The sequence below is a fragment of the Panthera uncia genome, chromosome B1 (assembly GCF_023721935.1).
Source record: "Panthera uncia isolate 11264 chromosome B1, Puncia_PCG_1.0, whole genome shotgun sequence".
In the NCBI taxonomy this organism is placed as follows: domain Eukaryota; kingdom Metazoa; phylum Chordata; class Mammalia; order Carnivora; family Felidae; genus Panthera; species Panthera uncia.
This window is the reverse complement of record NC_064811.1, coordinates 106,706,693-106,778,781: the sequence shown is the minus strand read 5'-3', so window position 1 is coordinate 106,778,781 and position 72,089 is coordinate 106,706,693. Positions and strand designations below refer to the sequence as shown.

The following is a 72,089-nucleotide window of genomic DNA, read 5'->3' as shown; positions in this document are numbered from 1 at the left end:
CATATTGGACAGCATAAATAGAACTCAATGATCACAAAAAGTTCTCTTGGACAGCACTGTTCTAGAATTTTGTTCTAAGCATGTATCACTGACAGATTTGTAAGTAGAAAACATCACTTTGAGTGTAATGCTTCAAACTGCAGTAACTTTGTTTTTATTGTAGTTTTAAATGGAAAATTTTACTTGGCCTATAGGTTACCTTCATTTAATGTGCATTTGTATATAACCATATAAATCTAAAATACTGTCTGAAAGTTATCCATTGGGAAATAGACTGGAAATGCAGAACATCAATAAAATACAAAGGGGTAATTACTCATAATTTATGCACATCATATAAAGGAAATGCACCATTTGTTCTAAAGTAGGAGCAATAGTCCCTCCTATTAGGAACAATGTGAGATCATTTAGTGATTATAAAGATAGGCTGGAAACCGTTTAGATAGATAGATGGATAGATATAGATAGGCAGAGAAACCAAGTTACTACATTATTAATTACATTTGTTTATAAAAACTGTTTCAATCAGGGGTGCCTGGGTGGCTCAGTCAGTTAAGCGTCCGACTTCAGCTCAGGTTTGATCTCATGGTTTGTGAGTTCGAGCCCCATATTGGGCTCTGTGCTGACAGCTCAGAGCCTGAAGCCTGCTTCGGATTCTGTGTCTCCCTCTCTCTGTTCCTCCCCAACTCGCTCTCTCTCTCTCTCTCTCTCTCTCTCTCAAAAATAAAGATTAAAAAAAATTTTTTTAAACTGTTTCAATCAAAATTAATATTATGTACAGATATTACAGCATTTCATAATAGTAAAGCAGCTCTAAATACTCATTGAATTCAGTTTATGTATGTGATATTTGTAGATTTTTTTTTTAATCTACTTCTGATTTGAACATGGCATGGCATTTAAGAAAGTGCAGTAATTTGCCCTTCTGTTCTCCTCCCTCTCGAAAGTAATTAGAGGGGCGCCTGGGTGGCTCAGTCGGTTAAGCGTCTGACTTCGGCTCAGGTCATGATCTCACAGTTCATGAGTTCGAGCCCCGCGTCGGGCTCTGTGCTGACAGCTCAGAGCCTGGAGCCTGCTTCACATTCTGTGTCTCCCTCTCTCTCTGCCCCTTCCCTGCTCATGCTCTGTCTCTCTCTGTCTCAAAAATAAATAAACATTAAAAAAAAAAAAAAAGTAATTAGAGCTTTACCAAATAAACTTATGAACTTACGAATGAATGTAGTAAGTTATTAATCATTCAAGAAACCATTGTTTTGGGTGTCCCGGGCAGTAACTTAAGAGTGGATGTTTTAGTGTCAGGCAAATAGCCTGGTGCCATTAAGTAGCCATGTGATTTGGGACAATTTCAACTTTTCTAAGCCTCAGTTTCTTCATGTTTGATGTAGTGTAATAACACCTCCCTTACAGAGTTATTGAAAGATCAAAAAGATTAACACATATAAACACTTAGTATAATCATTAAGTGGTAAGTATTTAGTTATATAAGAAAGTAAATTTCTATATCACAGTCCTTAAATCTTCAAGTTTACCTTTTTTAAAGAATATGGTAAAGAAAATGCCTACTTAAAATTAACTACCTTAAGTTCTATAGTAAAAAGAGTAAAGTTACAGAACCTTAACTGGATAATCCAGTTTGGCAACTAGTTTAGTCTCCCTCCTGACAGAATTAAACCCAAACAGTGCAACATTGATTTTTCTTCTGTGATTTAAACTCTCTAATGACAGACATTTCACCATTCTCTTTATGAGATTTTTTTTTTGATGTCAGTAACCACTTTACAGTTTTTTTCCTTAAGCTTTTCTCCTTCCATCCCATTTTCATTTGGAGATGAAAAGTAATCACTGAGCATTCTCCCCATCCACAGAAAGGAATTTATACCCTGGAATTAATTTTTGTTCTGTTTTAAATGAGTTCAAGTTATAAACTTCCTTTCTTTAGACATATTCGGCTTTTTAAATCTTTATCTTTGCTTTCTCTGGATTCTAATTTTCCCATTTTCCCCTAAAAAATGGAAACTGCTATTAGACTACCCTGCTAAGGGCCTGATATTTAATGAAAGAAAGGAGTTGAAGAATTACTATTTCCTCTACTGTGTACATCATACTTACCAGTGCAGCCCAACGTCATGCACAAGCCCTGCATTGTACTGAACCCTCCATGTTCTAAATGTGCTATTCTGATGAACTTTTTCTGTACATTCTTCATCCATCTTTGGACTGTGGTTATATGTTCTAAATGTATCAGTCTAAACTAATGAAAACCCTACTGTGTTCTTTTGACCATAAAATCAGCGTGGTGAAGCCTTTCTAAGCAAGAACACAAAACCTAAAAACTATGAAAAGAAATTAATAAATGTGAACCATGTAAAATTTCAAATATCTGCATTTTAAAAAGCCATAGTCAATGAAAAATTGAGAAAAATATCTGCAATACATGTGACAAAAGCAGTATCTTTTATATAAAGAGTGACTAAGTCAACAAAAAGTTCAACGTACAACAAAGAAAACCTATTTGCAGAAAAGGGAAGACAGATGGCTTCTAAACATCTAAAAAGATACTCATCCTCATTCATAAGACAAATACAGGATTAAACCATAATTGCATACCATTTTTCACCATTTCATGATCATGTCAGATCATGAAGTTTGTTAATACATTAAGCTGGCACTTCCATACATCACTGATATAAATGTGTATTGGTGCAGTCTCTTTGGAGCCCAGTTTGGCAGTATCTCTCAAAAATTGTAATGTATATATAACCTTTGACCCAGTCGTTCTATGAGTTTATTCTGCCCGTGGTGTACTTGCACCTTGGCAAGTCTGCAAGGAAACATGTAAAAATAGTAATTGCAACATTGCCTATAATTTTAATAGATTCAAAGCCATCTAAATGCCCATCAATAGAAAGCCAGTTAAATTATGGAGTATCCATACCAGGAAAAGTTTGCCACTGTTAAGAAGAATAAAGTAGATCTCACATGGAGCTATTTGTAAGGTAGGTCATTTTTAAAGAAAAAAAAAAAAGATAAAACATATATAGCCCTTTATCATTTTTTTTTTAAATAAAAAGGCGTGAGGAAATACATCCATCTATTCTCATTTAGAATGTATTTCTAGAAATAGAAAACGGAAGTAGTGGTTGTATCTGGTAAGAGGGCTATAGAATGAAGGACAGCAGTAAGAAGACTTTTTTAGGATGTATATACTCTTTTGTACTGTTAGATATCTTTCCAGGTGTGTATAATGTCAACTCCAGTTGATATTTAAAGACTATTTTCCTATTAGACCTTTCTTACTATGATTTATCATCCTCTCATTACCAACCTTGTATTGTGCTGGCTCACAGTTTGTATTTTACCCACTTTTCTAATTAGCTTTTATGTAGATATTTTTCATTCATCTGTGAAATATGTTTTGGAATTCTAAGTACTGTATATCATTCTGAGCTATGGAATGCTGTATTTGACATGCATATCTCTAGTGTAATACAGGTATTTTAAAGACTCAAGAGTAAAATAGAAAGGAACACACAAAATAACCTCTTCCAGGACCCCTTCCAGTCAGATTATTTGCAATAATTGTAAGTTGTGATGCATTATACTTTGTATTAGTGTAAGATTTTCCATAGAAAAAGTAACTACTTACTGATTGTCTATTTTAATTGCAGCTCAGTGTGATTACAGTGCAGAGAAGAAAAGCAGCCTCCATGATGAATCTGGAAAATATTTAAAAATATTCATAGTTCACTCTCAGAACTTTAGAATTGGGAAAACTGTTCGACTAGAAGTGTATTGAAATGGTAAAAACCCATAGAGAATGGTTAAGGCTTGTGTCGTTTTGCAGAAGCATTTTCCATTCTGTTTTGAGGGGTATGGAAAACAGAACAATGACAGCTTCCTGTAAGTAAAGAAAATATAACCGTATATTGAGCTTCAGTGGAGAATAAAGCCAGCTGGGAAGAATTCATTGCCTTCATCAACGTGTCTATTTTTTAATTCTCCCTTCCTTCCTTTGGAAAAGCATAATAATTTTTAAGCTATACTAATCATGAGAAAGACAATGCTAGAATTTTAATATTTCAGGTTCCATGATTTGAGAATTTTACATCTAATTGTTACTAACTCACTTTTTAAGTTCCCAAGTATCCATTTTATTATAAACTCATAAATGTAATAAATTATGCACTTTCTAAAATGATGCAGTCATGTATTTTAATGTATAATTGTAGTGATTCATTTTTAATTTACACGATTTCCAGTTTTTATCAAATATTTATATTTAAGAATTTGGGAGGTTTTGTTTTTGTTTTGCTATTACTCAAAGCAGTACTAACAATAAATTCTGAGAATGCATGGGCATTGAATATTGCAGTCTAGTTGATTTTCATAGGTCTAGTTGATTTTCATAGGTCCATGTAGTTAGCTATTCTCTGCTTCTGGTTTGAACTTGGTACACCCTGCTCTCTGGTGATTACAGCACATGAGTTTGCATCTGGTTAACAAGTTAGGAAACTGCTGCAGTAGTCCAGATAAAGGATAATGAATTGAGTTTGAAGTGACATGAAAACATTCATGTGTAAATATTCACCCAGGCAGTCAGAAGCTTAGGACTGGCTCTAACAAACAGATAGAAATGGGGTCTTTGGCATGGTGCTGAGAATTGAAGCCATGGGGTATAGGAGCTTGCCTTGGGACTTTATGGGATGTGGCTACCTCTTTCCGTCCATTTCTTTTGCTCTAGCTCTGATGGTGGCCTTCTTTTACTTCTGTCAACACATCATCCTTCCTCCCCACAGGATTTCTGTGTGTACTTTGCCATCTGCACATTCTTCAGATCACTACTCAAATATCCCTGCCTCAGAGAGCCTTCCAGCCTCCAGACTAGATTAGGTCCCCTTTTACTTCTCGTAATAGTGTGCTGTATTTTTGATTCATAGCACTTGGGAAAATTTGTAATTAACTTTTTGAAATTTTTTAATATCCACTCCAACAGTCCGCAAACTCCTTGAGAGCAGGATTCATGTCTGCTCCCCTTCATTGTATTCTTAGTACTCAGCATAGTAGTTTCTGGCACACGGAGGGTATTCAATAACTGTTCAAATTCTGAAAAATAATTTTTAAGGACAGGACCTTAGAAGATATCTTCATTTGTTGAATGAGCTCAGGGAGAGGAGTCATTGAAGGAGACTAAATAGGAACAATGAGAGGGCTATAACCAAGAGAATCCAGTATGATTCTCTAAAGAAGACTGAAGGAGGGCCAGGACTAAAGGAGGGGACAAGTGGTTGCTAGTGTCAAATTCGGTGGCGATATGAAATAGTACAAGTATGATAGTTAAATGATAATTAGGCACTTAGCTTATTTTCATTTTCTAGGAATTTTTCATTTGATTCTCTAATGGGAATTCCTTCCTATGTCACTCACAGAGTAATTTCCATGTTAAGAGTTATGTTCATATTCATGTATATAGAATATAAAATTTATTCTTAAAAACTTTTAATTAGAGAAGATGTTAGAATTATACAAGAAAGATGAGACTGTAGGAGGAAGCACTTCAGAAATGAACATTATAGACAAATGGAATCTGATTATCATCCTTTCTCAAAAAGAAAATCGAACTTCCCAGACTCATTTCCTCAAGGTAAATCTTTCAGTGTAAGCACTTTCTCCAAACTTTGGCCATGGGCACCTACTCTTTACCTTTTAAAATCGATAACCCTCTCTCCAGTTGATCTCCTTGAATACTTAGATATTCTCCAAGTAAAGCTGAGGCTACTAGTCAGACAATAGGCCTTTCTTACCTCTGCTGAATTCGAACAGACTTAAGCTAGGTTTACCAACAGAACTGAACATGCGTGGTTATTTTTCTTTCAGAAAAGTTTGTTAGCTAATGATTTCAATGTAAAAATGTAGTGGAATTTTTGACATTTCTCATATTGGTCAGTCAGTCTTGTCTTCATTTACAGAGACATTATCATTTTTCTGTGAACTGTATTTTAGGCGATAGGGGAAATGAATAGGAAAGAGTGAAAAGAAATGATGTAAATCTGAAATTAAGGACAACACAGCTAGTTCATTTTATTTATTCATATTTCTTTATTTGTGTCTCCCTGAGGAAGAAAGAGATATGATTACCTCTTCTTCCTTTTGTATACAAATATGCAAATTGGGGCAGCCAACAATCTTCTAATTTCTCCTCTGGTATGAGCACTGTAACTACCCCAAATATGGGAGAACATTAGCAACAATTCAGCCATTCGTTTATTCAGAAAATATGAATATTTCATAGCTACACAGTCTGCCAAGCCAACTCGCAGACAAATCAAGGAAGAATGAAAAAATACTTTAAACATTTTAGTATAAATTCTGTTCTTTAACCATAATGTATTTCATCGGTTTTTCCAGAATAGCAAATCTGTAATGGGCTTTTTTACAAACATTTTAATCAAAAATAATGATTAGGTTTTCTTAGTTTATTTAAAAATGTATATATACATATAGATATGTGCACAGTGAGGGGAGAGACACTGAAATACCCCACTGTGATGTATGAAATCTGTCCCTCACCAGCCCTTAAAACATGTACAAATATGTGCCTTTGGAGCAGTGTTAACATTCTTAGTATTTATATAGAAACTAAACAAATATGTATATACTTAAAAAAAAACATAGGATGGGAAGGCATCTTTAAGGTATTTTTTTTTTTTTTACAACACTGGCACCCACCCAGCTACCGAGAAAACAATCTACACTGAGTAAGTGGTTTTGTAGCCCAAGGGTTCACCACAAAACATGCACATGTGCCCCACATTCCGGTAGACACCCCCATGTACTAGCTCTAACACCACTCTCATTTCTTCCATTCAAGTATATTGGAATGTAAGCATGTGAGAATAACATTATGGAGCTAACTTTGTATTTTCTCTAGTTTCTTTCTAAATATACATTCTTAAAGTTCACTGCTTTATTTTTAGAGAACAGATTAGTGCTGTTACCCTGCACCTCTGTCTAAATGCACTGGGGCTGGAGGGGGTGGGGGTACTCTCCCTTGAGATGGGCCAGTCTACTTTCCAACAGTCTGACCATTAGTCTGACCTTCCTTACCTTACCTTAATGTGTCTTCCTGCCTTAGTTCTACCTTGTGCAACAGAGTAAGTCTAAACCATCTTACAAGTGGCAGGTCTTCAGCCTTTTGAAAGTAATCTTCATGTTCTGCCTGCACGTAAGTAAACATCCCCATTTCCTCAGAGGAGTTGGTTTTGAGTCCTTTTGCCAGCCACCCACTGGTCTCTGAAAGTGCTCTGATTATCACATATGCTTCTTCATTCATTCAGTAAATATTTATTGAGCACCTACTTTTTACACCAGGCATGCTTGGGATTTATCAGTCTTATGCCCAGAACCAAAAATTATATTCAAGGTGTAAAAAAACTACTCCCTTGTTCTGAATCATGACTGAGAGAGAGGTGGGAGAAGCGTAAGTGATACCTACCTAAGTGTGGGGGAAAAACATGTATTAGAACCTCCAGGGGACGGATGTGGTTCAAACCACATACCCTTCCCCTTTTCCCAACCCCCACAATAGTCTGACATGGTCTTTTATGGAAACATGCTTTGAGAGTTATTATAGTTAGTGATTCTTGGATATGTACATGTAATTTCTCATTAGTATTTAGAATGAGAAAAAAATTATTCTACAATGTGTACTTCCATTAATGCCACTTAAAATCATGTTAGCTTTTTTGGAATTTGAATTTCAGTGTTGGAAATGTTGAGCATATTGTTAACTAAAATCTTCGCGTCTTTTCCAAAGGTTTCGTTGCTGAGCTAAATCTTTGCTCCAGAAGCCAGACTGGTCGTTCATCCCTTTTAAATTTTATTATGTCATGACAGTGTGCTGAGGTCGTTTTAGCTCCAATTCTGTCATCCAGTTTGTTACTTGTAAGCATAGGGACCATGTCTGCTTTATTTTTAGTGCTATGTTTCTTGCACCCATGACAACTTTTTTACGATGATGCCATCTATAGGTTTGGTAAACATACCACCCATATTTTCATGAAAATCATGAAAAAAAAAAAAAAAAGAACTAGACAGATGTGAGTGCAGTTGGTCTCTTAGAACACACCAGCTCCCAGCTCCCATAATGTATAATTAATCAGGATCATGGGGCCTGGTTATTCAGCCCATTTTTAATCTGGCCTGTTTGCTGCTTCTTCACCATCACAAAAACATCAAGAAATACCCACTCTTCTGTCCAGAGAAAGTTTGTTTATGCTACAACTGTCATACTTCCCAGACCTCATCTAGTAATCTATCCAAGAAGAAAGTTTATTCCGATAGATTTCTTTCTAGTAAATCCATGTAGCTGCCTAGTAATCACTATTTTTTTAATGTTCATTTAAAACCCTTGAAGCCTTTAATATGGCATCATGGAACTTTTCGTTCAATATTTTCATCCTATTTTCAAAGAATAAAATCAGAGCAAAATATGTATACAAAGTCTGTTTGCACTTACATTTGTAAATATTAAAAATGTGATACTAGCACCTCCTTTCATATAAACGGTAGGGGGATAAAAGAGAATGAGAAAAGTTTTGTTTCTACAAATAACCGAAAGAATACATTGGGGAATCTTTCCCTGGATCTACAATAATCATGCTGCTCTGTATGAATAATGTCTATTTATTGAGCACCTATCATATGTAAGACATTGTGCTGGCATTTTGCATTTATTACCTTATATAATTCAACAGACTTGCTAGTTAGGTATTACTCCCTTTCCAAAGGTATCATAAAAGTTAAGTAACTTGCTTCAACTAGTCCTAAGTACTCAGAGTGAGTAAATGCCTTTCAAACATCACGTTTTAAAATATCATGCTTGTTTTGACACAGGAAGTCATACAGTATGACATCAACCACTTTACAATTGCTAAACAATTTAACATATTTAAGCCTTTTTGGTAGATATACTTTTTTTGGTGAAATGGTTATCACCCATTAAAGAAAAATGAAAACCTTCAAAAGAGGTAGCTAGCCCACTAATTATATAACTTCCCTTGCTTAGATCTCTATCTGTTTTCCACCAAAGTTACTGGACTTTTTTTAGCCAGTTTCAAGTTTTGAAAAAATTACAAAATCCCACCAGATATGAAGGTGCTTTTCCTAAGAAATTTTCTATGTAATGCACGTAATCTGACAATCTCTTGAAGGTTTCCAGATGTAATGAGTGGTAACAATTTCACCCCCAAAAAAGTGTCATGTCTACCAAGTTGCTACCAAAAAATCTTAAATGTTAAATTGTTTAGCAGTTATAAAGTGATTGATACAGACTTGCATGCCTTCCTGTGTCAAAACAAGAGCATGGGATTTTAAGTTTATTTGAGAGAGATACAGTGTGTGTGGGAGGGGCAAAGAGCAGGGAGAGAATCCCAAGTAGTGGGCATACAGCCAGATGAGGGGCTCGAACTCACAAAACTGTGAGATCATGACCTGAGCTGAAATCAAGATGTGGTTGCTTAACCGACTAAGCCACCCAGGCGCCCTAAGCATGGTATTTTAAAGCGTGATGTTTGAAAGGTATTTACTCACTTTGAGTAAGTACTTGGGAATAGTTGAAGCAAAGATACGATCACAGAGATTTAATACGAAAAAGAGAAGCTCAAACAATTCAAACAGTAAAGTTGGAACAGAGCCATAATTAGGAAGAAAAGAAGGAAAGTGCCCTTTGAGGCTGCTACGTGGCGGGGAAGGGAAACACCAGAGAAAAAATTTGCTTCATAAATTGTATCATACTGGTAATAATCCTGAAATTAGAACCATCAGCCAGATTAGTGGATAAAATAACCACAATTAGCCCATAATTATAAATACACTATTTCAAACAGCCATATGTAAGCCAAGGAAGAGTGAGAATATCAGGATACACTAGTGATCCATTAGGAATGACTTTGCTATTTAATTTGGCATTGCTTGATTTATTCATTTCTGCATTTGATCTTTGCCAAAAGACTGAGAAGCAAGGACTTATTTCTAAAAAATAACCAGATTTTACTGTACTTTATATCACAAAATTACCGATTGCAAAGTTTTGCATAGAATCAGTTTGAAAAGTCTTAAGACATTAGTCTTAATTCCAGGTTCATCATCAAGAAACTATGTAACTTTAAATAATTCTCTTTAAGTTTCCAAGCAGTGTGTTAGGACACAGAATTAAGTTTCTGATGGCAATGTTATTTTCTTTGATCCTATATGCATAGATTTTACCTGTAAATATGTTTGTGTTACATAAATGTACACGTATGAAACAAAACTAATTCCATTCGATTCAGGAACTGACTGACCGCAAGCCTACTGTTGCTCGTCCTCCATTAGGTTATGTGCAGGTATTCATCCAGCACATGAACATAATGTTTTAGGCCAAGATTATTAGTTTTACTTTATAGAAACTCATTGAACCAAAGTTCACATATATAATCCTCAGTGAACTCAAGAACACACGAACTACTTGATGTGAACTATTTTTATATTCTGAGAGACAGTAGAGCCCAAGGAGCTGAGTTGTAGTCTGGCTGGGATTAACTCCCAGCTCTACCACCAACTGACCTTGAGCAAATTGTGCCCCTGTTTCCTCATCTGCCAATTAGATAATAGTGCCTACCTCACATGTTGTGAGCAAAGTAATATGCATAAAATACAGACCAGTCAGTGTCAGCCATTTGATAAGTGCTTTGTAATTACCTGCAGAAGTCTGAAGGGTCCACTGAAGGCTATGTGGAATGACAGCATCAGTTTTTATTGCAGGTTACCACTGTGTAAATGGCATTATCAAGGCTGTAGCTAGTTGGGGGAAGGGATTAATTTCAGCAAGACTGGAGTCAAGGAAACCAGCTAAGAGGCTGCTGCAATAATCCGGGCAAGAAATGATGAGACTTAAACTATATGGCAGGTGGTGGTGGGATTGAGAGAAGTGAAAAATAACTGCTGCGTATGCATCTGGTGACCCGGATCACCATTTGGCTGTGGGAGTTGATGGAAGGACTCACAAAGGACTCCCAGGTTTCAGGCTTGGATGACATTCTCTAAGGCAGGATAGGGAAAAGGAGGCATTCCAAAATCTCAAGTGCCTGCATGAATCCAAGAGGAAATGCCCAGGAAGCAGTCCATTGGAACTCAGGAAGAGCTGGATTGCAGAGACCTCGAACTCGGCAGCAAAGAGAATAGTTGAAGTCAAGGAAGTAGATGACAGGTTTGCTTTTTTCCTCTTTTTCAATGACCAGGCAATTGAAGCTCTTCTACCCCAGACTAGAACACATCACCTAATGCAGTTCTGAGCATTAAAAGGAAATCACACTGAAGACTTCAACCCTGAAGTTAACTGCAAAGTTTGCTGCAGATGGCTGATGTTTCAAAGGTAGAATCTGTTTTCTAAGTGATCTGGGTAAAAACGTAAGCACAAGTCCCTGGTGCCACATTTCCCATCATGTATCACAGAATTGCCAGTGATAGGCCCTTCCTTTGGCTCCTGGGGACTTAATTTCCCTGGGGAACTATTGTGGTTATTCAACTTTAAGACCTTGCAGGAAGAACCACAGTTATTTCTCTCTGGGGTCTTAGAGCAAGCAACATGGAAGTAAATAGTCACTAAGGAGGAACAAGAAGAAATAAACAAGCTTTTAGCCAAATGTATGAACAATTCACATTTTTAAAAATGGCCAAAATTTTACAGTAATTATAAATTAGGGACAGTGACACGACCCTGTCATGGCTCATAATCTAGAAGAGAATGCAGACTATAAACCCATACCAGCTTTGCTGTTCCCAGTATGAAGGAAAGTATATCTATATGCTGATTTCTGCATGTAGTGGTTAAATAAAGACTATTTCAGGCGGGGAGAACACCAAACCAGAAATGAGAACTAGGGTCTAGGCCCAGTTCTGCCCATACCTAATGCTGTATGTAATCTTGGACCTACCTTCTATGTAGGATGCAGAGGGTAGCTCTTCTTGGTCCTAGTGTTCCAGAATTCTGCAATCAAAAGAAAGCATTTAACGAAACTACTCTTTGAAAAATCATTCTTGAAGGACCTTAAAGTCTTCCTGTCATTCAGAAATAACTTTTTTTTTTTTTTTTTACCTCAGAAGGCTCACCAAGTAACATGTTGGAGAAATCAAAGCCTTGTTCTTACTATAGTCTACCATTTAGTAAATGCCTACTGCATGCTTTATGAGATGCTTTTTATGCACTTGCCTTAAATATCACAATAACCCCAGGAGAGGTAGTGGGATGTTATCCTTTTTTACAGAAGGGAAGATTGAGGCTTATGCAGGGTAGGTGACTTGGCAGAGGTCACGTGTCTAGCTCCAGTTCAGCCTGTAAGCCCAGGTCTCTCTGATCCTATAGTCTAAGTTGCTTCACCAACAGTTTATTTTCAGATCAAAAACTGTATTCTGAAAAGAACTCCAGGTGAGAAAGGCCAAAAATCAAACTATTATCATTTTTCATTGTCTCACCATCAGAGTTGAGCCAAACAGCAGCCCTGTGGACCTGTGCTCTTCCATAATCTTGTTGCCCGCTATGGTTCTTACTCCTAAACTGTGAGACAGGAAACGTACACCACCCATTCAGGACTGCTGTTTCATACACACCTTTAAATATTTAGCAAAATCAGATTTCAAAAGACACTTAAGAATGTATTGCAAAATGTACAGCATTTATTCACATACAGACAAAAAGGCACAAATTCTACTAAATAGTTCAACAAAAAAATACAGCTGTCCTCAACTAGTTTTATAAATACTTTCAAAAAGGGGGTAGAAATAAATACAGGATTGGGCCATGTAATATAAAATAGTCATCTCTACATATACTTTGTTTAATTTCTGATTTTTAACTCTTCATGCACCTTTTTTTTTCCAATTTTAGCTGAATGGACACCAAGCTAGGCACATAGTGAAAAATCCTCTGTACAAGGTTACAAATGTAATGACAAGTTCGTCCATTTCAAAATAATTAAGATTTGTACACAACACATAGAACCCTTCATTTCGATTTTGTGTTTATAACCTAACAAATGACATTCCAGGCAACTTTACAAAAGTTTAACTAGCCTACATTTTGACATAATACATTGATCATAATCAAAGATATTTCTTGGTCAGGATGTACAAGGAAAGATAAAGCTGAAAAGAAAAGAGCAAATGGTTCCACACTAATAGAGTGCAAGTGGGTGGGTGGGTGTGTGGGCTGCTGCTATGGCCGCCTCATACAGAGTTCCCAGCAGGACATGAACTAACTTACAAAGCTATCATTACACTGTCAGAGAAACCGTGCTCTATACCATTTGCATTTCAAAGCAGGAATAAAAAGTGTGGGCTTTTTATTTTTTGTGTTTTGTTTTTGTGTGGGTTTTTCTTTATTTTTTTGTTTTGTTTTGGTTTTTTTTTTGGTTCAGCATAACTTGGAACTTTGAAAGCTTTTCAACCTAAATGTGGGGAAAAAACAGGTAAGGCATTATTTTTGCACAAAACTAGCATTCCTAAATAGTGCAAATGAATCTGGTACCTCTTAAAATGGTGAGAGGTCATATACTTACTAAAATTTAGATTTTCTTTCTATGGCTTGACAAATTACCCCTCTATATATTCTACTCTCACCCAGAGCTGTTGCTGTGGTCAAAAGGTTAACTGAAAAGTGTCCACCTTCTTCCATATCCAGCAAAAAGGTTTCTGCTCATAAGCAAAAAAATCTGATTTTTAAATTACTAGTGAATGTACAGCTTGGATCCATTAGGAAACTCCTAATATCTGTAGCAACAGCTTATCTGGAGAGCAGTCTTTCAAAATGAGCCCTGTAGCTCAAAAATAGTCAATCTAAAAACCTGGGTCATTCTTTCCCCTCCCCTGAATTAGCTACTAAAATGTATCTGAAAAGTTAAGACTTGGTTTGAAAATGTCATACATACAATGGGGATGCATCAGATCTACTATTTGATCATCCGATAAAACTTGCATAGCAAGATGGAATTCAATAAGCCTTTTTTGCTGTTGACAATCACCTGGAAGACTTGAAAGGTAACTACAGAACTCAAAGCATCACTCATTAAGTATCAGAATGTCCCTGCCACATGGAAACAGATGTATAAATGAATCAGGAATCTGAATACTGATATTAACAAACTAAGGATAATTTAGGGGAAGTTGGGCTTGTTCCAAGTGCCCATAATTCTAAATCTCATTGCTATTTAAACTTTCTTTCTCTTAAGTTTGATTCACAACTACATTGAATTCCAAAGAAAATTAACAGGACCTTAACACTATCCACTGTCTTAATACATATGCACTGCAGTGAGTGCAAAAACAGAACATTGTACTCAAATTTAATGCTAAATTCATTATTGCTGATAACTTACTAGTTATTGCCATTTGCAATTAGAAAGTCCAAGTTACGAATTGGAGCTTAGAACTCTGACTCCAGGAAACCTATTACACTTCAATCTCTTTCCCGTATAACCTTGGTCAATGGTAAGAGGTTATCGCAACTTATTGCCTTTCTATTGTTTTTAAAATATAACTTATTTTTTTTTTCCTTTTTTTTTTTTTTTTTTTTTTTTTTTTTTTCTTTTCCTTTTCCTTAAGGAATCCGTTCAGGTTGGAAGCCCAGATTCCCCAACATACGCACTAGTGGTTGGCTCTGGGCAGTTATGTCACCAGAGTCTGGAAGTTCATCACTTAAACTTGAATAGCCATTAGTATTGTTGGAAGCCAGATGGCCAGGTATCGCCAAAGGCCAGGGAAATCCCAAGCTGGCCCAGAAGGCAGTGGTTAGGGAAGAGGAAGGTCAAAGGTACTGAAAACATGGAACCAGCTGCCCTTTCTCACAGATAGAACTTTCTAACGGCTTCACTCTCCACCAGTCCCATTTCCACAATGCATTCAAGTGCTTCAGGCAATAGGACCTAGCTACATTTACCCCAGCTCTCCAAGCTGCAGCAGCTCTACCCTGTCCCTTCAGATTTGCAAGTAACAACCTTTGTTAAAATTCTCTCTTTCCCATCCGCAATTATAATTTACACTTGAATTCCCTAGAGTTACTGAAGCTTCAGAGCTGCTGCCTAGAACTAGAATGCAACAAAAACAGCCTTGTGGGCCAAAGTATAAACAGGATTTCAAGTTCTACCACAGTCCTAGAAAGTAAGTTTTATGGGCTAATAAATGGTACGTGAGGGTTTCTCAAGAACTGCATCTGATTCCGCATATTCAGGTAACCAAGAGTTTGTGCTTTGGGAAGGATACAGAGGGCAGTAAGAACTCAGGAGGCTTCTGTGAGCCTTGCCCTCTTTAAAGACTTATTTCATTCATTCTTATTTTAGTGTTTAATTCAACCTCTAGTCTTAGCGGTGTCTTACAATCTACTCTTGTGTTTCCTCAACAAGTTGCAGATAACACACTTCTCACAACAATGATTTATAAATGACTCTGAAAAAAAAAATTCAATCTGACTTGCAAGTAAATGTGTTTGCGTAGCTCAGGAGTGATGGGTTTCTGCGTGTCCCCTGCGTCAGAGCTCCCGTCTAGCAACTCCGTGACAAGCCCGTGGTGCTCCCACACCATCTGTTTCATCAAGAGGCCAAGATGCTTCTCCTGATAATGTCTGTCCTCCTGTTGATGGTGCTGCTGGCGTGTATACATTTCTTCTCTGATGCCTCACTCTCTGAGTCACTCATCTCTACATCAGGGACATACCCGTCATTCTCATTGTCAGATTTTAATTTGTTTTTGGCCCTTTCCTTAGCTGGAACTCTGCCTAGGCCCAGATAGGGGTAGTCTGAGTGCTGGTGGCAGGCCCCCTCATGGGCCTCTCCCTGCTGCTGCCGTTCCCCCTTCTTTGGAATCCGGAATCCTCCCCAGTTCTTCACCGGGCTGGCAGGCGTTGTAGGCACTTTGACTGCAGTCTGGTTATAGTTTACTCTGATTAGGGAGCCGTTGCACTTGGGCACTATCTCCTTCCTTGTGCCGGGTGCTGACTGCCCCCCTCCAGGGGAGGTGGTAGCTCGTGTGCTGTCCAGATGCCTCTGGGACATGTCTGTGGACCTGAGAGGCTTGTGACTCTGTTTACAAGGTCTGTCCTTTAAGTCTCCCTTACTGAGATCACAATGGAAACGATGGTCTCTTCTGTCCCCGTGGTCGGGCACCACCACACCATTTTTCTGTTGTGCTGACAGGAGACGCGCTTCTGTAAAGGTCTTTTCAAAACTCAAAAAGCTCTCTGGGACCACCATCCCCTCCCTTCTACCACACAGGTCTGGCTGCTTCAGCAGGGCTTTGCCTCCACTCCCAGTGCTGTTCTGCAATGATTCTCGCTTATGGGGCTTTTTCAGCGAATGAACCAAGGAAGTACCCATTTGCTTCCTGAAGAACGCAGAATGCCACTTCAAGTCCTCTATCTTGGGAGCATCAGGGCCCACAGAAGGACTGTTGAACAAAAGCATGTTTTCCAGTGAGGACGAGGAGCAGGAAGATGAAGGCACACCTATGAACATATAACCACAGAGAAAGAAAAATTACAGAGGCAGATCCAGAACAATTAAATTCTAGACCCGTGGCATGGCCCTGTTAATGCAAACTTCCCACCCAACACTACAATATACAACCACCCCATTTATAAAATTTTGGTTTTTCATATAAAGATATTACCTGCCTTGAGAATCTGCATACTCCATTCAATATGCTCTTATTTTATAAAATAGCTGAAGCTCACAAACTTTTTAATGAAACATCTAAGAAAAATATTTTCTGGGCACCTGGGGGCTCAGTTGGTTGAGCATCGACTTTGGCTCAGGTCATGATCTCACAGTTCATGAGTTGAAGCCCCGCATTGGGCTCTGTGCTGACAGCTCGGAGCCTGCTTCAGATTCTGTGTCTCCCTCTTTCTCTGCCCTCCCCCACTCGTTCGTGTTGTCTCTCTCTCGAAAATAAAACATTAAAAAAATTTTTTTCCTTCAAAGTAACTGATCTTTCATAGAGGAATCCATGCCAAATCCATCTGGTGGTCAAGCACTGCCCCTACCCCTGCACCTGGCTAGTCACCTGCCTTGCCTCCCTACAAGACAGCACCACAAGGGGAGGCAGCAGGTCTCCACAGTTTCCTTCTCCAAAGTAAATATACCCTCACAGGGCCATAGTGAGGATACATACATGTAAGTACATGAAATGAGAATGGAATGTTTAAAATCATTCTTGACACATAGTAAATGTCTTTTAAAAAGGTTTACTATTATATGCAAAGCCCATTTGTGGAATTAAACTGAATTGTCATCCAATGTGAGGATAGGTTAAAATGGTGTTTTTCATTTCTGATGTAAATCGCAGTAACTAAATTTCACAGTGCAACCCAGTAAAGTTTACATTTCATGAAATCATATTAGCCTTCACCATGTGATGTGGCACTCTGACATTTTCTATTCTATGTCACTTGCTTTTAATGCTGGTGGTGACCCACTGAATTCATCTCACAACCAACTTACGACTTAGAACCCTTAGTGTGAAAAACACTGAATTTGTTAACACACTGGAGTTCATGGACCACATTTCTGCAGGAGCCTCCAGGACATCTATAAAGAGCCGATTTCATGTTTTGTCTCCCATAAAGGATAAACCACCAGGAAAACAAGGCTCTGCCAGACAGGAGCCTACATGCGGCCTCACTGCTCAGCAGACAAGGACCCTGCATGTAAACAACAGAGATGGCAACTCTAAACATGAACCTGCTATGGACAGTCACAGGGGAAGGGGTTTTACAATCTGCTGGGCTAGAGATGTGTGCTTTCTCAAGAATTAACTGTTAGGGCCACCCTTCACACCACATTTCTTTTCCTCAGTCTCCTACTGTGGGAAAACCAAGGTAAGAGGGACTGACATTTTCTAAATTCTGATTTCCATCTACTGGGGATCCAGGTCTCTGAAAAGTCTCTGACTCATGACCTCCCATGAGCACGGTCTCCACTGAGGACACTCTCATCCAACAGAACGGCCCTGCTCATTCTCAGATTCACACACCAGAGTCTAAACCGCAGACCGTGACTGACACTTAGAAGTCATGGCTGTCCTCCACCTGAAACCATCTATCTTAGAAGACATGAGATCCACTTGGGGCATGAGTAAGAACACAACTGAAAATCTAAAAACTGGAAAAGAAAAAAAACAGGCATCCTGAAGGTTTCCCCTTCATTCCCTGTGGCATCCTGCAGTTAGATTAATGTTGCTTTCAACCCATCAGACTCAGTATGGTTCATATCTCAGAGGGATGGGAGGGTTTGTTTACCTTCTCTGGAACAACAGTAGGTTCTCATTACAGCCCTGTTACACAAAATACTTCCTAACCTGGGTAAGAATCTCAATCACCTACCCAAGTAAAAACCTCAGCCATGAAATGCAAAAAGCTGCCTGCAGTATCCATGAAAAATGACCCTTAAGTGAAATCAGATGAAAATGCGCTTTACAGCTTATTTTTATAGGCAATCACTCATTACATAATACCTCAACAAGACTCACAGAAAGCCCTCCAATGGCAAAACTCCACAGGTACAACCCGCACTAACGGCCCTGTGCAATGGCAGCTCTGACAGCTTGGCCTCTGCTGGCTGGACACTGGCCGATCGGCACCAGACAGCCTTCCATGTGGGCTGTTTGTGTGAGGACGCAAAGGCAAGGGATAAAACAGGTCCCATTTATTTGCATTCAAGTAGGAATAACGAACAAAAGAAGTTCACTTGAAAGAATCTGAATCACTTATGAACCCTACTTAGAAAAACTTACTTCAACTCATTTTAAATCACTATAAACTCTAGTTAATGATACATCTGAAAACTATTCTCAGGAAGAAAACAGGTTAACATTAGTAAGTTAATGCCATTAGTATTAACTATGTAACACCTCAAGAATATCATTCAAAACTCCCTAAGCTTTTTTTCTCTTTGTTCAGCTGACCCAATTTACCTCTAGTTCCATACATCTGGTTACTTTTAGGTAAACCAGAATTCGGATTTCCATATAATAGGATAGAACAATGTCTTTGTTGTTTCTACATGTCAGTCATCTACAGAGACTAAAAGCCACAGAAACAGGAAAAGCCAGCGTCTGTGCCTGCATGAAGTGCTCCCACATGAAGGGAGCACTGTGAACACTGATGCTCTGGCCCAAGGGCAGAGCAGGGCCACAGAGCTCACCGAAGACCCGCCAGACCCACCCCACACACCTCCTTCTCTGAAACCCTTACGAGGCCAGCTGTGCAGGGCTCACGTTCACAGAGTGTTAGCGCTCAAAGACGAATTTGAGGTCATGGTTCTGAACCAAGCCCCTTTTACAGATCAAGAGTCCCAGGCAGGTTCAGCGACTTGGCCAACTTTGCACTCCACCTCCAAGTCACTGAAGTGCTCTCCAGAATTGAGCAAGTTCCCCTTTCACTTGACCTAGCCCAGAAAAATTAAGTAAACACTTGATGCTGAATCTCAAAAATATTCAAAATTCCACCTACACCAAAAAGTACACTGTGAACGTTATCTAAACATGGATATGTATCTTAAGAACACTATCTTAAGATACCTTATTTATGATATGTTACAGGTAGATCCGAAGGCTAGATAATCCATAAATCTTTACAGGTGTCCCTATGACACTTTATACATTTATCAAGTGCTTTGCAATATAACGTAGAAGTTGCTGTTTTGCTTGCATGTCACAATAGCTCCCAGAAGGAAGCTCGAGATACCTTCCTCATATTACACAGGAGGAAATGGGGGAGCCTCTGAAAACTTAGGCTTACTTGTATTTGGCCTATAAGGAGAGAATTTAGGATTCGACCTCTAATTGAGGTCAAATTCATAGCCCTTTTCCCTATTACCATGATGCTTCAAATGCCAAAAGATTTTCTTTGAATATCAAAGTCTGTGCTATTCAGATTCTCCTATAGCATAAATAAAAGAAAATTAAACATTTTTTTACCTTAACAGAACGTTAAGGTTTACAAACCCCTGCACTATTGTTTGACCTACAAGAGCTTAATGCATACCTGAAACTCTTTCTTGCTCCAAGAGCTTAGTGTAAAGATTGAATATCTGTTCCTGGACTTTGCACACAGATCGCTTAATCTTTTCCCTGCGGGTCACCATGTAAGTGAGGTTCCGAACCTAGAACGTAGAGAATAAAGATTCTAAGTAAGTAATACATTATAACGGTACTTTGGTGTTGGTTTTTTTTTTTCCTAAACATGAGAAATTTGTCCCACTAGGGTCTTGTGTGACATCTGAAATCAAGATGTACTTCAAACACTTTATCCAATCTCTAATCTCCTTTGGGGCTGCTAACTAGGATTCCACATATACCCCTCAATGTAGGGGGCAGCACAAAAAAGCCTAGGAACTCAAAAGCCCTGCCTGCCCCCACCACCCCCAGCCTGAGGCTCATCCTCAGGGGAAGACTGCCGGGGTCCCGGTCCAGACTTGCTACCTCTTGCCAAGGAGCTCTGCTTACCACCCCTCAGTATCCTCTTTCCACCAATTCTATTATCTAAGGCTTTAGAGCAGTTCAGAAGCCACTTTGTCAAGCATTTTCTGAAGATGGAATTAGGTAAGCACAGAGTCAAGGGCCATCACAGGAGGAAACTCCCTCCCCCCTCAAAAAAAAAATTAACCCTGCGCAGAGCCCACTAGAAGACCAAACGGTCACCAGGAAGCCAAGTAAACCTGTCAACTGGATAGTTGAAAGGTGAGTTCACAGGTAGCTAATGTGTTCCTAGAGTGTGAAGCTAGGTAATGTCCTCACTTTGCCATTGACATGCCATCAACATCTCAAGGCCAGCTCGTATCACCACTTGAAGAACTGACACTGCCCTTGTCCAGAATCACCTGTAAGTAACTGAAAGGACCCAAGTGCTAAGAGCTCCACTTTGTATCCCATGGCAGGCACTGGGATCACGTGCATATGCTAACAAATATGAACTAGCCGACACCCAAATCTGTTCCCCATTTTTAAAGCCACCTGTGATCAGGTGATACGAAAACAAAATAGTAAACCCCCTTAAATCCTTCAGTCCTCAAACCTACTGGGAAACCTGACTGGATTATTGCACCTGAAAACACAAATGTCAAATTTAACACAGCAGGGATACAATTAAACTTTTTCAGGAAGATGAAGACAAGATGCCCTAAATAGCTCAGTGGCAGGAATGAAGGGACGCTGCATCCCCATCACGTCTTCTGTCCAAGGCAGGACTACACTCCCCTAAAAACTCACGTCTTCCAGAGGCTTGGGCAATCCCTTCCCTGACAACCTTCCTTGAAATGGGCAAGTTTGAGTCACCAACCTTTTCTTCTGTTAGAATGGCAACAAGCCACACACACGACTGCACTCTGGCTTCTGTGCACAGACCTCCCCTAGGGTTTCCAGTCCTTTTAGACCCTAACAATTCCAGCTGTTCTGTCCTGAGTTGTACTTAATCAAGGCAGTCTTGTTTGCAAGAGGACAGAAGGCATAAAGAGGAACAGGTTGGCTGGCTTTCACACTGCATCATGGTGCAACTTACTGGCCTAACACCAGGTCACCAAGTAAGGCTTCTGCTGACCCTAACCAATTCACGGACTATTTAGGATGTTCCTAATATCTCTCTTCTTGATGTGTAGACAGACGTGTGTGTATGTGTGTGTGTGTTCTTAGAATTAAAGAACTGAAAAGAAAATCACTCTCCCTGTCTCAGAGTAAATATTATTTTGGTGTAATTTACCTTAGCTAAAGCCCGTTCTGACAGCCTCAGAACCCCAGGCCAGGAAGTAGGTGTCTTATAAAAATCATGACCAGTTTGGGGATACAAGTGGCTAATAGGCTATTGTCTTTGATAAATACTGTTTCACCCAAGGTGGATATTAAGAGTGGAAGCTCAAAAAGAAGAAGGGGCAAGACTTAGATCTGTAGCACAGATTCAGAACTTTTGGAGAACAGTTTTTACATCAAGACAAGGCATCCAACTTCTGGAAATAGGAAATGGAAACAAATTCTGACATCCTAGGAGCAGATAAGAATCCTCTTCTTTTCAAGTCAGAGGTACAGCCAAGATAACTTCCATTTCCCTTACTCAAAATTATGCATGAAAACAGTATCCAAACTTCACATATTATTTAAATTCAATTTTGGTAGCTTCAACCACTACCCCCAGGAAAGGCTTCCACCCTGGCTAAGTGGGCAAATTCTACTTCTTTCCCCCATGATCTCTGATGAGAAACCTCTTCCTATAACCCCAAAAAACTAAGGCCAGGGTGGATTTTCAATGGAACAAATCAGCCCATGAATAACCCAGGCCTAGCTGACCACATTTAGAACAGTGAGCGCCCTGAACTTTTTCCCTCCCTTATGCACAGAACACTCCTCACACAGCTTCCATCAGCAGTCCCTGTAGTAGAGCTGGACCGAGGCTCTATCCTCAAAACATACCCTGCACGTGGCCCTTCCTATGCACTACTCAACTAAGTGTCTTCCCCTGCTGACCAAAAAAAAGCCAGTTCATGGGTGCACTCTCCCTCACACCATGTTAAACCAGAGTCCGGCTTTCCCCAAAAGCGGTGGTTCTCAAACAGAAACATGTGAGGACCCTAAAACACAGAATGCTGGCCCCTACCCCATTTCTGGAGTCAGAGGTGGGATCCAAAACTTGGCACTTCTGTGAGGTGTCCAGGGAAGGTTGCTGCTGGCTGGGGCCCACACTCGGAAAACCACTGCCCTCGGGAATCCAAGAATGGTTTCAAGGGGTTTTCTTCAATGCCAAAACACTCCTTGCAACACTAAAGCTTAACATGCCTTTCATCCAGGGATAACTAGAACCTCTACCAGATTTTCAAAGGTGATCATTCCACTGTGTTCAGTAGGATAGCCTCCCAGGGGCTGGCCCTTTCCGATGACCCAGCCACAAGTGCACAGGCAGTACGTCTTTATCTGAGCACGTACTCATTTACAGATGTTTACTGCATCTTTTAAAAGATGTCTAGGGGAAAGGAACCCCACCAGAGTGAGTGGCAGCCTCAGGAACTTGACATAGCCACAGACTACACATCAGCAATGGTGTCTTCTTAAAGATGTTGGTTCTCAAACCCTCCTAAAATCCACTCCTGCCACCTTTCTGATCCAGAATTGTACCCAGGTGTGCAATGCCCCAAGGTGTGTATTTGCAAAAAAGAGCTATTACCATTATCATTTATCAGTGGTTTACATTTCTAACGAAGTCTACTTATTTGTCAGTTTGGTATTGACCACAGCCTTGATCACAAACTCGTGTATTCTTGGATTCTGCATACCTGCTGTGAACTACTGTGTGAATTAGAAATCCAACTTAATTGAAACACAAAGTAATTTGTTATTTGTTCTGGTTACCCTTGCCCTGATAAGCCTTTGGCCTGACATATACTTGTTGTCTATAATTACAAAGAACTGTGCAGCTCTCAGGAGCACAGCAAATATTTCAATTTTTAAAACCTGGAAAACATATTTTTCATTATAATAAGCCCATTTAAAACTGACACTAAATTCCCTAAGATCTCTTAAGCTTTTAATAAAGTAAATGTAAGTAATGCCACACACACACAAAAAAATCCTGATTTATTCCCTGTTTCTCATACATCATTGGTATCATTCTACTTAAAACCAACAGTGATGACTTCAAAAAAAAAATGTTTAGAATTTAATTATAAGTGCATGTTAATCTGAGTAACTTAAGTACAGAAAAGAGTTAGTACACCACAAGCATTTTCTACACTTTTATTTTGTGGTGATTGTGAGACAAACACAGTCCAAACATTTAGACTTCTCGTCCTCCCTCCTGAGGACTATCTGACTCCATAGCTCATGCACCCCAAGTACAGCAGTTGTCAGGCTGGAATAATATAATGGCTTCCCACCAGGATTCCAGTTTATCCTCCTGAATCCCTTTCTCAGCTCTTAACAAAAACGCCACACACACAATGTGGTCGAGGCGAGGTCTTCTTTACACTCACCACCAGGGGGGGCACGGCAGCACAAAAGCCTCACAAACCCTCCGGGGCTTCACGCCTGCCTCTCCTGCTCGGCCTCTGCCTGAATCTGGAATCCTAACTTGGTCCTGGAAGGGGTGTTACACAGCTAGTCCTTGGGCACTCAAGTCTCGTACTAGAAGGATCTCTAATGAACACTTAATACTTTCGCTCCTCTGCCGTCTAGAACGGGGCCATGCAGGTCTCTGTGAGATCTGCATCTTTGGCTTAATACTGCTCCTTTTTTTCCCCTATTCCTTGCCTACACTCTCATATTTCAAATCATCTACGTGTCAGATCCTCTCCCAGGCAGATGAATCACACCCTGCTAATAAGTGAGGTGCTTGGGGGAGATGCGTTAACCATTTCAGGCCACTTGGGTGCCTTTCAGTGCAGGATGCTTCAGGCCAGAGAGCCTCAGTCCCATCTCCTCTGCACTAATGAATTCAACAGTAGCTGGCAGTCAGGGGAGATGACGCAGAAGATGCTCTAAGATGTATCCCCAATTAGCAAGTCTCAGAGACTACCTACAGGGAGCAGGAGGCCCTGGAGGGAAGAGAGCCCATTCCTAATTATTCCAGTAGCAGGAAGGGAGGTCCAGACTGGGACTCCAAAGGTAATGGAGAACTGGGGAGGCACAAAACAGCAAACAGTTGAGGGAAGTGCCATCAGCTGAGGCTCCAGGCAGCCAACAGCCACTACGTTCAGCAATCCAGTGGTGTGATAAACTAGTGTCCTGAGCATTACAAGGGGCTCCTCAGACAGATCAGATACCCCTATGCACCAGGTACCCCACCCCACACCTGCACAGACACACCGCATAGACACACATGGGCATGGACACACAAGCAGACACGCACAACATACAGACACTGCCTCAGTGATGACTTAGCACCTCGTTGCCAGGAGTACCCTCTGGAACAGATATGCACGTGTATATAAGATCATGCACACATATCAGCACCCACAGCCTGCTCTCCTCCGTGACATTACCGGAATGTCCCTGTGAATCAGCCAAGAAATGAAGGTGGGCCAGAGAGGCGGTGCTTCGCTCTCCTTGATGAGCCCGTCACAAGCACCCAGTGTTTCCCCAGGTTGAACAAGAGATCTCTCTACTTCTGTCCGCCCCCACCACGAATTAAATCCACCTGGTTTTCTTTTCTAACTCCATTTGCAAACAATTCTGAGCCAATCCTTTGGTCATTTTCCCTGGGGCTCAGTTCCCGCTAGTACTGGAATGAAAGGCGGAGGGGACACACCCCATGTGATCTTACAGAAGAACAATAAGGATTAATAGGAAAGTGTTTTAAAAATAAATCACAGAGAGGCTCCCCACTCTGTGGCAGTCTTACACATATGTACAATGAGTTTACCGGCCCATAAGTATATTGAACCAACACAACCTCATGCTGCAGTATGTACAAGGGTCTGAGAGTAAATGAACTGGCTACCATTCCTTGCTCTGGGCGAGCAGCCGCCTCTTTGCAATCTTCTTTTCTAAGTCACTACAAGGTGTCAGTGTCAATCATTACCCTCTCCAGGTCCTGCCGCAGATGAGTGAACAGCTGCAGCCTCCTAAACAAGACATCCTGCTCCCGCTTCGCTAGATTGTCCTCTTCGTCTTTCTTTGGAGTGATCAAGGGCTTGTTGAAGTTGACCTTCCTCTTCAACTTCCAGTACTGGTACAGGAAATCCACTACTTCCTCAGGCAGCCGCAGGGCCCTGGCAACATCCAGCAGGTTGACGAAGGTGTAGAACTCATCTTCCAGCTGCTGCAGCTTCTGCTTACGGACACTCACCCGGTGGGCCTCTTCTTGATTCTGCTCAAGGCTGGCAAAAGGCTCCAGCGGATTCCGAGGGGAACACTCAGAGGCCCCATTCTCCTGAGTGGCCCCCTCACCGAGGCTCTCCTCGGGTTTTCTATGTGAGCTGTGCTTTGGGCAGTAGGACTTGAACTTGACTTCATCGTTCTCCGCCAAGATGGTCTTCATCTCCAGGCCCCGGTCGAAAGCACAGGTCACGTGAAAGGCTGTGCGGCAGTTCTTCACAGAGCACTGGTAGGAACACAGAGAAGGAGAGAAGAGACCGTTATGGAGTGACAGGGCTGAAGCCCCTCCAAGCCAAGCACCCCCCATGCATGCGCACACACGCGCGCGCGCGCGCACACACACACACACACACACACACACACACACACACACACACACGAAGAGCAGCACCTCGAACACGTGCCGGGGCAGGACATTCTACCTGGGTCAACCCTGGTACACCGAGTCATATTTTAAGTAAGGTAAGGCTTGGGATTTAAGGGAACTCTTTAGGTGAAAGGTTTGGTGAACCAACCCTTTGGCTGAAAGGTTTGGTGAACCAACCCAACTCCCAGAAAGGTAACTGCATCCAAAACGCCTCTAAAAGCAGACACAATTATACAAAGGCCACACACAAACAAAGGTGGTCTGGCACTCAGATTATATTTAAAAAGAACATGTGCTCAACATGCAGAGTAAACTTTGAAGCATTAATTGGTGTTCCTAGATTTGAACTCTTTTAAAAGCGTGCTTATATTAAAAGGTTGAAAAAGAATCTCTTCAGGAAGAATGACTGCTAGTCAGAGTTTTTAAAGGAACGTGAATCCTCATTCTCACCCCCCAGCCAAGAAGAGCCCAACACAAGCGGAAAAATAAATGCTACAGTTCCTCCAAGCAGCCAAGGGCTGCTCACGTCTGAGGAGAATGAATGAAACAACTCCTGGACTAGTAGGAAAGAAAAGGAGAGAAGAGAATCCAGCACAGGAAGGCAGATGAGAAAAGGTCTCCTCACCCGTGAAGAAGCTCCAGCATATGCAGAAGGCTCCAGGGACCAGCGCAGGCCCTGCACGGAGATCAGTGTGCGCAGGGACTGGTAGTACCGGCTACTCCCAGCGTCACGTGTGCCTGACTGCTGAGCAGCAGAACCATGAAGGACCTGCTTCCTGTGGGTCACAGGGAGGTCGACCTAGAGACCAGGCACCACCCAGCCACGCCTTCCTCCTCACTGAACACCTTCCCTCTCACTGCCTGCTCAGGGCTATAATTTAGTGCCTTGATTCAGATGGCAAGCCAGAAGCCCAGCAGGAGGAAAGTCATTAACTTCTCCCCATCTGATCTTGCTGGGCGAATCCCTGGAAGGAGGTTCCTTGTGGTGACTAAAGCCAGTCCCTCAAAAGCAACACTGTATTGTCTGAGGCCAAGTGATCCCCGGGCACACCAGGGCTGCAGAGAGGAGCAGAACCCAGTGGCCCAAGGCCAGCTTGAAAAGCTTAATTAAACTCATTCAACAGACCCCGAATCCCAGAACCACAAATGGCAGAGGCTTGAGTTGGGGTTTTTTTTCCCTCATCATTTCGGTATTTAAGAGGTGACTCATTGCCAGCCATGATTTCTTCCATTTTTATAAAGTCTCTTATACCCACAAGTACAGAAAATCCAGCTCCCTTCACCATTCCCATTACAAACACTTATAGCATATGAACTAACATAAATCTGTTAATTTTACCTATAAATAACCTCAATTCCAAGAAATGTGTGAAATCAGCTTTAGTGGCAGAACACACACATACACACCTGGCCACTATCATCAACATACAAAGTGCTCCTCCCTTCTAGCGCGCAGCCAAGCGGGAAGTCAAAGTGGGAACAGATGACTGAGACGCTATCTGGGTCTGGCTTAACCTACCCCTAACCCAGCGCTCGGACCTTAAAGAGGAATGAGCTGCAGCGGAATATTTACACAGGACTTTGTAAAGGCGCCAAATGGCCTTCCTCTGGGTTTTCCTATTCAGGTTGACTCAGCAAACAGATGTTACAGAAACATAAACCAGAGCCTCCACAGCTGCAGACATTTCAGAGAGGAATTCTTTAATAAAAATCATTCTATTCTGTGAAGATATGAAAAATCATCAACCTTAGTTGGCCTCTTTTTCAAGCTAATGTTCTGGGAAAAAGAGGTCAGTGGCAACAAAAAAAGAGTAATTTTATCGTTCCCTCTTCAAAAGGGAAACAAAGGTCTCATTTACCCACCTCTCACAAACATCAGTTCAGGACCTGGATAGGTGTGCTCAGGAAAGGGCATAAATTTTATCCTCGGAAGCACATCAGGTAACATGGAAGGAAACAACTTCCATTTCCCTCGGTCTGCCTCTGCTTGTGTCCTGCAAGTGTTCACGTGGGTATGTCTATACAGAAACACACTCACAGGGTTCTAATGCTTATTTTTCATTCTGAGGCTTTTTAAAAATTTTTTCTTCCATTTTCTCCCAAAAGGCCAGATGGTCTTTGTCATGTTTTAAACAGATTCTATTCACATGCAAAACCCTGCACTATTTTCAAGGTCTGCAGCCAAATCCCACCAGCTATCTCCCACCAGCTATCTCATGCCCCACCCTCTGAATATTCGTTACATTCTGGATTCTCGAACTCCAGTGGAGGTGATAATGAAGAAAAGTAGAAATACTAGGCTTACAAAATGAAAAAGTTTTAAAACCTCCAGTCAGTAGATAACTTTACTGAAACAAGATTTACCAGCCAAAATACAAAATGATTTTGCCCCATGAGGTCATTTCTTCAAAACCTAAGACTGGCAGTTTGTATCTGTGCTCATCTGTTGTGTTTTCTACATCAAAAGAGAAGCCACTACTCCTAGAATGTGTCACTGAGACCGGTGGCCCTGAGCTGGACTTTCTTCCCAGAGGAAGAGCTGGACTTGACCTTGAGAGCCAAAGCCACATACAGCATTTGAAGACCTTGGCAGAAACAGCATCTTGGTCATCTTAAGTCATGACTCTAAAAGCCAATAATAACATGAGCCCCAGAAGTCAATTTCTCAAGCAGAATTTTAGAAAACATGAAAAAGTAGCACACCATTTACATTCTCTCCATAATCCTACCTAAAGATTTTCTACATTTGTCTGTGTGTGGACATGGAATATGCAAGCAAAATTTTTAACATTATTGCTTCTTCCCCCCAGACACACACACTCCATCCCACACATCCTAGGTGCCAGGAAGAATTAGATGTCCAACCTGTACTCAGATAACACTTCTGCAAACACCTGGTGCAGCACCTCATGGGTGTCCCACTACCCAGTTGGTGCTCCAAAGAATCTTCTCTACCAAACGCTAAAGTTATTAGCACAGCAAGCTGATTTGGAATAGTGCACATCTAAGGTCTCAGGCACCCCATGTGTGCACCAAAACTCACAGAGCTGGTCTGCCACCAGCCGCATTAAGTGCAGGTGGGAAGGTGGCCAACCCTCCAGGGTCAAGAATGGTTCTTCCCTGAAGGTATCTGCCTGTGTAAAGAGCTGCAATGCCAGGTTTGGGGCAGAAAGGTAGAAACCAGAAATGAACTGATTTGCCGTACAGCTCAGGTGGACTTCTGACTTGCTCTGTGATTGTTACAGCTAAGGTTCTGGTTACGCTGGACACAATTCGCCAGCTAAAGGTGTTTATACCCCGCTGGAATCACTCCTCAGCAGACTCAGAAGGGCTGGGAGAACCTTGCCCTGCTTTCTGGATTCTAGTTCCATGACCAAATCCTCTAAGAGTTCACACAGCCCTCCCTCGTCCAGCTCCAGAACAGAGCCATCATAACTGAGAGGATTACCTGTATGGAGGCCCCAAACTTCTCATTGCAGAGGCTACACACCAGCGCCCACCGACTGCTGGGGATGTGAGACACCTTCGTGATGGGTTCCATCTTCTCGGGGCTGCCAATGCTCACCTACAGGCCCAAGGAATAGCAAGACAGGGTAGCAAAGGCCATCAGACCAACAAGGACTGAGCATGGACAATAGAAACTTAAAGATCTTGTTTACATGCAGACCTCCTACCTGATAGCGACAAGGGGCAGGCATGCAGGCACTCTCCTATGACAGGAAAACCCCTACTTTAAAGCATCTGGACAGGTCAGGGGCCAGCTCTGGTCCAGTAGCAGTAGAGAGTGGAGAGCCCAGAGCACATGGCCCGTGCCCCATGCCCTCCATGCATGGGGGTAGGGGGAGAGGGAGGAAGGGAAGTTCAGTTGACATACATGTCCCTATTTATAAAAACACTCAGATAACCAATAATATTCACTTCTCACCTGAGTGTCTGACAGCAAAGACAGTTATGTATCAGGACAGAACTATCTAATATACCTCTAGCCCACAATGAAGTGGTAAAGACTGAAAATCTTAATTTAAATAGTTTGTGAACAATGGAGTAAAGTAAATATAAACTAATTTTAGTACCTCTCTCACTGAAGAATACTATTCTCTTCAGTCAGAAAAGATTATTACATTCAAAATGGAAAATTACCAAGATAAATAAGGTATCCTCTCTGCATTCAGCCTGGATCACTGAACTGCATAGCTGTTAATACCAAACCGTGAGATCCAGTTGTACCAAAACCCAAGTCATGAAACTACAATCCAAATCATCCCCAGATAATTTTCCTCAGGAGGAAAAATGCACCCAAAATCACACACCAAAAGAAATGCTGAAATCTGAATCACAAATGATATTCTCATAGTGAGCCATGCAAATTAAATTAGTCAAGGTCTGGAACTTGAAATAAATTAGACCAGACCTGAAATTAAAAAGGTTGAGGCTAAGTAAGAATTTTAATAAAAATCACAGAAATGTGACCTACAGCAGTGGCTCTTTAACCATGCTACATGGCTCCCCAGGCCAAACGAAAGAGGTAGTGCTGATCCCTGGGGAAGGACACAGTGGCACCCAGGCCAAAGTTAGGCCACACTGCAGGTCCACTCCCGGGAGCATGTATCAGCAGTGGGTTGGCCATGACACGGTTCTGAAGTGAAGTCTGAACACCACCAACTGAGAGTCCAACTCACTGCTGCTTCCAGTTAACATTCCCACAATATATACCATGACAAGATGACATTACACTTGAGATTCAGCTTGGGGGGCAGGGGGGAGACAGCAATTAAAAGCTGTCTTTTTACTCATTAGCTACAATACCCCTTATTTATGAACAGTTCCCCACTCCCGTGCCCAGCTAAAAACCAGTACCTCCTGAGCTAAGCTACTAGTAAGAACCACACCTACCTCAGGGATCCACAGAGCACAGCTGACATGGACCCATTTGGTGCCACTGCGGGTAGGCTTCATAGCTCCGCCTTTCTTGGGACACAGCAAACACTTTGGCTGAACCCCTAGGGCACATGTCCGGCATAGCCAACTACCCTCTGGGACCTTGAGGATTCCATAACAGGCCTGTGAAGCCATTCCCCAAGGAAAACAGAGAAAGAAGGTAGATTTACTTTTCCCCATATACCTATTAATTTAAAAACACCTAGGATGATTTTAACAGAGGTACTCCCAGGTCCACCTAGCTGGAGACCCTCTCCCTTCAGCAAAAATGCCAGGCAGCCTGACAGCAGCAGCCAGGAGGTATCTGGGACAACACATACTCATTTACCAGGGGACAGTCCTGAAAACACCTGGAGGACAAAAAAGTTTCTAGAAATTCTGCTTTGCTGTGTGGCTAGAGGCACCTATCTACACACACCAAATTTTTAAATAATGGGCAGCAAATTCTTGAAACACTTCACAAGGCTAACTGATAGGAAGCTATTCCTCCTCTGATTTGCTGATGTGGGTGGGATACAAAGTGAGGGGAAAATGCACAAAGCAGTTGAGTCTCTGAAAGCTGTTCAATGAGATAGCCTCTGAAATAAGAATGGAGTGGGGGGGGGCCTGGGTGGCCACTGTCAATACAGACTACTGGAAAAACAATTTTTAATAGAACTAAAAGATACTATTAAGGTTTCAAATACTTAAAAAAAAAAAAAAAAAGTCTGTATCAGGCATTCTAGAGAAAGTCCCATTTGAAGAGATTTTTATTTTTATTTTATTTTTACTGCAAAATCAAGTCTAAGCTAAATTAAAAGATTAAGTACGGTATGCCTTAAAGAGAAGTCTGGAAGAACATGTCAAAAGGAAGATGAAGTAGATGTTAAGGAAAAGAGATAATGTGGCAACCAACTCTCGTTGGTTTCGGCTCAGGTCATGATCTCATGGTTCCTGAGATTAAGCCCTGTATGTGGCTCTGCACTGACAGTGCAAAGCCTGCTTGGGATTCCCTGTCTCTCTCGCTCTGCCCTTCCCCACTTCCATGCTCTCTCTCAAATAAATAAACTTAAAAAAAAAAAAAAAAAAGAAATAAAAATGAACTAAGGAACATCCACATTCTCACAGCTCAGCAAACTCTACTCACTAGACTCTATCACTCTCCCAAGTGAACACAACAGGCACAGAAAAATGAGACACTGAAGACAGAGATAATTTGGTCTCTTTACCTGATATCTATTTTATTTTTTTTTAGTTTTATTTATTTGAGGGAGAGAAAGGGAGAGCACAAGTGGGGGAGAGGCAAAGAGTGAGAATCCTAAGCAGTCTCCACGCTGCCAACATGGAGCCTGATACAAGGCTCGATCCCACAAACCAAGAGTTCATGACCTGAGCTGAGATCAAGAGTCAGACACTTAACCAAATGAGCCACCCAGGTACCTCTAGCTGATATTTAAAATAAAGCCTGCATTGCACAAAATGACAAAATTGAACAAGATAGCCTGAACTGCTGAAATCAAGGATTTTACAACTAAAGTCATTAAGATGGTTCAAAAGAAAAGGTAAATGCTAAATAAGTGAAGACACAAAACCAGGATGGTACCAGGAGCACATTCAGAACCTTTAAATATACCAAATTGTTCAGAACTTTATCCTCAAATGACCCAGAAGTCAGAAAGCCAAGAGTCACGGTAACATAGCTCCGATCCTCCAGACAGGAAAAACACAGCCACTATGCAATGTGAATATCCAGGACGCAGAAAGGAAACCACAAGCATGAGGAGCAAAGTTAAGTAACACCAAGATTGGAGCTTAGGAGCACTAAGTCGGTGCCATGAGTAAGCCACTGTCAACACAGACTTACTGGAAAAAAAATTTTTAATAGAACTAAAAGATACTATTAAGGTTTCAAATACTAAAAAAAAAAGAAAAAAGAGAGAGAAAAAAAGTGTGTATCAGGCATTCTAGAGAAAGTCACATTTGAAATGAGATTTTTTTTTTTTTTCTGGAAAATCAAATCGAAGCTAAATTAAAAGATTATGTACAGTATGCCTTAAAAAGAAGTCTGGAAGAAAACGTCAAAAGGAAGGTAAAGTAGATGTTAAGGAAAAGAGACGTGACGTAAGGAACAGAGGACTGGGCGCAGGTGTGGAGGAGTCTGGAGTCCTGAGTCCCAGTCCCAACTCTATCACTAAACCATACTGGGATCCTGGACAACCCATCTGACATCAGTGAATTCATTTATACAACAGGGCGTTCAACTAGTTTTCAAACAGAACCCTTATTTTCAAACAAAATTCTCAGGAAAAAAAGAAATAAGTAAAATGGTATGAAAAATACTGAAACATCATCCAGGTAAATAACACCAGCAACAAAAAGGCAACATCCATAGTCACAATCATCTTGACACAATAAAACCACTGCAAGAATTCTGCCATCTCAAGGAAATTTCCCAGATAATATGAAAACCTAGAGCTACAAGGTGACTTTTAACAACACAACTAAAGCAGAGACTGTGGCCTCACGTCTCCCTGTCAGGATGAGCTGACAAGAGGCCACCAGTAGTGACATCTCCAGGCAGAGAGGAAGCCCACGAGGAAGACCTATTATATTATAAAGAAAATGATGAAGAAGAATTTCACAGAACAAATTGGATTCTTCTTTCTGAGAGGTCACCCAAGGACCTATTGTACACGAGTCTCTCTTTTAGATTTGTTTTAAATCTCAACATCAATAGATGACAGACAACACTTTAAATCCTAAGAGTATATATGAACATGTGTCCCCACAGAAATCTAAATTAGTTCATTATTGCATTAAGTAATAAATAAGACAGAAGAGCGTCAGCTGTCACAAGCTTTTAAAATCACCCAGTGCCTATCCTTACTGAGCCAAAGGATTTACCTTTCTGTGGATGGTGGCAAGCAATGACCAGATGCCAACTGGCATCAGGAAGGACAGGAAAAAATGTTTAAGAAAAGGGACCTCTTTGTTCTTCTTCAATATCACAGTTTACATACTACCACACGTTACCAAGTGTTATAGGTTGAACTGTGTCCCAAACAGATATGTGGAAGTCCTAAACCCAGTCCCTCAGAATGTGACCTATTTGGAAACAGGGTCCTAACAGATGTCATCTGTTAAGATGAGGTCAGAGGTGAGCCCCTAATCCATCAGGGCTGGTGTTCTTAGAAGATGGCTATGTGTGAAGACAGACACACAAGGAGGACACTATGTGGCAACAAAGGCAGAGACCAGAACTATGCAGCTGTAAACCAAAAAATAGGTGTTAGCAAACCACCAGAAGCCAGGCAGGGGCAAGGAAGGATTCCCCTACAAGTTTGAGGGAACATGGTCCTGTCAACATACCTTAATTCAGACTTCCCACCTTCAGAATTGCAAAATCGTAAATAAATGTCTGTTGTTTTAAGCCACCCAGTCCTGTAGTATTTTGTTATGGCAGCCTAACAAACTAATAATAGCAAACTAACCACCTTTTAGGAATTGCTCTCCACCCCCCACAGTGTTAATATCTAAACTCAGGTGTGAAAGCCAGGGCAGAGGGGGCTCATATATTCTTTTTAAGTAAACCTCACTTCTATGGATAGAAATAAAAACAAGTGAGGGAAGGAGGATTTCCATAAAGGATCCTATTCTTCCAGTTGTAAAAAAAAAAAAAAAGTAACAGGAAATACTTCAAACATTGTAAGAACCAATTAGAAAAAAGAGATATCGTCCATAGGGCACACTTCTTTAACTCACTAAGGACAGCAGGAAAACAGACCCTATGTGGTGTAAGACCTCTGGCCTCCCTGGTGGCAGATGAGCTCACATCCCAGGTGGCTCCTTTCTGGGCCTCGCTGCCCACATACCTGGTGCACACAGATGTTGCATTTGTCACAGAACACCATCTCATTGCCATCCTCACCATCAGGTGACTGGCAGACATCACAGACAACATCTTCATCATATTCAATCCCCAGGCCTTCTTCGGTCTCTATGGCATGATTCATATTGTCATAGCATCGCTGTTCAAATTCCTCCAGGACCCTCTCCATGGTGTATTCATCTAACTCAGGCATTCCTGAAGGAAAAATGCCACAAAAACATTTTAATACATCTATATTAATAAACATTACAGTAAGACAGTATTAATATATTTATATTTATAATACATCGTCTTATAACTAAATTCATCCTGAGTGTCCCATTTTCTACTGAAGAAGGCCTCTCAGACTGTTCAAGGAAGGATCTTCAAATTAAAAGGCAGACACAACCTTCCATGCAACAGTTTGTTACCTATGGACAGGTGCTGAAAATGTAGTGTTGTAAGAAGAAAAGCAAAAGATAAATCCCAAAAGAGTTTAAGGATATTAAATACGTATATTGTTAGATTATCATTTCATTACAACATTATAAACCACAAGTAACATGGAAGGGACTTCAAAACCATGACCATATATAAGAGTTCAGGTATTTTCTGAAAAACATTCTTTCTTGCTACTTAAAATGTTGCTCTGAGAACAGATTTCACTGTGAGCACACAAATGTTTTTAACTGGTTTATCCCTCCTCACTCTCTGAATTTACAAAGTTGAGATGCATAGTTAATCAGACACATGAAAGACAGAAACACAAGGAATGTCTGAAGCAAAGGAAACAGCTCATTGTGAATCAAATAAAATGCATTCTTATGCAAGAATGACCAAAAATAAATTTCAAGTGGTTATCATGGTTATAGGAGTGGTGGAAGAAAATAAGTCTTATCTCACTTGTGGAGATATTCCAAACTTCCTACAATGAAAATACTCATGCAGAAAGAAAAAACAGGTTAGACTAAAAATACTCTAAAAGAACATGTAAGTGGCAAGAAAAAACAGAAATGTTATTAGAGCCAGTAACTTTTATGCACTCTTGATAAATATAAAACCATCAAATTAACACTTTAAGTTTTTAAAAATCTGAAGAACACATTAGAGCTGACACTGTGATAAGCTCTAAGCACATTCAAAAAAGTCACCCAGCACCCAGCTATCACCTCATACCCTAATTACTGATAAGTTACTTGCCTGCATGGCCAGGGCACTCATATCTCAATTCCTCCTACCAGTTTTGAAACTACCAGTGGCTTTGAAAATACAATCCTATGCTCCATAATTATTTCTTACCATTACAAAGAACAATAAAAATAAAACAAACATCTTTAAGCATATGTTCAATTTACGTTACAACCACATACATAATCTGCCTTGCCAGAAGTATTCCACACTACCATTCAATCTGATGAGTTAGGCCAGGCTCATTACTTAAACCACCTCCAAAGCCGCCAGGGTCTCTGGCTATACCCCTCTGCCTTAAGACAGGACACCTAGCCAGTCAAGTGCATTTACACTGGTCTTTACACAGCTACTACAAACCACAACTTTATAATCTTTGAAGCTGGAACTGAATGGTATTCTGTCCAAGGGAGCTCTGAACACTTATGAACAGACTGTGTAAAAGAGCCTCCTGGCTTGCTAATACCCTGGCTACTGAAACCTAAAAGCAGGGACCTTTGGAGATGGTGATATACTCTGTCAAACAACTTTCCCAGCTCAGTCTGCACTACTGCTCCCATGCCACAGGCTGGTGAGCAGCATGGCAGCAAAACAAACAACTGGTATGTGTCAGGCCCTGTGCTAGGTTCAGCGACTAACTGATACAACACAAAAACAGTCTTTGTCCCTCAGGGCTTTCAAATCTACCATCGAATACTCTGTAAATATCTACTGTGTGCCAGACAGCCACCAAACACCTCTCTCCCACCCAGGTCCCACAGCACAAATTCTAATTAATCCTTGCAGTCTCTCACACAGAGCCCAGACTTGACCTCAGTGGTCCTGCTCATCACGACACTTCAGGAAGCCCTTGGCAATCAGAGGTGGCATGTGAGATGAAACCCATGTGCCATCCTGGTCTTGACACTGGGACGTGCCAGCATATGAGGTACAGAAGCTCCAAGCTGTACACATACACAAAAAGATCAATTTATAGAAAATAAACCATAATGGGCAAAGCGCTCAACTAAGGCGGGGGCTTCACGGAAGGAGAGCCCAGACAGAGGTGAACAGGGAAAGGGAAAAGCACTCCAGGTTTGGAGGACTCAAGGAGAATCACGGAAGTGAGAAACACAAGAGGTGTGTTAGAAAACAGTGAGCCTGGCTAGAGTGGAGTTTAATATGAGAAACAATAGGCCAGAGCTGAGGAAAGGATCTGAATGACATTGAGGTGGGAGGGGGCGGGGAACACAGCAGGAAACTTTGTAGACCAGACCCTCCTGTCATCTTGGGGAAGTCACTTCATTTCTCTGGGCTTCAGTTCCCTTGAGGTAAATAAGTGAGGGGGTGGATCAGGGCAGAGATGGGGAATCCTGCCTCCACACCCACGGACAACATCCCTCATCAATCCCACCACTCTGTCTACCAGCCGCCCACAGACATGTGCCATAGCCAGACAAGCTGATCTCCAAAAAAGAGCCCACGATTCTGAGACTAAAGCTATGATGAAGCTGCCTTCAACAGGATATGAGCTTCTACTACTCACCCAGATGTCTAAAATTCTTCTCATCATTCATTAATAAAACAATACAACCCATGGTCTCTCACCCATCTCCTTAAATTCCTCATTGGTCAGTTCCAGCCATGCAGCATCCATGTCGTTGAGGTCGTAACGACACACACTGTCGGCCAGCGTCCGGATATCAACATAGCCCAACTCTGGAGGCTCAGAGCCCGGTGAGACAATGTATTTCTTGGGCCTGATGAACATGAGGGATTTCTCTTCAGACACGACCCTAGTTAACAAGAAAACAAGGCAGCCACGTTACCCTTCCTGCCACATGAAAGGAATTCATCACAAGGCCCAAAGCTTGCTTCCACTTCCAATGCCCTAAACCCCAGGTTCTCACCAGACAAATTGGCTTAAAACGTCACTGCTAATTAACATCACTGTTAATAAAACTAAGTAGAAGTATCATTTAAGCCCCCAAAATGGAAAAAGATACAAGTGAAAAAACACTAAAAAGTCCTCAAAACCAGCTTTACCAGCTTTTTCCAACTGGCTTCCCAGGATCCCACATGCCCTGAGCCTTCATCTAGGACAGCAGTTGCTCTGCTGGCAACACCTCAACACCAACCTAACTTTCGAGAGTTTAGGATAAAATCACTTTCCACCAATCAGGCCTGACCACCCTGCTGAAGGCCCAGCACTAGGTTCAGGCAGGACAATGCATGGCAGAACACCGCAGAGCCAAGGGGACAAACCCATCACCTCTAATCTGAAAAATAAAACTAGGCCTTGTCCATTACTAATCAGTCTAAGAATCTAAGAGGCCTAGCCAAGTGGGGGACTCTCCCAACATACACTCAGGATCTCCTTATAACTGCCAACCTCCCCCAACCTGTTAACACCCACAGAAGAGCTTTCCACCATACCCCACTCAAAAGAAATGACACAAGACCCAATCACCCCCAACATGGAATGAAGGGCTTTCTCTTCCTAAAGACAAAGGCCCAGCATCAGAGCCCCACACGCCCACCACATCAGCAAGCTGTCCAAGGAGTGTCCAAAGTATTTTCATCAACCTTACAATTACCAGAGCGATTTTATCTATGTGACACTCAGGCAAACCAAAGGTTGTTATTTCTCCTACTCAACTAAGAGCAAGGTTTTAACTAAAAACTCCAGAAGCTGTGGTACCACATATTTCTCTGATGCTGGGCTCCTCTATCCGCGCCCCCCTCCACCCCTCCCAAAAAAAAAGATTCACAGAGGAATTCCTGGACTGGGACTGCCAGCACTCAAACAGTCGGGATTGTGCCCCAGATGCAGATTCTAAGGCAAATGCAGTGTTTACCTTGCAGAGCCCAGTTTAACATTCCACTCCACAGGCCAGAAGTCCAGCCTACAGGGGCATCTGATTGGTCATTTAAGCCTGCATATTTATGTGGACATTTGTCACAGATCCAAAACAATGATCATCAGCAACAGTGAATGAGTCCACTTCACAAGGCAGGCAGCTGAGTGACAACACAGCAGAGAAACCAGGTGCTAGTTGAGCACAGAGGCCCTGAATCCTCTCTCCCTGTGAGGAACCTCCAGTCAGCTGAGCAAGACAGCGAAGAAATGAGCAAACTGGTCCTTTATGCAGAGGGAAGTCATCAAGGACCCGGACCCTCAACACCCTTAAGGGGAAAAGTACTTTGTAAGCAAATCCAAAGGAAGCCCAGCAAGAACAACTGGGCAAAGTCCAGCCATAGGAGAATTCATCAAATATAGCCCTCCCCTTAAGCTCCCCTTCCACCTAACCCTGACCTGGCAGGCCTCCTCTCCAGAGGTGCAGTCAATCCCCACAACATCCAAGAAGCCGGGCCCTCACTCCTCTCCAGAGTGAAGACGATCTGGGGGTAGGTGAGGGACAAGTGGAGGAATAAAAGTTTTCCCTCCCCCAATCAGTTCCCAAAATGTCTTGGAATTTGCCCTCCTCTCATGAAAGTGCAGCCAGCACCTTCCCAAGACAGCTGGAATGTGTAGTCTGAAGGCCCATGGTCCTCAAAAATCACTACTCTATGGACCTAAAATGTGTTTCTACACATTTCTATTGCCACTTGAGGCCTCATCATTTCACTAACTGAAACACTGCTCTTCTCAGGCACCTGGATGTCAGGGCAGAAAAGCAACGGCAGGTGGAGAGGCACGTCTACCTGGCCACAGGCTGAGGGATGGTCCCAGGGCTCACAGGCACCTGGACTCCTTTCTCCCACTCCTGTCTCCAGGGATCTGCCAACACATAGTACTCATCTGGGTTCAGCTGATAGGAGTCATGCAACTTCATAGCGGTGATCAGGTCTGTCCTAAACACCTGGAAAGAGAGAGAAAGGGTCACTGACATTTGATACTTGCATTTTTATTCAGAGTGCTGGCAGCCGCAGGGTAACCATGGAGCTGCTGCGTAATAAGGTCACTGTATCAGCAGAGACCCAGTCTGACCGACGACCGGAAGCCCTCAGTGGGCCACAGCCTTGGCCTCTCAGGCTTGGGGGCAGCATGGCTCACACTACCCTCTCACTTCCTCATCAACTCCACAAGCCTGAGGTGTCTCTGACAAGCAACAGAGAAACCTCGTTGTCCTCCCCTGAGAAATCTCATGAACTCTCAATTCCAAAGACTGCTGCTGAAAACACACACCTTAAAAATCTGTGGAAGGAGGTATTTCACTCAAGGATGCTCTTTTGGTAGATGTTTAAGAAATAAAACTCCACTAACCACTTAACACTTCAAGCCAAAACCTAGAACCACCAGGGCCTCCTCTTCTATACTCAGACTGCAGCCACCCAGCTCCTGCCCCCCAGGACACTAGGGCTTATGGCAAGGTGGCTGGGGAGTCAGTCCCTGGTTGGCAGGTGCCAACGCAGAAGTACAGGCTAGAAAAATATGGGAGAGAATTGGGGACAGACCAATGGGGTCAAGTCAGAAAGGGGGCTTGTAAAGAACATGTTTACACACCTTTACCTGATGTAACTTCTACAAAGGAAGCAACATTAGTGGGGAAAGCAGAGGAGGGAAGGAGAGTAAAAGAAAGACGTAAGCAAGCTACTATACTCTCTCTTCACCTGGCCAAAATCAGACCCACAAAACTCAAAAGTATCGCTGTACTGAGGGAGCAAAGTGGCACCCGCATGCCCGCTCCTCCTGACTGGGGACACGGCAGGAGCACAGCCACGGCCTCGTCCTCCATCCTCAGTCCACTGGTGTCTCAGGGCTACATAAGGAAGCTCCAACCCTGGCATCAGCACCAGCCCAAAGTTGTATTTGGCCCGAAGCAAGCCTGCATCCGTAAGCTACACTCTGTTTACACAAGTCACAATGCTGAACTCTCTCTTCTTGGGACAGTGAGTTCTTTCTTACGCTGCTAAGCACAGTTCACATTATATGCCTGCTAATAGGTCCATTTGTTTTTCCTGGTGGCTTTTCAGACTGGTGATCACTTTAATAAACTTCACCATAGTCAGACCACCGTCTGAGGCAGTGTCTGAATAAAAAGGCCATTTCTCCAGGCTGCCATCTCTCAACACCGACTTTTCACCAGTATGCCATTTCTTGTTTCTAACGTTCCAGAAAAAATGAAGAACCTGGCTGTGCAGCCTCCACAAAAGCACAACTAAGATCAGGTTCCCTGACAGCCCTGAGCCACCTGACGCACTGGTCTGCACAGGACCTTGATCATCCGTGGCCTCCTCACCCCCAAAGAGGAAAAGTCCTTGAAAACAAAAATCACAGGAAGCAAGTCAGTTAAAACACACATTCCAACTACAACTTACAAGTAATAAATAAGGGAGTTTGCCAAAGAAGGAAAAATGAAACTGAAGCAACAGGATTAGAACAGGATGGCCCACCATTCCTTTACTGAAAGACTCAGAGGAGGACGCCAAAAACTGAAAGAGATGCCCTAAATGAATTTCCAAGCCTCTGGCAGAGTTCAGAGTTAGTGCTAACCTAAATATAAAGTAGTCTGAACTAACTGCTGAACTCAGAGAACTTTAGAAAAAAAATGAGAAACAAAACCGGGGTCAGGGACAAGACCAGTGCCATCCATGCTGCTCAGCCCCATCTCACTGCCTGGTGCTCAGCACACCCAGTACCAGCATACCTATTCGAGTCACCCTGTATTTTTACCCTCAAGTGACAGTACAGTGGTTGTGGAGGCAGCACAGAGAATTGAAGAAATAAAGGCAGGCAGAGCCACTCCAATACCTCAGAAAAGGAGGGGAGCACTGCAGGTTCAAAACGACAAAGGCCTGGAATAATCAAGGCAATAAAATGGCCACCTGCCCATGAAGGTTTGATCTAATGTCTCCTGGGATGACTTTCTGCAATTTTAAAGGATATAAAGTACATTTCCTCATGGAGAATGTTATTCCACAACTAAAAATTCCTACACTGCTCAACACAGTGTCCCCCAACACTCCCATTACAGTCAGAGAAAATGAAGTACCTGGTGGAATGCAGGCCTCTGCTCTGAAGCTACAGGATGAGGTGGTCTTTGGAGTCATCCCGTGAAAGACGCAGCACAAAACAAGGGGCTGAACCAAAGGCTCTCTTCCCCACAACCTGCCCACCTGAAAACCATGACAAACTAAAATGCCCTTTCTTCAATCATTTAAATCCTCAGAGCCTGGCAGAGGTTGTCAAAGAAAACATATCTCAGGACTGGTAGAAGGCCCTAATCAACAAAGGCCAGCAGAGAAATGCACCTAAAAGCAATTGTAAATAAAGAGACAATAGAGAACAGGTAGGTAGGTAGGTAGGTAGGTAGGTAGGTAGGTAGGCAGGCAGACAGATAACAAAACGTGGGGGAGTAGGGAAATAGAAGAAACAAATTGAAAAAGGGGGAAAAGCCTTAAGCGTAATCGCCAAAACAAAACTCCCAGAATTACAATGGGTTGTTGCCAAATAAGCCACAAATTCATGGCCAAAACTAACTTGAGGCTGGCAGTGACTGGCAGCAGCCGAACCCGCTGATCTCCTGGCCAGAGGAAAAGTTGTTGGGAGCCAGCGAAGATGAAACAGAAAAGGAAAAAAAGAATATAATTAATAGTAATAGCTAACATTTACTACTGAGCACTTTTAAGTGCTTAGTATGTATTAATGTCTGTGTATTAACCCACTTAATCCTCACAAGAATCCTCTGAGGCAAACACCTGTGTTATCCCCATCTTACAAATTTGGAAACTGAGGCACAAAGAAGTTAGATAACTTGCCCATGATTGCAGAGAGGCATCGATTTCAACCAACCAGGTGTGTGCCAATCATATGTTCTCATGCACACATGTAGGACATGCACAATCACACCATCACTCAGGAAATACCTCTGAAGGTTTTCGATCTTCATGTCTGGAGCACGAACCTCTCCTGTGCTGAGATCGGGAATTCTGTGACCAAGTAGTTGAGAGGCCTAAAGACAAATAAATATCCAAAGAGGAACAATTAAGAGCACACAAATCACTGTGTGTTCACAGGGATTTTTTAAACCAAATTTGGCAAGGCTCACCTCAGCACCTCCCCCATGACTCGATGCTCCTCCAATCCCAGTACTTACTTAAACCACTCACTTTCCAGAGCAGGCCTAACAAGCTTGCTCTGGTTCTCACTGTGTATCACAGGTACAGCCCACAGGAGGGAAGGCCTTTTAAGAGCATCATGCATGTGGAGCCTTCATCTGTAAGCCTGCATTTCTTATGAGGTTCAAAGTCTCACGTTGGTAAATACAAATTGAGAAACATTGGAGTTTTCAGTAAACTTTTCTAAATGCTAAGATCATTATGTTCAATCCTAATGCCACCCGCCAAAACTTAAAAAGAAAAAATCTTGACTCCACAAATATAAAAATTTAGCATGCCCTAGAACAGGAAAGTTCCAAGACTGCAATAGACTAGGGGCTATGGCCAAATAACCTTAAAATTGCCTACTCCCCTTTCCCAAGAAATGGCCAACTGGCTCTTTTCTGTGCATTTCTTCCACATTTCTAAATAACTAATGGTCTGTTATCCAGCATCTCCCCCACCAAGCCACAAAATCTGGAAACCCTACCAGGGCACCCATGTCCCCTAACTGCCTCCATGTCTGAGTTCCTCTCAGGCCCGAAGACCTCCCTATAGCAACAACTCCATCCTGCTTCAGATGCTCCCTCCACCCAGGTGGCAATTCTCTTGCCTGGTGTCCACTTTGTCTTCTATGCATCCCGTAAATATTAGTGTTCCTCCTTCCTGTTCCGAGTGCTCTCCCCAAGGAGCACTCACCCCTGCCCTCTCACTCAGTCTTATCCAGTACGCCCAGGAAACTGTCAGACTTGCATTCCCACACTCACCTCCGTCCCAAGCTCCAGGTCCACGTTCACCTTCAGATAAGACATAAAGCTCCGGGTTCCATAGAATCAGCCAACTCAGCGTGACAAAAACTGGACTCAACATTTTGCCCAAACCTCTTATTCCTCTTGTGTTTCTACTTTGATGAATACCACTATCATTTCTATTAGAATTCAGAAACCTAAGAGTTATCCTAGACTCTCCTCACTCAGGACACATCCAATCAATGGCCAACTTATATTCAATGCAACTACCCAATACCTCAGAATCCCAGCCTCTTTTCTCACCACCTCCACCTCTGCCTCCTGTCACTTGTTTTATGGTCAACTGCAGTGGCCTCCTGTTTGTGGGTACCAGATCACCACCAGAGCTCCCAAACATCCCTCACAACCACCTGCAGTGGGTGTCTAACTACCTACTCACCTCTACCCTGAACACACACTGTACTGTTTCCCAGAAATTAACAACCCCCTCACCCTGCAAATAAAAGCCCGAGCCTGAGGGAGTTGCGTTCTACCAGCAAAACCACTTGCCACTCAAACAGGAAGCTCTTATCTCCATGGATTCCAGAGACAAGGAACAAGAGAATCAAAGCACCCTTAAGACCTTGGAGACATCAAGAAATAGATTCTGTACATAAGCCTATCATCAGATTTGCAATGACCAAAACTAAACGAGATTTCCAAACTCCTCTCTGACAGGGAAGATGTGGGCACTACCCCTGATCACCAGTTCTGAAGGCTGCTACTGGGTCAACTGACTGTTGTTAGGTTAGCAGAATTAGATTTCCTACAGGTGGTCCTACCATACTGTTCAGTAAATACTTTAGAAAAACTCTTCCTTAAAAAAAAAAAAAAAAGTATACCTCTTTAGACTCCAATGAGTAAGAATGTTTCACTCCCACACTGAAAGAAAGATTCTGGGCACAAACAGGGGTGCGAACCCAACTTGCAGAAGTTCTAAATCTGGTCATCAGTGGAAAAAGGAAAGGCAGAAGCCAAGTGAGGAACCTGGAGAGAAAGGCAGGTGGCTTCCATTGTTAAGCCCCTTTTCACCATCTGGTACTGCAGGCCACCCTCCGGCCAGCCCACAGGCTGGAAGAGACAAGGAAGAGTGATAGCAACTCTAGAAAGATGCCCAGGGGTTGGAGAAAGATGCAGGGAAGAAAAGGCATAGGCCCTTTCCTTTGAGTTACTATGAGAAGGGTTACAAATGATAAGAAAACTAGAAATTTTAAAAGAAATCACTCCACTGCTATACTTTAAAAATGAACATGGAGTGAGGGGAAGTGAGTCTTACAGTCAAATACTTACACAGTTAAAGCAGAAACGGCAAACTTGCTCATTTTTAGTTTTTGTGACACTCTTGCCTCTTCTAGGGGATCTGTCAGAGCCCCTCCCAGGTAGTTGCCAAGGTTCCCAGGAAGTGTACAGCTTTGCTAGCCAAGAACACACTCCAAGTAATGGCAGTCACTTAGAAATTTTTCTAGGGCTGTTTCTATATTCTTGAAAAAATAGTCTGTGCCACATTTGCTTTCAAAATCATGTACCCAAAGATGCTACAAAATTGGGTATCTGATAGTATTATTATCCAAGAGAAACTCTGGTCTACCCAGAAATAATCTGTTTCTCTTCCTTTTAATTTACCTAATGAAAAAAGAAGAGAAAACATAATCTATTACACGCACTTTGCAGAAAGGGAAAGACTAGGGAAAAGGTAAAATTTCAATTATAACTGACAAAATGGAGGTTTATAAATAAAAGTCAAAAACCAGTAATCAACCAAATATCTACCAACAAAATGAATGAGTGAACAGTGGTATCCATACAATTTATTATCCAAATTACGGTATATCCATACAATGGAGTATTACCCAGCAATAAAAAAAATGAGATGTTGATACATGTAACATGAATTAACTTTGGAATAAATGTAGAAAGAATCCAGACAAAAAGAGTACATACTGCATTATTCCATTTACATAAAACTCTGGAAGACAGAAACTAATCTGTAAAAACAGAAAGTAGATCAGAGGTTGACTAGGGAAAAAAGAGGGAAGGATTATCTTGAATGTAATGATTTCAAGGGTATAAACATTTCAAAATGTATCAAAGTGTATACTTTAAATGTATGCACAAAAAAAAAAAGGGATGATTTTCTATCATCCAGTAACAGTAAAGGAAAAGATAATGCTCCATTTTACTTTACACAGGTGGTTGTACATAAAACCTAGATTTCCCTGCTGAACCAGGTGAGAATCTGACGAGAGAACTAGAAGGCCCTTCCATGTCCAGCAGCGGTATTTGTTCCTGGTGATCTCTGTCTGGTTTATTTGCTTTCAAGCACTGTGTCAAGAGACATCAGGGACAAGACACAGATGGCTATTTACAACATACACCACAACTAAGTTGGTGTTGTGCACACAGCAGATTCTCAAAAAAATTTTAAGAGGAAAAAAATATAATGTTGCTGAGGACAAAAAGTCATGCTCAGTAAGAATCACCACCACTGTTAACTCAAGAATTGAAGGTGACAAGCACCAAGAATATACCCATTTTACCTATTAGAAGATACACTTTAAAAAAGAAAAAAAAGATATGCTTTTGTGCTCTAGGAAAACGAGGTCATGGAAAATAATACATTTAAAGACAGCTTAGTGGGGCCACTGCTTCCTGATGGGAATGCACTGACATCTACATTCACAGAAAGTCTACAGGCAAAAGACTAAAGTCTTATAATATCACACCACTTCTCCCTACAGCCATGCTCTCTCCAGGCATCTCCCACGTGGTCAAGAAGCTCCCAGAATATTATCCAAACAAAATAATTTTTGCATCCCCTTTAAATTAAAAAAAAAAAGTTATGTAGTGGGGGGAGCTTGGGTGACTCAGTCAGTTAAGCATCTGACTCTTGATTTTGGCTCAGGTCAAGATCTCACGTTTGTGAGATCAAGCCGCAAGTCAGGCTCTGCACTGTCACTGCAGAGCCTGCTTGGGATTCTGTCTCCCTCTCTCTCTGCCCCTCCCCTGCTCACATGACTGTCTCTCAAAATAAATAAATAAGCATTTTTTTAACGTTAAAAAAAAAGGTTATAAAGCTTTTTTTTGAAAGTATGTTGGATGAAAACAAACAAAACAAATTAAACCAGAACTGAGAGTATTTCAAATACCACAAGGAACAGGAGATAGTGACGTATGCTACAGCAAAACACTAGCCAATTTTAAGTTCTTAAAAACCATGCACTACGATTACACTTGGTTGGTGCTGCATTTTGTTTTTATTTTCAGAATGTTAATAACATTTAATGGCAAACAGCTAAAACTATACCAAGTAAAATTCTTTATTTTGTTACTTTCAGGAGAGGAGCTGGGAACTCTAAAAATTTGACAGTGATGTCTAAAAAATTATTTTATTGCCCACAAAGATAGGATTTCCTAAAGTCCACCTAAGTGAATTTAAAAATTCTGCACATGTACACAGTTTAAGAACAATTCTCTATTAAAAAAAAAAAATTCTTATTAAACACTGAAAAGAATGAATAGAGAGAAAATATCTTGTTTTGTTTTCGTATCCCCAAACTCCCATTAAAACAGAAGTTTGTGGAGTTTAACAATACAAGTTATAAAAGGTTCATAGATCATAGCATCATGAGCACGGATCTTGTACATGCACAGAGCATTCTGAATCCTGCTTTCTGGTCCTACTAGGCAGGTATCTCGAACACTCACCTTTGAAATTAAAAATAGCCATGCTTCTTGCCCTAGATCTAAAATAAGGAAAAACCTCAAGAGTAAATCTACTACACACTGCCCACATTGGTAACTCATGTGTGATAAGCCAGGGTGCATAGTGCATGAAAGGTTCAGAAATTACAATGAATGGTGGTCTGGGTTCATACCACCACAAAATGCAAACTGTGAAGGAACCTCATCACTATTAAATGGCAATCTTCTGTCTCAAACACTACTTCTAGACACCAAATACCACACTGGTGTCTTCAGGATGTTAAACCACCCTAACAAAGTAAGGCACTTAGGACCAGCAAGTATTAAGTCTAGCAGGCCAGCTGGTGTCACAAAAGTACACAGACCCAAGATACACACCTATGCATTATTTCAAGGCTAGGGACAGCCCCGTGCAAGTAAAGCAGTGCTACGGAAACTGCCACCACAAAGTAAGCAATTTAATGTAGTTTATTAGCTTTTTGCTTTAATTGCATGATAGAAGACAAGCCTCTAATACGATTGCTGTTTTATCATGAGCTGACCCTATACTTCCCACAATTCCTCCATCCCAGCATAGCTTTGCTCCATGGTCCAACTCACTTCCACCTTCCAAAGTACAAAAACTTAATGCATATATTCAAAAAACTGGCTCAGGAATATTTCAACATAAATATACTTGGGTTTTCAACCAACTGACATACAAATGTTTCAGTTACCCAGCACTCCTGCCAACATCCAAATCCAATGGCTACAGAAGACTAGTCCATGGACTAGATCATTTTGTGCTAATTGCTCCTCAAACCCAAGAGGATGCTTGCTCTACCTGTCAATGTCAAAGCCAAGCCACTGTCAGGTTTGAAAAGGGGCAAAGCCATCTCTGTGTGCCTTAAGGAGACACACAGTACATATTTTGAAATATTTGAGCCTAAATCCCTACATTTCAAAAATGCCTACACAACTCCTTGGTGTCTCAAGATGCAACTGATGGAGGAAAAAGAACAAATTAAAAGCATAGGCGGGGTGCCTGGGTGGGTCAGTCGGTTAAGCATCTACCTCTTGATTTTGGCTCAGGTCATGATCTCAGTTCATGAGATCGAGCCCAAGTCTCTCTTTCCCTAGATTCACTCTCTCCTCTCTCTGCCCTGCTTGTGCTCACTCTCCTTCTCTCTCAAAACAAATAAACGTTTCAAAAATTAAAAAAAAAAAAAGTATAGTCAAATAAGAAATGTAAGTGGAAGCAGAGTTAACTTTTATGCAAAAGAGAAACCACCAAAGACCTGCAAGAAGGTAAACAAGCACAGCCAACTGAATTAAGAAAATGAAGACAGGGGCGCCAGGGTGGTTAAGTGTCCAACTTCGGCTCAGGTCACAATCTCACTCACAGTCCATGAGTTCGAGCCTTACGTTGGGCTAGGTGCTGGTAGCTGAGCCTAGAGCCTGCTTCGGATTCTGTGTTTCCCTCTCTCTCTGCCCCTCCCCCACTCGCACTCTTGTCTCTCTCTCAAAACTAAAGAAACATTTTTTAAAAAATGAGGGGTGCCTGGGTGGCTCAGTTGGTTAAGCGTCCGACTTCTGCCCAGGTCATGATCTCACGGTTCATGGGTTCGAGCCCCACATTGGGCTCTGTGCTGACAGCTCAGAGCCTGGAGCCTGTTTCAGATTCTGTGCCTCCCTCTCTCTCTGCCCCTCCCCCATTCATGCTCTGTCTCCCTCTGTCTCAAAAATAAACATTAAAAAAATTTTTTTTAATTAAAAAAAAATGAAGGCAAATTATCAAAAAATATAAGGGAACTCATTAAATGCAGTGAGACATAAAGAGGTACAAAGCAGAAAGTACGTTTAATCCACTAAAAATTGTGGTGTCTCTTCACTGTTTATCTGTAAGCTGGAGAGCACCCAGAAAAACTGAAGTCCTCTCATAACTTTGTTTACCACTCATCAACCTGCATTAATTACCACGTGCAAAATTAGTAGATTTGAACTGTACTCAGATCTCTTTTCTGCCCATTCATCATCACAGGTAATGGAGCAGAGCTCAACTGGGTAAATGGAAGAGACGGAAATGTTTCAAGGCCAATACAGGTGTGGTAACTGGGCAGCCAAGGAGGGTCCCCAAAGGTACCTGGTTCCAGACCCCCAGCAACACACCAGGCCTTCCCACAGGGAAGTCAACACAGCCCTGAAATTAGGAAATTCAACCAGAAAAGGAAGCCCTGCTTCACAACTTCAGGGAAAACTTTAAAGTACATTTCTCTCATTATTTCTAAAAAAACTTTTTAATTTCCCTCTGGGCCTTTGACAGGCACATTTAAAAACACCCAAAAAACCTCCCAAAAACATCATTTTCATTTGGCTCCCCCTTATCTGAGCCAAAGATCCCATATTTTGGAAGAAAAAACAAAATGTGCCAAATGGACAGTATTAAGTAATATTTAATTCTTGTCTTACTTGTACAGGAAAAAAATGTAAGGATGCTGATCAGAGCTGTTAATTGGCCTGAGATAACAATCCATAATTCCTGCCAAAAGAAAGGACACTTGATGTTTTAATTAGCCTCTGCAGCTTTACTGAAGATAAAAATGCAATCTCCTTTAGTTTGGAAATAATGAACAATAGCTAGTGGATCTCATTCCCACATTTGCCAAAACCCCTAAGAACAGAGGATCCTGGGCTGGGAAGCAAGAAATGAAGGGCTTGTTTCCCTGGGCCACACCCTGGCACAATATGTAACTTTAGAGATTGGCTAGGGCCACCCTGTGCCAGGAGCCCAGCAATTACAATGCAGCCTGCAAATACCCCAACACTATTTCATCCAACTGTAGGGCCAGTCCTCCACAGGGCACCTGGAGAAAGGCTTCAACAACTCCAACTGCAGCTGGATGAGTGCTTGCACTGGCACAGAAAATGCCCATCCATCCCCAACTGTAAATACCACACTGGTATTCCCCTGGATCAGGCCAGAAAACAAAGCAAAGGACTCCAGTCCCAGAGGCCAGCAGGGCCTAGCCATGGCTACAGTCAGTGTTGTGGCCCCCATGCTGACGTCCGCAGCTGCCTCTCCTTCACTTAGACATGTTTTTGCATTGGGCTGGGAAGTGCTGCCAAAATTCTGTCAGGGCTGCAAGCTGGAGAGGCTGGGGAGTGGCCACTGCACAGACCCAGCCCTTCTTGCAAATCAGGGCTTTCCAAGTGCCCAGACCCAGCTGAGGACCAGCTCGGTTCTGCAGACCCAAATGCAAGGGCAGAAAGCACCCCATTCAGACTACCATGGGCTTACAAAGAAGGATGGGATCCAACACAAATAACCAGGCTGGTGCCAGAGGCCCATGCTATGAGACAGTTGCCCTCAGAGAGGTGGAAAGGGTGTTCCATGGAGTGGACAAGTACATATTTTATAAGCTTTAGCATTGCAAGGGTTCTTATTGAGCTGTTTTTTTACTATTATCATCGTCCACCATAATTAACAAATCATTAAGCCTGGATAGACAGCACGGCCATAAAGCATCAACATATGCTTTATACTGAACTACCTATGACAAAAAGGATGGCCCACCTAACTTCCACTAAGAGGTATCATTCTTGTCCTCCACCACCACCACTGGATTTCCATGTCTAGCCTAGAATAGACAGAACCCAGCTTCGTGGCCTATCTAGGGTAACCCTCCAGTACCCTATAAATATAAATGCTCTGCCTCCACCTTCTTCAGGGAAACTAGCACAGATAAGAAGTATATTAAGAGGAAGAAGAAACTGGCTGTCATACCATTAAGGTGACTTTTGATGGACACATTCTGGTGAACTTTGGGCACTCTATTCTCCCTTTCTAACAAGAGTTCTGGGTGGAAATTCGTATTTAGATGAAATATTTGGTCTTCTAAGGTGGTTTCAGGCTTAACTGTTTCCCCCCAAAATTATTATTTTGAAGCCTAATTCCTAATACCTCAGAATGTGACTATGTATGGATAAAAGCTTTAAAGGGGCGATTAAGTAAAAATGAAGTCATTAGAGTTGACCCTAATCCTATCTCACTGATGTCCTTAAGAGGACATTCAGACACAGAGACACCAGGGATGCACATATGCTCAGAAGACCACGTGAGGACACAGTAAGAAGGCAAGCCAAGGAGAGAGGCCTCAGAAGACAGCAAACCCGACACCTTGATCTTAGACTTCTGGAACTGTGAGAAAATAAGTATCTTCTTCTTAAGCCACCCAGTCTGTGGTATTGGTTATGGCAGCCCAAAAGGTCTAATACAAGGGCCTCTGGGGGCTATTAGGAGCAACTCTGAGGTGGACTAGAATGGGTCATGGTCCAGAACTGCACTGTCCAATATGGTAGTCACTAGCCACATGTGATTGCTTTTAATTTACATTTTAATTAATTAAAGTTAAAAAAAAAGTCTTAAAACCTAGTTCCTCAATTACACTAGATTAGAACACTTACATCCTCTTGGGCAACTCTAGACCAGAAAGGGGAAAGCTCTAAGTCTGAGAGAACATTCAAGGAGAATCTTTTCTTTTTTAAGGTTTTATTTTTAAATAATCTCTATACCCAATGTGGGGCTCCAACTCTGCAACCCTGAGATCAAGAGTTACACCCTCTTCTGACTGAGCCAGCCAGGTGCCTCCAGGAGAATCTTTTCTAACCCAGTTAGAATTTCCTTAGGGAGGAAATGAAGCAGCAACAAAAGCAAACAGAGTGAGCATAAACCTGTTGCTCAATGCCAAAAAAAATATTAAATAGGACTATAAGCCTCATACTGGGCATTATTAGTATGTGAGAGAAAGTAATTCATGAAACCTTCTTCTGATTAATTCTGAACCTAAAAACCAAGACTTTTTTAAAAATTGATGTAAGACAAAACTGTATTCAAGCAAGCATTTGAGCACTTATGACTCTTGAGAATACTCTGATAGGCACCACAGGGGGCAGAAAAGAAATATCTCTGTATGGTTTTGCCTCAAGGAGTAAAAAGCCTAAGTAAATATTAGAGAAAGCAGGTAGTGAGGGCTGTGCAATGACAAGTGCTGAGAAGTTCACAAGGCACTCGCAAGGGCTCTGCCAAGTGGTTTTAACTGCAGGCACCTGGGCACAGACCCTCAACACCCTTGTGAAGTAAAAGCAAAACCCTTCTCTGTGGAGCCCCCAATCCTCTTTCTCCTTCCCTCACCCAGTTTTAACTCTTGCCCTATGCCAAACTCAGCAGCTCCCACTATCTGTCTCCAAAGTCCCAATCCCTTAGCTCAAGCCCGGCCCTTCACCGTGTAGTCCACAGCTTACCATCCAGTGTACCCCAAAAACGTGACACCAAATCTCCTATAGGCACCAAACCTACTTCCCACTGTCCCATGCCGGTACCCAAAACTCCCAAACAGAATGCTATGTTTGAGTTCTTCTGTTTTTCAAGCTTCTGGTCCTGCCCCCTATGCTTCCCATGGCTTAGCAGACAAGCACCACTTTCTAATTTGCAGCTTTTACACTGCTGCAAACTTGGAAGACCAGAAAACTAAAACTAATCCTGTTTGCCTAAAAACTATTTCATCCTTCGGGACCTGCCCAACTTTCAACTCCTCTGTGCTTCCCTGGCCCTCCTGTCCTCTGAATTCATGCTAACATCTATATATTTCTAGTGAGTGTCAAAAAGACATCTCTAACACTTCCCTAATGACTCTGTCAGAGCTGGATTTTATATAGATCTAAGACAGGGTTCCTTGAAAGCAGGCCCAATACCTTTCCCATTATGTAGCAGGGCAAGCACATTTTCTGAGTTTAATCTATAGTGTAAAACATAAGCTGACGGGCTGGAGCTCAGGCACTGTGCTAGGTACAAAATTTCCTTATTATCTGAGGGAAGCTCTTCGAGTAGTCTGTTAGCTTCTCAATACATAGAAGCTGTGTGACATTTATTTTGACTGCCTGGAAACCAACTAACTTCTGGTTCTCAGCTGCACTGTGAAAATATGGGGATGCCAGAGAGCAGAGATGCAGAGAGTAGTAGTATTAAATATGGTCAACGCTAAAAATCAAGTGAAGAGCACAGCATGGACTCTTGACTTCCCTTACTTAGTATTTTTACAACACTCTAGGCAGTCTTCAATCTCCCTTAGGAGTTGGACTAGTTGATAATTACCTGGCTTCGATTAAGTTCCCTCTTCATAAATAGCAACTCTAAGTGCCATAAATGATGTTTAGGAAAAACAGACACACCAGCGACTCTTGGAACTGGATTATTCATCCTTGGATAACAAACCGGAAGGCTGAGGAATGCCTGCCTGCAGTCAACCTCACCAGAAAGATTTGGTTACAGACCTGCAGTATCACACTCAGATGTGATTCTCCAGGCCTTGGCTTTCTCTGACCTGCCTGATATGCAAAGGGCCTCAACTATTTAAAGCATTACATTAAAAAGTCATGTTTTTACACTGACCCAAACGTTGGTAGGCTCCAAGAACAACAAAGCAGGACTTACTGCCATTGTCGTCAGAATCCTCACTGCTGCTGGGAAGGCGACCTCGTTTCATGATCTCCCCGGGAAACAGCAGGCAGCCTGCAAAGCAATGAGACAGCACTTAACCCAAGATGATAATACACAATCATCAAGTTGTGCTTCAGATAGCAGCACAGGATTTACAGCATACAAAAGCAAACAATCGGCTTTAAGGAGCATTTGCATTGTAAACAGTAAAAAGACCAAGGATACATAATTAGGCACAATCATTAACAGGACAGGTTCAAAACCAAGGGGGAAGGGGGGGAGAAGTCAAGTATCAATAGGTCTCCCAAAGGTGCCAGGTTTCTCTCTAGTTCCAGTTGACATTATCACTACCAACTACTCCAGGAGTCTTTTTAGCTGACTGGCGGCAAGCACTGCAAAAAAAAAAAACCCGCGGCAATGAGCACAGTGATTCCTCACTACAGACAGATTCATATTTTACGTGTGTATATGGGGGATGGGGATGAGGCTGTGCCTGAATGTGTGAATATTTACACTGCACTGGGCAGGATTATGCTTCTCAGGCAAATTTTGCTAAAATAATCCTAAAAGCCAAATAATCTGGAATTCTAGGAACAAAACAAACGGGGGATTGGGAAAGCAAATACCTCCTCCAGCCATCTCCAACCCCTCAGCATTCACAGCTGGAACAGAAAGGGACCAGACATATAATTTCTGATCCAGCTCCCTCCCCTTTACTCATGAGAAAACTGAAGCCAAAAAGTTTAAGCAGCAACTTGCCCAAGGTCACACTGTAAGCAGGAGCTTCGAATTCCAAAACCAATTCACTGCCCTTGACCCACCTCCTTATAGCCTGGTCCAACCAACCTAACTTAGCCAGACAGCTGGCCAGCCTTGCTGACTCCTTCCAGATGATAAAAGGCCTCCAGCACCACCAGGTAAGAGAATGACTGCACTCAGGAAAGAGAGCAGTGGACCAAGATTAAGAGCCAATGAACTTTATAAGTCATACGGTCATAATCACACAGGCAGATCTCTAAAGAAATCCAAAAAGCTTTTCCAAACTGAAATTACTAATCACCTTGACATTTTTAGGACGCTGATCTTATTGCAGAGCAATGATTCTCAATGAAGGAGGAAGGCTTTTCAAGTCAGAAGTAGCCACCTAGCCCCTCAGAAAAGTACATCCCAAGTTCCCCTTCACTGGGAATCACAGCATTAGAATGCGATGTGTTTCCCACAGTGCGGCACACAGGCATGGTGTGGAGCAAAATGTGGAGAACCACCATGTTAGAACAAGACAGAAATTAGAAACCCAAAGCTCCACTCTAAATGGACCTATAAAAGAGACCAAAAAAAGAAAAAACACATCATACTGTTCCCAACTACCAACAAACACACCTATATAATTGACTCAAATATTCAGGCCCCTAATCTAGAATTCCAGCATTTCACATTTTCTTTCTGAGACATTTGCCAGTTAAGGTTTGTGAGTTTTTGTTTACCAACTGACTCTTCAATAGAAGAATTTACCAAGTGGAAGCCCAGGAGTCATGATCTGGGCCATGGGCTACGTTATGGGCTAAGGTTTCATACTGTGGGGCTGGGTCACAGTCCTAAAACCCACCCACCCCTTTTCTGCGGAGCCCCCTTCACCCATAACTAAACACCCAGCAATCTAGAACTTGGCCTGGGGCAAACCCATTCTAGTCAGAAGCTTCCAGAGCAAACACCTGTAGCCCACCTTCCCCCCCACTTGGAATGACTGTCTTCTCTGCCCTGTCACCATGTGCCAAAAACTGACAGCTAAACTCTCCTCCAACCTTTCAGAGAAGGGAGCCCTCCTCCTGTCCAACAGGAGGCGCAAAGAGAAAAGGGAAAAGCAAAAGACCACACATTCCTAACTAGCTTCTCAGGCCTAGGTTACCAAAGAGCTAGACAGACAGACAGACAGACAGACGAAGGAAGGAAGGAAGGAAGGAAGGAAGGAAGGCAGGCAGGCAGGCAGGCAGGCTACCTAAAGAGGAATTCCTTAAATTTACGGTGTGATGTGGCACAAGAAGGGTGCAGCTCCCACCTCCTGAGCAGGTGTGTAAGAAATGAGAAGAAAGAGGCAGAGAAAGCCCAGGAAACACTCCCCAGGTAGAAACAAGGAAACCAATGCTGATCATATCTCCACTGATTCAGACAACTTAAATTTATCTAAGGAAAAGAGCTTGAAGAGCTTAGAATCAGAATATTTTTGAATCAAAAAGCCTTCCCCTCCTAGCCTTCAAACACAACTCGCAGAGAAAGCAGTCACTAAATAAAAAAAGCAAGCACTGGCCAAAATAGAATGATGCTCCTAAACACGCTCTCAAGCAAAATTATGCAAGTAAAAGAAGAATAAAAATAGTCTTTTTCTAATGAATTCCATTTTCATCCACCCCAAAAGATCTTAACAAATGAAGGTTGAGAATGAGATACTGTACTTCTCCAAGGAACCTGGCACAATAAAGGGGGGTGGTGCATGGCAGAATTTCTTCCTCTGTGGCTCTAATGTACTTAAACCTTGACATCAGGCTAATTCATCTCACCTGGGGTTACCTGCTATATCAAGAAATCAAAGTACACATTACTATCTTTAAGACACACAATACAAGGGTTGTATGCTTCAAACATCTGTCCAATAAAAGCCAGTGCAAGAAAGTAGAGGGCCCTCACATCATTGCCATTGCTAACTCAGGGCATGGCTGATTATCTAAACACTGGAAGGATACTCAATAACTAATTAAAACTCGGAACACTCCAAAGAAAGCAACAAGAAGATATTATAGCATATAACGCATGCCACATATATGAATACCTAACATAGAAGGAGGTGCTGCAGGAAAATGACCATTTCTAACCTCATGGAACTTCTGGTCTAGTTGAGGAGCTAGACAAATTCAGTAACGGTGCCTGACAGTGGTAAACACAACGCCCTGTAGGAACAGAGGTTGATGGAGTCAGGGAAAAATTCTGAGCAGAGTCCTGAAGAACAAACAAAGGGGAGATAGCCAAAAATGCAAGCACAACATTTTGGTGGTTGTGCTTTGGTTGAAAAGCATTCAAGTATCCAACGACATACATATAGCCTACCATATTACTCTGCACCACATCTTCCCTTTCAGAATCTTACTATTTACTCATTTCTTTACTAACATACATCCCTTTTTTACCTTATATCCAATTGCCAAAGCTTACTGATTCATAATGTAGGACTCTTTCAAGTTCCCCTAACTTTGCCCCACAGATTTGTCTTCAAACACCTGGATACCTTTAAACACCTCCCTTCCTTTCTCCATGCCCACAATCTCTTACCCCTTCCCATTATCACAATAGTTTAATCCTGTGAAGTGACCGAATCAAGTCACTCCCTGTGCAAATCTCTGTGTTGCACACTTGCAAATGGGTCCAGCCAGAAACTCCTCTGGTGTCTCAAAACTCTACCTAAGCATCTCTCCCAACAACTCCCCCATGGCTAGGCTTGTCTCTGCTGGTGCAGGCCTCTTTTGGTTCTCAGCCTCTGCTAATGCTGGCCTCTTTGCCCTTTCCTCCCTACCTACCCCAATCCCACCTTTCTCAGGGAGTCAGCTCAAAGCCACCAAGCATGGTCCCCCATTCCAATTAAAAGCACCTGCATTCTCTACCACTCATTTCATCTTTCAGAACTTTTTCACCCGACTTTTTAATGTGCTTTCTTTAACAATCAACTCTTGCTTTGCATCATCACTTAAATGTTCCATGTATGTGTCTCTCTAAAAATTTACAATAGGGGCAACTGGGTGGCTCAGTTGGTTGAGCGTCCGACTTCAGCTCAGGTCATGATCTCACGGCTTGTGGTTCGAGCCCCGCGTCAGGCTCTGTGCTGACAGCTCAGAGCCCGGAGCCTGCTTTGGATTCTGTGTCTCCCTCTCTTTCTGTCCCTCCCCTCCTCATGCACTCCGTCTCTCTCTCAAAAATAAACATTTAAAAAATAAAATAAAAATTTACAATAAATTGGTCAGAACAGAAATCTTCTTTAGTTAAATATGAAATAAAGACATGGCAGAGAGGGTACCAAGCCAAACACAGCCTCACAGGGCAGCTACAAGAAGACGCACCAGGAACTCTGGTCCAGTCCTCACCCAGACATTCTGCCCAGTTTCATCAAAACTGACTCAAAGTGATTACTCAAAATGATGCCACTTACACTCAAAGTGTCCATTTGCCATGAGAAGCATAACACCTAAGCAGACTTATTATTAGTACTTATTATTAGGCATTTGGGATTTTGTCCAAAAAGAGGAAGCCTACCTAGGAAGCCTGATTATAATAACAACATGGTCTGGAAAGGCCAACTAAGAGGAGCCCGTTGGCCAAAGACCCTGGCTAGATCAGTCAAGTGACAATCCTTTGGCAACTCCATCTCCACTGCAGGGTGGGATGTGCCAAGACAACCAGGCACAAGTGGTGGCTGCTCAGGGCACCACCTCCTCAGGAAACACGGGCACTATTTATACTACAATCCCTACTGAGATTACAAGTAAATCACTTTGCTTCGATCTCGTGTGTCACACAGATTAAAACCAGTAGACTAATATGGTAATTCGATTAAATCTGTATTGAGTTGGATACCCAAGATATGGTGAACAAGATGTGAAATGGCCCATGGGAAGACACAGCAAGCAAATAACTGGACAAGTAGCTTCAGTGTGGTAACTGCAGCAAAGGTTACAGGATTACTATTCACAGGACTATGGTGGGGCATGGGATACATAAACGAGATAACAAGGTGCCTCAAAACCTTAAAATTTAAGTTTCCTTAGATTGAAACTGCGGGGGGGGGGGGGGGGGGGGGACCTAAGAAGCACGAAGTTAGAGCAGCCATCAGCTGAAGGAACCCAACCCCAAGGTGGCTCAGGAATTTGAAAGAAGAGTGAACAAGTTCAGTGACCCGGGTGTGGTCCCAGGGAGGAATGACTGGTATGTGATTCTAAGGAAGAAAAAATGAGAAATGACTTCAGGGATAAGGAGTGAAGGGTTTGACAAAAGAATATGATTAAGAATTTGACGATTGTTTACTCACTGCTATTCCTGGGAAAGAGGGGCGATTTGAGGAAAATAAACTGTCCAGTTACTTGAATTACTCTCTCTGGCAGAACATGGACCATTTATTTATCAGGCCATAAACTCTACAGTTACAATAAGGATTACACCCCAGTGATTTTAATTATCTTATGGCTCATATGCAGAAAGTCAGGTTTCTTCCTCAAAGTGTCTATTTTATCCATTATGTTTCATTCTTGTTTATTTCACTCTAAAGTTATAGAAGGTACTCAAATACCTCTAACTACTCTATGTTACCATCTAATGCAATCCTATGTATTAAAATAACCTGTTGGATGAATGATTGAGTTCTCATACATAAACTGAATCCAATGCTCACTGGGCTTTATAGAATTTGAGATGCTTTCACTTTAATATCTAATTGACCCTTAACTGGAGTTACTTCTGTCACATTATTTTTAAATTTACTGGTGTCCTTCCATTTCCTGTCAAAGTTAATCTAATACGTAAATGTACGATATTTTAAAATGTATTTAGAAAATGTGTAATATAAAAATGTATATAAAAAATATTTTCAGACACCAAGTCACCTTTACATAAAAAGTATTTTATAATGAGCTACTTCCTTACCGTTCTGTTTGCTAAGTTCATACAATTTGAGTTATTATTTTTAAATATTATGCAACTGACAGTTTGATTCCTAAGTTACTGATCATTGAATAACCCTCCCATAAAAAAGACTTATATTTTCTTAATAGGTCACCGTCTTATCTTCTATGCAGTACACAGTACCCAATGTAACAAAGTATCCAAATATAATAATGACCTACACTTCACAGTAATTTTCTGTTCCTCAAATGAATGTGAAAGAAATCCAGCTAGTTTCTTATTTGTTTTTAAAGACAACATTAATTGCTCAGAAGTTTTTCAAATTGGCAACATTATTTAGTTCATATACTCACTAACAGTCTAAAAATACTAGAGTGACTATAACTCAAACACAGCTTTCTTACTTTAAGCAGAGTTTTATCTGGTCAAAAAAAAGTCATATATTTGATTTAACTGACAAACTGCTTAGATCTTAAGTGTTAAAGTTTTAACCTTGTCTAAATATTTCAAACCCCCAAAAGCAACTTTTAAAAATGTCTTTCATGTCATACATCAAAATCTGTTTAAAAAATGCTGCCCAAGCTACCATAGAGCCTTTGCAAAGATGTCACACTTGAAAATATTCAGTGGAAACTTGTTTATTTTAGCAATAAATAACCACCTCTCCCAAAAAAAGATTGTAACTGACCAGATAATCATGACTACAATATTCATTCCTACAAACATCACTAATAAAGCCCAAGTGCTATAACACATTAGTTCACTGTAAATTCTTCATAAATGATTTGTAAACCCGGTCTTTTAAAGTCAATAGAAACATTGTTTAAGATTTTAAAGAACTTATATATTTGAGTGGTTCTAAATGAATCACAAGCAGCTCCCATTTGCCAATTTATAAATAATCCAATCCCTGCTTATGAGAGCCTTAAAAACAATCAGACCCCTCCCAGGTCTCTGTAATCACTGACTCAATTAGAGTCAGCAACTGAAGAGCAGCTATGACAAAACACTGCAATCATTTGTATTTAGAATTTTTTTTTTTAACTTCTCTTGACATAGGAATGAATGAATTCACACCAGAACTTAATAAAGGCAGTCAGTCACCATGGCCTCCCATCTCGAGCTTCTATCCCTATTTCCATCTACTCAGAATTCTTTTTTGTTTAGATCTACATGTTCAGATATGGAAAGATGCCAGAGACACATTAAGAAACACAAGCAAACTGCAAGGGGGGGGGGGGACCTGAAATATAGGCCCATTTACATGTAAAAGGGACAAAAGAAGAGAGTATATATACACACCAATTGCTTGCTTATTCATTTCTGGAAGAACATAAAGGATACTAATAATGGTGTTTACTTCTGAGAAATGTGACCAAAGTGTTCCAGATAGAATGGGTTGAGAACTTTTACTTCTCTTTATGACCTTTTATATGACTTTTAATTGCTTAGCCATGATCCTGTCCTACGTTTATAATAGTAAAGATTTAAATTCCAAAACCCTTCTTCCCTGGGAAGACCCTGGGAGCACAACTTTTCAGTCCCATGCAAAGCACCAGCCTAAAATAAGCAGCCAGCAATAAACTATGTATCCCCCACCTCCTTCCTGATAAGATGGGGTACCAAATGCTTTTGTCTGGCTTCTAAAGAATGTTTGATGGAATAGTACAGAAGGAAAAAAGTAGAAAAGGTAATAGGATAATACCATAAAATGCTAGTATCACACACTATTTACTTCAAAAGCAAAAGTTTTAAAACACATAATAGCCATTACCAGTAGAAGCTCACTAAAAATAAGAATAGAAAAACCCTAACCTAGACAGGAAAACTAGAGTTTAAACTACCTTTAAAGAATAAACATTCAACTTCCTAACCATTTCAAGAGTAGTACTATTTTGGAAAAAAATAAAAATAAAAAAGCTACATTCCAGAGATGGCGACCAAATAGGCCATTTCCTCCACCCATGGCAGGCATGGTTAATAAATTGAGTCATTCTTTTCCACAAGCCCAGACATGACTTCAGAATCCTCCTTAACACAGTGCTACCACTCAGTCAGAATTCATATGAGATAAAGCCCCTATTTGCCCCATATTTACTCCTCTTTACATACTGTTTTTGACAATTACCAGGGAAAACTGAAGGTTTTTTTCTAAAGCACTCACTGAAATCAGAAATTTGTGATCCAGTCTGCCCTAGCGTCTCTGAACCAAATCCTAATGTACATAATATATATAAATACCCACGCAAATTAGGTCAAAGTCTAAAAGCCCACTGAAGAATAACACTTAAAAAAACCGAAGTGTTAACAGCAGATAGTTTCTGCATGAACCAAGGTAAGAGTAAGGAGGGAAAGGAGTCTGTCTACAAGCCCTTCCTTGAAAGAGTAAGTCAATAAATGCAAAGTGTCTACAGGGTAATTTTGAAAGATTTTTAAACGTTCAAACCAGATGTTCCTATACAGGATATACAAAGCAGCTTCTGCAGAAACCAGACTCAACCAGCTAATGACAATTACACTGTGCACAGATTGAAATGCAGCTGTTTTGAGGAACTTTGTTCCTTGATTATAGCCGGTTGTTAGAAACTATCAGTTACCACTAACAATGTTAAGTCACCAAAAATTTTTAAAGTACTGTTACAAAGACAAAAAAAATGACTCCCAATGTTGCATATTAGAAGACCTAAATAGCACACTTTACTAAAAACACCTTTACACATCTGAGTTACATATGAAGACAAACATTTCACCATAATTGCACAAGTCTTGTTATTATGGTCATTGAAACACACAGATGATTTCAAAACCTAGGAGCAAGGTCTCCAGAAGTATTCTGAGTTCAAGGCTAAAAGGAGTCTCACCCCATGGATTGGGTCTATAGGAAATCTTCCCAAAAGGAACCCATAAATAATCGCAGCGCTACAAAACATTTCAGAGATAATTTAATCCACTTTTCCTAATTTTAAAGAGAAGTACATAGAATTCTGGAGAGGTTAACCAGCATGAGCAAAGACACACACACACAGGTCTAGTGCAAAGCCAGTCTCCAAACAAAAGACCAGTTCCCAAAGCAAGCAGGCATTCCAAAGCCAGCCACCTCCTCCCAGGTGAGTAGACCACAAGCTTCCCCAACTCCTGGATGTACTGTGATTTTGAAAGACGTTATCTAAAGGATTAAAGCCATTTACTATATATTATCAGACAACTAAAATATAATCCATGAAAAACAATCTGTTAAGAAACTGAAACGTAGTTTCCTGGCAAGCTGATAGGAAGACGGCTGTAAGTCCCACTCGACCTGGTAGAACAGAATGTGCTAGTTTTCTGAACACTAATCAGAGGGGTGTGAGTCCTCCGAACAGCAGGTATTGGCTTCTGAGTGGTCGAACACACACATCCTACTTGGAGAGAAGTTATCTCCCTCTGTAGGGAACTCCAGTTTGTAATGCATGTTCCCTTACACAGGACTTCTTGGCCTGGCCCCCTTGAGGGTGTGACTCCCTAAGTGTGCTTTCCCAGGTACACAAGGGCCCAGGTTATAAATTCTATCCTCAAAGGGGATCTAAGAACCAAAAAGTTAAGAGCCACAGCCCTCAGACTAGCAAACTCCCTCCACATTTATCAAACAAACTTTTAATTTCAACTTATTTTCAGGTTCCTACCAGAAAGGTAACTTAGCCCCAGCAGGAGTAATCTGGTGACTAGGTAATGCTGAGTCTCACTGTAAAAATCAAAGTTTCACAGCTTGTTTTTGTCCACCCCCTGAACTAAAAATGGTTTTTACATATTTAAATTGGGGGTGGGGGAGATCAAAAGGACATCTCATGACACATAAAAATTATACACAATTCAAAATTTCAGTGTCCACAAATAAAGTTTGATTGTTTTCACACTTCAAAAAGCAGAGTTAAACAGTTTTAACAGAGACCATCAGACCCACAAAGCCTAAAATATTTACTATCTTATGTGGCCCTTTCCAAAAAGTTTACTGATCTCTGCCACAATCAACATACCGGCAGTATGTTTATAAACCAGCATTATGTAGGATCAGTGAAATGTAAATCATGACCAGGTCCTGGGCAAACACGTGCCTTAAAGCTTACAAAGTTAAGGATCAGGCACACTCGTTCCTTTAGAAGTTTTTAACTAGATAGAACAGGTAAGAATGAAAAGAGGAAAAGCAGTGCAGGATGCTCTAAGCCACTTAAATAAAAGCCATGTCTAGAAACCTGTGAATTTTCTCAAACCCTTGAGACTCCTACTTGGAGCCAGTGTATACTAAATTATAAAAACTTCTAACAAGCTTCTTACCTGACTTTCAAGCCAATAACACAATAAGCAAAAAAAAACCTGTTTTAGACAGGCTTTTTTTTTTTTTTTTTTAACATTTATTCATTTTTGAGAGACTGAGACACAGCACAAGCAAAGGAGGGACCGAGAGAGACAGAGACACAGAATCCGAAGCAGGTCCAGGCTCTGAGCTGTCAGCACAGAGCCCAATGCGGGGCTCGAACCCACGAACCACGAGATCACTACCTGAGCCAAAGTCAGACACATAACCAACTGAGCCACTCAGTGGTGTAAAAGGATCACAGAAAACTCATAAAAAGAACTCACCAAAACTTAAACACTACACTGGTATCCAAGAATACATTTAAATTAAAGTATTCCCCCAAATCCCTGAAATGGCATGCAAATTTCAGCGCATCTTGATTTTTCTGGGAGAGGTTCCACAGGTCTCAGATCTTAAGTTTATCCTTCACTTAAAAAAGTTACAAGCCACCAGTAGTCAGCCTACACATCTTAAGTGCATCATTAGATTTCAATGCTGAAATAACTGAGGCTTGTAAAGATGACCATGAGTAATCAAAAAAAAAAAAAAAATCTCAAAATCATGTTTAGTATTCTTTGTATTAAACAAAAGCAAACCATACAACTTGGCTCCAACTCCAGCAACTTGTTAACCTTACCAATTCTTGTTCCTTACCCTAGTAAGGAGTAAAAAAAAAAAAAAAAAATACTCATTTTATTCTTTTTTTGGACTCTTACCACTGAAATCTTCACTTAAATGCTAAGAAACTTGGAAGCTGTCATGAGATTTAATAAAATCTCCTATGCAGACCTTAAATAATCAATACTATATATACATAAATTACTGCCAATTGTGAGCCCTTTTAAAACAAGAGAGTGGGGTGCCTGGGTGGCTCAGTCGGTTGAGCGTCCAACTTCAGCTCAGGTCATGATCTCCCAGTCTATGAGTTCGAGCCCTGCGTCGGGCTCTGTGCTGACAGCTCAGAGCCTGGAGCCTGCTTCAGATTCTGTGTCTCCCTCTCTCTCTGCCCCTCCCCTGCTCATGCTCTGTCTCCCTCTGTCAAAAATAAGTAAACATTTAAAAATAATAAAAAATAAAACAAGAGAAAATTGTGGTTTAATTCCTTCAACAAACAAGCCCAAAAAAACCCAAGGTTTTAAAAATGAACTTACTTCAACAATCCTCTGTCAATTAATTATGTTTTGACTCTACCTGGAGAATCAAAAGCAAAAACTAAATACTGGACTGGTTTTAGAGTAATCAAAAGCTAGATCCTGAACATCTGTTAAGTGCACATAATATACCATTGGTCTGGAGTTAGTCAAGGATTCTGAACGGAAATTCCCCAGCAACTAAGCTTTTCATTCCAGGTCTAGCAATATTTTTGTTGCTTTCAGGTGAGGAAAAGACATCCTTAATAAGCATTCAAGGCTTAGGGCAGATAAGGCCACAATAACATGGCCAGAGTCAGGAGCAATATCCTCTCAGGCTAGATTTTCTCTGTGGACTCTGGACACTTGACCCTAAGCTAAACCTGCAGACAAGATACCACTTCCACTCAAAGGTAAAAAGGCCCTCTCTAAGGCCACCCTGGCATATTTTAGGAATGCAGGGTAACTTTACTCCATCTGAGTCCACAACTGCAAAAACATCAAAACATACACCCCTCACAATCATAAACCAATACTTTTATACAAGTACACCAGGTAAATGGCAATAAACTCTCAAGTCTCAACTTTCTGAAATATCATATACAATAAATAGTAAATATATTGTCTAAATTTTAAATACATGAGCTGCGACATCTTGAAAATGGAGAAAACAGACTGAACACTAAAACTTTCAAGGAAGTAACTTACTGTCTCAGGAATTAAAACACTTCCCCAATTAAGGTTCCTACCAGGCTTCCGATACTATCTGATAAACTAATAACTCCAAGCAAAGCCACTTTTAATGTAAAAACTTTAAAAAGCAGCACCTGGGTGGCTCAGTCAGTTAACTTCCCAACTTCTGATTTCAGCTCAAGTCATGACCTTTTATAGTCATTGAGATTGAGCACCAGAGTCAGCTCCCAGAGTCAGCTCCATGCTGAGCACAGAGCCTGCTTGGAATTCTCTACCTCTCTCTCTCTGCCCCTCCCCCTCTTGGGCACAGACACATTCTCAAGATAAACATTAAGAAAATTTTTGTAATTAATTTAAAAAAATTAAAAGCTATTGTTGAATGTGGTGCCAATGTTTTAACTTACAGGGAGGGAATGAAAGAAGTTTAACACGGGCATAACTGCCTGAAATTAGCCAAACTTTCTGATGCCAACCCAAATAAAAAGCAAGAGGAACTGGTCAAGATGGTCAACTTTATTAACCTTGTGGAGAAACTGGGTTTATAATGCAAATCCTGACAGTTAACTGTAGTATAATGGGTGTCCCCCAATACTAAAGGACAGAAGAGCTCCACCGACAGGAAGTAAGCAAACTGAGATTCATATGCCTCTACCTAACTCCTGAAAAATCCTAGATATAGGACATTAGCGTTTGATATTTTGATGTTTGCTGTTCCAACTTCCTCAGTACTGAAACACAAACAGTTAATAATTCTTTTCCCAACAAGCCTGCAGACAAATACATCAGGCAAATTTCTCTAAAGTATTTTTCAAGCAGATAATTTCTAAATCTAAAACCCAAATTATAACGTTATTTTCATTTCCAACTTTTTAAAAATCCAGTCATGATTAATTCCAAAGGCTTGACTCCTCAGTGTCAGAGGTTCTGTCAAAAAGTAACTACAGATTAAAATCTACTTACGGAAAATAACCAGATGCGATAAATGATCCTCAGCTGGACAGTATTAATTTAGACAAAGCTGCTCTGTTATATTTTAGGGCCAACTGAGGAAATCTGAATATATCTCAGTAATAGAGGAGATGAAAATTTACCAAGCTGGCCAAGGAGTGGGGGGAACCTCCTTATAGACCTGTATACAGTATGATTTCATTTCCATTAAAACATACATATACACACACATAGACAATTATCCATAAAGTGATACAGTAGTGATCTCTGGGTGGTAGGAATGTGTTATTATATTTGCCTCTCCGTATTTTCTAATTTCCAACAATGTACATGTAACACCACCTCTGTAATAATACGTGAAGCCACTAAGGGCTCCTTAAAGTCAAAAAAACAGTAATTATTAAGTGCCTACTATAGATGAGTCACATGGAGATAGGCTTTTATTCCAAGTCCTCCTAGTTTTTAGCTAATATACTTCCCCCCAGGCCTCTGAGCTAAGCAACAGCTCATTTTAAAATATAACATTTCCTTAAACTCCTAACAGTTTTTTTTCCTCTCATCTCACTTTCAGGCACACTTACCATTTTTCAGTTTTCTCATTACAGCTCTTCTTTAAACTTTAGTAACTAATATGAAACTAAAATGCTCATGAACTTCTTTCCTTTTAAGTGAACATATATCTAGCTTTATCATAGTTAAAATTTCTGTGGCAACCCATCCAACTTATCTTACTACAAAGCAGCTTACCATTCTAAGATAGAATCAAGTTCAAGTTCTACTGCATATCAGGAAACTCCCTTTATGTCTGGCTGTATAAAAAAAGGGGGGGGGAGGGGCCCCTGGGGGGGGGGGTGCTCAGACCAGTTAACAGTCTGACTCTTGGTTTCTTCTCAGGTCATTATCTAGCGGTTCATGGGTTCCAGGCCCACTTTGGTCTCCGTGATGCCAGCACGGAGGCTGCTTGGGGTTCGTTCTCTCCCTCTCTCTCTCAGACGTGCGCACATACACACTAAATAAACTTAAAAATAAAAGGAGATATGGGGAAACAAAACACTTAGCTGTAAACTGTATCTGTTGTAGACCTGAAAATGCCGAGTCCTATACAAATATAAAAATACACAAACTTAAAGAAAAGCAAAATACCAATCAGGAAACTCATCTGACTTAAAAGTGACATTAAATGAGACCGAAATATTTGGAATAAGAGCAATAAAATTCTGGGTTGCAGATATTTGTCAGAAAGTGTCACCCACAAAACATCCTCTGTATCTCTCCAACATGTGTTGCCCATTCCACTACTATTGTGTTTAAAATGTTAAATCAGTGTAAACATGGTTATAATGAACTCTTCCTTTATCTACCTATAAGTGATTAAATCTTGATTAGCTGTGATTGATCAAAATACAACTTACTATAGTAATCGCTAACCAATGATGGTCCACCACTACTAAACCAGCTTTCAAGGAAATAATTTCCTTGTACCTTAAAACTAGTTCATCAGCTTTGAAAGATAACAGCCTTGGGCTACCAGTAACTAAAAAGCAAGGCTTTCACAGTGGGTTTCCTGAAACACAAAAATAGTACACCTAATAACCTTTGGGAAAGAAGCCCCTAAAGTGTTCCCTCTTGAACAGAGTAAACGGAGGGCTACAGACCCTCGCCCCAGGTGGGCGAGGTGGGGCGCCTGTCTCCTCGTTACTAGAAAGCCAACCAAAGCAGCTTGTAAACGGTCTCCGGGTGACGACGCATTCCTAACGGGTTTCGAAGGCACGTTTAAATCGCCCGCTTTTTTGTTTGCTCGCTGCATTCACCGTGCGCCTGGGCTGCAGCCGCCCCCGCGCGCCCGGGAGGGGGAGCCCAGGGTCGGGAAGCCCGGGGCCGGGTAGTTGGGGGGAGGGGTTGGAGTGGGGGAGAACGCGGGGCAAGGAGAGCCGGGGTGGAGGACCCTGGGACGAGGAGCCCATGCGGGAGGGAGAAGTGCGGGGTGGGCTGGGGGTAGAAGGCAGGAGAGGGGGGAATCCCGGGGTGGGGGGAGCTGGGCCGCCGCCCCGCACCGGAGAACGCTTTGCAAGGCTCCCGCCTCCCGCCAGGGTGTGCGCAGGGCCGCGGCTCCGCGCGGCGCCGCCCCCACCCTCTCTCCCCGCCTGCCTGCCTCTCCTCCCTCTCCTCCTCCTCTTCCCGAGGCGACAGAAACAACAGCGCGGAAGGAGGGGAAAGTAACTCCCGGCACCTCCACCGGAATTAGCCCCGGTGCAGTGATGACACCTTCTCGTGGCGCAACCAAGCCCCGCTCCCTCCGCAGCGGCGTCCCCGCCGCCGCCCTCTCCATTTGAAAGTGGCCACCCCCCGCCGCCGCCGCCGCCGCTCCTCCCGCCCCGCCGCCGCCAGCTGCACCAATCCGCTCGGCCCCAGTTGCAAATCAAACGCTCCCTCGCGTCCAGAAGCCACTTGCGCCGCTGGAAACGGCCGCGCCGTCCCCCTCCCCGAGTCCCTCCCGGGCGGCACCTTTGAGCTGGGGAGGGCGCGCCGGCGAGAAACCGCTGTGAGATGGGAGAGGCGGCGGCGACGGCGAGCAGCCCCGAGCGGGCTCGGCTCCCGCTCCCGCTCCCGCCCCCAGACAGTTCTGGAAACTGTGTATCACCTCTGTCACAGGAAGCCATCCGGGGAGGAAGGCGGCGCGGAACCAACAAACAAACGCCTGCGGCCGCCCGCCGGAATCAGCGCGGGGACGGCGACGGCTTCGGGCCGTTCCCTGGGCGGGGGCGCGGCGGACGCCCCCGCGCCGCAGGCTTTGTGCGGGGCTCCCGCGGCGCGGGCGCGGCGGGCCGGGCGTCCCCGCCCCTGAAGCCCCCCACCCCGGGCCCCGCGGCAGCGCCTCTGGGACCGTTAGGTGACGCTCCGGCCGCGGCCGAGAAAACAGCGCCTCGGCCGCCACCCGCCCCCATTTCCACATGGAGCCGCCTCTCCTCCAACGCCAGAGGCGGGCTACAAAAGTTGGCCCCGGGGCCACCCAGCACCTGCCCACGTGCCGCGGAGGCTCCCTCCCGGGTCTACCCCGTCCCCTCCCCCCCGCCGCCCTCGGCCGCCAGGTCACCTATTACCGGTGGGAGGGGAGAGAGCCTGCTATTTAAACGCCCGCGGAAGTTGAGGCACCCCCACTGGCGGGTGCCGTGCACCTGCCTCCCGCCGCCGCGCTCCGCCACTTTGAGCAGCAGCCGCGTCCCCGGCCCCGCCTCCTGCCCGCAGGCGGGCGGGGGAGCGGGAAGGAGGTGGAAGGGATCGAATTTCTCCAGCAAATGGGACCGTTCCGACAGGATTCGGTTCCCTGGTCAACATTCCACATTCCATCCCTCTCCCGCATTTGCAAGCCAGCGCCAACAACCCGGAAAGCCTGCTGGCTACCAAACAACAGCCCCCAACTCACAAACACACACTCACAAGCACCAGACACGTGCACTGTAGGGCTTTGCAACTTGCAGTCCGGAGGTACACACTGCACGTTCATTTAAGGCAGCGAAGCCAGAGCGACCCCACCCCCACAATTTGCAGATGGTGCCAAAGGTTGCAATTTGCAATCCGTTTTAAGTTCATGGTTAATCGGTACTTTGCTCTACCAATGCCAACTCCTTCCTAATTTCACCGATGAAAGGTTTTACTCTTTACAGTCTCGCTTTAAGTAAAAGGTCTGATTGTTGGAAACCCAATTTAGACGAATCTAATTGCCAAGCTGTCCCTACACCCCTTGCTCACTGCCCTTGAATTGATGCAAAGAATATTTTGGACTCGCGGTGACAAGAGCCAGGGCTACGGCCACCCTACACAGATGTACCTATACACACACCTATGTTTGGACAAATATAGTCGTCCCCCCGCCACCACGGTCACACACACTCTGGATTCATATATGTGCGCGGACCTGCGTTCTGCCATTGCCATCTGTCTACCAAGTTGCTACTATGCTTTCCACTTTCATGCAGCCTAATGCGCTTTGGCTTTTTAAAAATTTGTATAAACTAAAGCCAACTAAACTGGGCTTCTGCTCCTAAACGCGTTTAAATGATGATTCACCTGAAAACCGCATGTTCTTCGCAAATCCGAAAGAAGAAAAAGCTCTTAAGTCTTCAGCCCCCCAAAATTGAAAAATAATCATAATGAAACTTACTGATCCAACATAGATCAATTCTCAGGATCCAAAAATCATCTCTTCCTCCTCTGGCCCCCGCCCCAGCAATGCCCAAGTTACTGGTGGGATAGTAACGCTGCGCTCGGCGGCTGTCTGCCCTCCCTCCTCGCTACAGATCGAGAACCCAATCTTTTGGCGCCATATTAATGACGTACTATATTATTTCCACTAGGCAGCGACCTTCGGCATTAAATTACTCCCGAGAACTCCCGAGCAAAGCAACAAAACCATCAAATATGGCTGAGCCTCTCGGCTCGTCCTGCAGCCGCCGCCGCCGCCGCCGCCGCCACCGCCGCCGCCGCCGCCGCCGCCGCGGTACCGGGACGCGCACACGGACCCACACGCGGACACGCGCGGACACACGCGCGGCGCGCCCACCCCGCGCGCCCCCCGCGGCCCGCGCGCGTACCTGCTGCGGAAGGGTTCGGCTGAGGCGCTGGGCTCCACGCCGCTCGCTCCGCGCTGCATGAGTTCGGGCCGCGGCTGGCGGGCGGGCAGCCGGGCGGGCCCCTGCTCTTGCCGGCGCACACACACTCGGCACTCGCGCAGGGAGGCACTCTCGGACGGGCGTTTGGCTTGTTATGGAGGAAGGGCTATGTGAATCAAACTCATTTCTGGGTCACTGCTGCCACAGGGGGGAGCACTTTAATCCCTTGCCAAAACGAGAGGGTGGGGACATGAGGGCGGAGGGAGCGCGCCGGGAGTCCGCGGCGCGGGGGGCTCAGTCCCTGGTTAACTCTTCGCGGTCCTCGCCGCAGCCGGCTGGGCCTTCGTCCGCAGGAGCTGGCAAAGAGCGGCACTGTTCAGCTTTTAAAATCTCTTCCCTCACTTCCCTTGTGAGTCAAGAAATTCTTGAGGTGTTTCTAAGCTGGGAGGTGGGCTTT

The 72,089-nt window shown here is 42.4% G+C and overlaps 2 protein-coding genes across 6 annotated transcripts in view; one reads left to right on the top strand and one right to left on the bottom strand.

The window, feature by feature from the left end:
* SCLT1 (sodium channel and clathrin linker 1) overlaps positions 1-4,136 on the top strand; it is a 219,202-nt gene extending 215,066 nt beyond the window's left edge. For both annotated transcript variants that reach the window (XM_049631174.1, XM_049631176.1), the window contains exon 21: positions 3,669-4,136. In XM_049631174.1, coding sequence (XP_049487131.1) covers positions 3,669-3,731 — 63 coding nt within the window. In that variant the 3' untranslated portion in view covers positions 3,732-4,136. The remainder of the gene's footprint in view (positions 1-3,668) is intronic.
* Positions 4,137-12,689: 8,553 nt separating this feature from the next.
* Positions 12,690-71,794, bottom strand: JADE1 (jade family PHD finger 1). Of its 4 annotated transcripts, XM_049631171.1 has the most exons (12): positions 71,615-71,639; positions 54,255-54,332; positions 50,234-50,303; positions 43,065-43,150; positions 39,900-40,057; positions 37,803-37,990; positions 35,032-35,243; positions 31,136-31,303; positions 29,691-29,807; positions 25,580-26,101; positions 20,066-20,183; positions 12,690-16,528 (listed from the first exon to the last, which is right to left on the bottom strand). In XM_049631171.1, exons 2-12 carry the CDS (start codon positions 54,258-54,260, stop codon positions 15,618-15,620), a joined length of 2,556 nt encoding a protein of 851 aa, XP_049487128.1. In that variant the 5' UTR covers positions 54,261-54,332; positions 71,615-71,639; the 3' UTR covers positions 12,690-15,617. The 4 variants fall into 4 exon arrangements, with proteins under 4 accessions (XP_049487128.1, XP_049487130.1, XP_049487129.1 ...); XM_049631173.1 differs by lacking the exon at positions 50,234-50,303 and having other exon boundaries at positions 71,615-71,794; XM_049631172.1 differs by lacking the exons at positions 50,234-50,303; positions 71,615-71,639 and adding an exon at positions 71,185-71,409.
* Between the last annotated feature and the right edge of the window lie 295 nt (positions 71,795-72,089).

Excerpts from the sequence above, each read along its gene's own strand:
- JADE1 (XM_049631170.1), bottom strand. Across the intron at positions 40,058-43,064 it reads AAGATCGAAAACCTTCAGAG|GTGTTTAGGACAGACCTGAT; the intron begins GTATTTCCTGAG and ends CTCTCTTTCCAG. Across the intron at positions 26,102-29,690 it reads AGTTTGGGGCCTCCATACAG|TGCTCTGTGAAGAACTGCCG; the intron begins GTAATCCTCTCA and ends TGTTCCTACCAG.